This window comes from Diabrotica undecimpunctata, chromosome 4, assembly GCF_040954645.1.
Source record: "Diabrotica undecimpunctata isolate CICGRU chromosome 4, icDiaUnde3, whole genome shotgun sequence".
Classification (NCBI taxonomy): domain Eukaryota; kingdom Metazoa; phylum Arthropoda; class Insecta; order Coleoptera; family Chrysomelidae; genus Diabrotica; species Diabrotica undecimpunctata.
Genome location: NC_092806.1, coordinates 114,015,179 through 114,087,267, shown reverse-complemented (window position 1 = coordinate 114,087,267; position 72,089 = coordinate 114,015,179). Strand labels below are relative to the sequence as shown.

At 31.2% G+C, this 72,089-nt stretch overlaps 1 protein-coding gene across 1 annotated transcript; it reads right to left on the bottom strand.

Moving 5' to 3' along the window:
- Positions 1-21,555: 21,555 nt before the first annotated feature.
- On the bottom strand, positions 21,556-41,511 carry LOC140439865 (uncharacterized). Its single transcript, XM_072530029.1, has 2 exons — positions 41,031-41,511; positions 21,556-25,069 (listed from the first exon to the last, which is right to left on the bottom strand). Exons 1-2 carry the CDS (start codon positions 41,362-41,364, stop codon positions 23,877-23,879), a joined length of 1,527 nt encoding a protein of 508 aa, XP_072386130.1. The 5' UTR covers positions 41,365-41,511; the 3' UTR covers positions 21,556-23,876.
- Between the last annotated feature and the right edge of the window lie 30,578 nt (positions 41,512-72,089).

The following is a 72,089-nucleotide window of genomic DNA, read 5'->3' as shown; positions in this document are numbered from 1 at the left end:
TAAGTTATCGGATTGCTATTTTTCTGTGTCCTAATCTTTGCATAATTTCTTCCTCTGTTGTTGCTTTTTTCGTGATTATAAACCCCAAGTATTTGAATTTATCATTTTCTTTGTTTGTTACGTTGTCATCAATCTGTAGATCTTCTATGTCTTCTTCACTTGTAGATGGGTACTCTGTTTTCGCGAGGTTAATATCTAGGCCAGCCTTGGTATATTCTTCTTGTAGTTTCATCATCATGTAACTGAGGTCTTCTTGGTCTTGTGCAATCACTACTTGATCGTCTGCAAAGCTTAACGTATATACAGGTACTCCCATGCCTTCGCATTTTCTTTTCCATGTAGTCAAGGCTTCCTTTAAGTATATTTTGAATATTGGAGATGTGAAACAACCCTACAACAGCCCTTGTGTTGTGGTGAAGTCTCCTATGATTCTTGTTCCCATTTTAATAGACACTTTATTTTCTTTATACAGAGCTTTTGTAGCTTCTATGAGTTCCGTCTGTATTTCTAATTTGTACATTGCCTCCCATAGTTTTGACCTCGTTACAGAGTCATACGCCTTTCTCAGGTCCACAAATGCCAAATAAACACCTCTATTTTTGCTTTTTTATTTTCTAACAGTTGTTCCCGTGTGTATATGTGGTCTATGCATGATCTTCCTGCCGTGAAGCCTGCCTGATCCTCCCCGATTTTATCGCTTGCTCTATTTTTTCCCGCAGTATCTTCCCATATAATCTTCTTATTGATGATATTACGCTTCTTCCGCTGTAGTTTTCGCATCGTTTTCTATGTCCTTTCTTAAATATAGATGTCATATATGACACCGTCCATTCCTTTGGGAGCTGATTTCCATTTATGGCTTTCTGAAATATTCATTTTATCATCCGGTGTAATTTTTTTGAGTCGTACTTTATAAGCTCAGGTGAGATGCCTCCAGGTCCCGGTGCTTTCTTATTTTTGATTGCTTTTCTGGCCGTTCTCATTTCCCTATCTGTTTTTTCTATTTCTTGTTGTGGGGGATCTGCTTTGTCTTCGCCTGTTTCCTTTTCCCATGAATTGTGGTCTTTGTTCTGTTAACAGTTCCTTGTAATAATCCTTCCATTCTTTGTGCTGTATATTTCCCAATTTAATTTTTTCTTTTGAGTTTTTTTTTTCAATCCTCTCAGTACTTTCCAGGACTCCGAAGTTCTTGTACCTCCTATGCATGTTTCAATATGAAAGCAGGTTCTTTCTCATTCTTCATTCTTTTGTTGTGTTATTTGTTTTTTTTTTCACTTCTCTATCTATTACTCTATATTCTTTATAAACTTCATCGTTGTTTGTAGTCAGCCATTTTCTGTATAGTCTCTTAATATTTTCCTAGTATGTAATTGATTTCAAGGCTCTTACTTGTGTCGTTCTACGTATCCTTTCTGTTATATTGTATTCTTATCCACATCTCATTTGCATGTTCTTCCTTTGTTACTGGGTTTGTCTTATAATTTTTCTTCTAACACAATAATTGTATATTCTGGTCTCCTGGAGACTCTACGTTTAGTTTTTCAGTGTATTTGGATGGGTTCTTCTTGTTTACTAAACATTTTCGCAGTACTAATAGTTTGTGATCTGACCCTATATTTGGCGTCGTTAAAGCTATTACGTAGAGAATTTATTTTGGTATTATTTCTGTATTTGTTATTGTGTAGTCTATCATTGACTATTGACCTTGTGGGGCTGGATCATAGAGAGGAGCGTGCTGTTTATTCTCAAAATATTGTAATGAGAATTTATTTAAGTGCTACGTCTTTATTTAATTTATAAAGTCTTTAATAATTTATTATATTGTTCTTATCTTAATTCATTAAAAAGCACAATAATTTATATCAATTTATTTAACGAATAATACACATAATTTATATAGGAGAACGTAACATTTAAATCGCGAGCGCGTCTTCAAAATCAACTGATCCTCCATATAAAAACGTTTTGATTTATATAGATAAATTGCCGTTATCTCGAAAAGTCGAACACCCTCTAGACTAGACTGAGTGGCAGCAAACAGGTATTTTCACATCGGCGGGCCTCCAGAAATTTCGAACTTCGAATAACAATATTATGAAGGTGTTATCGTTACGATTTATTGTGTCAATATATCACTATGCTGTTATTTCCTACTCTTGGTTTGCATCTTCAAGAATTACTTTTTTTTTTCACATTTCTGTATTCTGTCTATGGGATATTGTAGACCATTATAAAAATCTTTCATTTCACCTTCCAGTTTGCTTTTATCTGGAGCTCTAATTACAAGAATACTCTCACTCATCCCTTTCTTTTCTCACACTAATGGCACACAGAGTTTGCAAACTATACGCTAGATTTAGCCCGGAAAGGAATATATCTCGCGATAACATTCCACTGACAACTTTCCTCATCTATAAATTTCTAACCATCTGGCCTATTTCATTATGTACTTACATCATATATACATACATATATATATATATATATATATATATATATATATATATATATATATATATATATATATATATATATATATATATATATATATATAAACAGTAGACTCCCTCTATAACGAGAACTGAAATGAGACTAATTACCTCGTTATAAGCCGATCTCGTTATACAGTGATGAGTGCCTTAAGAACCGGCAAAATAACGCAAAAGATAGAAAATATAATACGTTGTGAAATAAAAAGAGATGAAAGTAGTAGAGGTGGGAAATAATCGGTAGAAACCTATAATTAACATTATAAATCGATAGTCTCACACCTTTAGACGTTAGCTTCGAGCTAAATCACCTCGGTCATAATTATTATGTGTAACGTATGTGTGACGTATTTCCATTTTTTAATTTCACATAAAGTAAAAACTGATTGACCACAATAAAGCAAAAATGTGAATAAAATAATTTAATTAATAGTAATTATTTAATCTAAAGTTTTAAATTATTAATCAAGAATAATTTCTACTATGATGTGAGGAGTTCATACACTCTTGTCACGGAATAATCACTATCCTTTGTGGATTAGTGGTAAGAACTCGACACAGACGTCGCAGACGATTAGAGTTCAAAACCCACATGTGGTTTTCTTTGTTTTTTTTAATAATTTGAAATTATGCAGAGATCGTTTTGCTTAGGTAATAATTCTACAAAATTAAAAAAAATATTGTAAATAAACGTATTTACAATATGTTCAAATAAGCCTTCATTAGCAGCAGAACAATAACCCAAACTGTCACTAAAGAAATTATAAAAGTTTGATGGATCAGAGTTCAAGTCACGATGTTCTCATGCAGGCGCTCAGGGTTCAAATCCCACATGAAGGTTTTACTTTTTTAAAAATTTGAAATTATGCAGATATTATATCGTTTTGCTTTAAATCACTGGACATTTATTTCAGTTTTTATTAGAAGTGTTTATAGTAAAACATAAAAATCTTGAAAAAACAATGTCGTACTTTCGAAAATAAAGTAATAATTCTTCAAACATAAAAGAACGTTCTAAATAAATGTACTTCCAAAAATATTTAAATAGGTAGAAATTCTATAAAAATAAAAAAAATTATTCTAATGAAATGTATTTACAATAAATGTTCGAATAAGCCTCCATTAGCAGCAGAACAATAACCCAATCTATTATAAAAGTTTCGTCTAACATTAGTTAATGTTTCTGGACTAATACCTCTCATTGAATCAGAGATCTTTTCTCTTAATTCTTGGAGAGAATTAGGCCTATCGTCTTCAATTCCATATAGCTTGGACTTGATATATCCCCACATAAAAAAATCACAAGGTGCAAGATCAGGTGATCTTGCAGGCCAAAAAATATCTCCGTGGCCACTAATCAATCGATTAGGAAAAGTCGCACTGAGATATTCACTGACGATGCGAGAATTATGTGCGGGACAACCATCGTGTTGAAACCATATGGAATCGAAAGGTATTGGTAAATTACGAAGGGCTGGGACAATTTGATTTTGCAGAAGTTCCAAGTATTTCCGCCCAGTCAACATACCGTCTATAAAAAATGAACCAATGACATGATTCCCTATTATGCCTCCCCAAACATTTACTTTTCGAGGACGCTGGGTACGAGCGACATAAATCTGACGAGGATTTCCTCGAGACCAATACCGAGCATTCATTGAATTGTGACGGCCCTGCAATGAAAACGTACATTCATCGGTGAACAAAACGTTCTCTAAAAAATGTTCATCTTGATGTGACATTTTCATTGCAGTTTGACAAAATTCTAAACGTCTATATTGATCCCCAGGGAATTGTTCGTTGGATTTATGAAGTTTATAGGGACGGTATCCATGTCTTTTCAAAATTTTACCTACTCTAAATCTTGAAATTCCATATTGTTCTCCGAGACGAGATGTTGATTGGGTAGGATTTTGCTCAATACTTGCACAAATAAAAGTGACCCTTAGTTTCAAATCTGGATTTACCTCCCTTCGTCTACGAACTCCTCTTGGAGTGAACACGGATCCATAAGTAAAAAAATTACGTATAATAGACTGAATTGTTGATCGTGCTGGAGCCGGCCTATTTGGAAACATATTTACAAATTGTTGTCTAATCATGTTGTCTGATAATCCATTCACATTCCAGACAACAATTTGCACTTTTTCCTCGACCGTTAAAACCATTTTCACGAATTGTTTTTTCAATAAAAAGTTTCTGTTTACCGTGCAAAAACACTTCTCGGTATGTTATTATTTTTGATGGCTTGATGATTTGGTTAGCTGTAAAGCAGGCAGCTGTTCGCGCGCATCCATTACAATGTTGTTAATTGTTTTGAAAATCATTACCTGTACAGAGGAATTTATATTAACACTGAGAATTTAGTGATGGATTTGGCATTAAACAGTCTTAACCGGATTATTTTGCAATCACAACTGAAGACTGTAAAACTGAAATTGAATTTGAATTATTTTGTATTTCTATTTTTTAACATTGGAATAAGAATAAATTGTAAATAATGAGTTTTTCGAAAACTTTTTACCTAATATGTATCATATTTTCTATTATTTTTTGATTGAATAAAACAAAAATTTTATCATTGGTGTGAATTGTACCTCCAATCTTCTTGTCACTAGACCACGTCTCTAACCATTACGCCAATTCTCCACACAATAAATATTTTCGGATTGAACATACCTACCTTTAGTCTAATCAAATATTTCAGTTAAGTTATTTTTATTATTAAATAAACTTAAAGATTTATAATTTAAAATCGCTAATAATTAATGTTTTTTACTATAATATATTTTAATTTATTCAATCATTTATTCTAACATCAGAAATTATTGAAATAAAATATTTTCGAGGTCATCCGTATAATTATGACTGAAGTGAAATAGCCACGTCAAAAACTAGCTGTATCTCATACTATCTCACAACTTAATCTGTCTTCTATCCTTTCCGCTATTTTGCCGGGTGGTAAGGCACTCATCACTGTATATCAGACAATCATAATACTGTGCATAAATATGAATCTGTAGTTTTCTAAACTATTAACTTCCTATAGTGAAGCCATTCGGAGCAATTAGCAAGATGCTAATAAATATTGTTTGAATGGCGTTTTTGAAAAAAAGTTATGTACTTTTATTGTCAATGAAATATATTAAAATTAAAACATAAATGAGTTGTTTACTTTTATTATCAATGATATACGTTAAAACAAAAAAGCTGTACTTATATTTTTTTCCAACTACATAATGTATAAATCGTATTTTCAAGGATAACATAAATTATTGCTTCTACAATTTTAAGAACTCTGTTATTTTTAACTGCTTTAAATGGTCCAGTATCATTCAATCATATATTTTTTAAAGATGTGAAACAGTTGTATTTATTCATTGTAAAGAAGTTTATTGCGGGCTGCAGTTAAGTTTATTGAGGGGCTGTTTGAAAAGGTATTTATTTATAGCCACGACCGGACTAAAAACGTAAAAAACACGTTTTTGGATCTTATTTTCTCTCGTTATAACCAAATTTGCCTCGCTATAGACGGTTATAGTTCAATAGAAATTTCACGGGACATCTAATGTATCTCGTTATAAGCGAAACCTCGTAATAACCGTGTTCGTTATAGAGGGAGTATACTGTATATATATTGATATGATTGGTGTTTATAGAAAATAATTTATAAATTATATACTAGATAATATTAGATATTAAAAGTATTTGGTTATTTTAATAAGTTATATACTAGAGAATTTTATAAAAATATATTTATGTGAGGGCATTTTTAAGAAATTAGCATATAATAATTGTAAAAAGTTGTATTTTAATGTTGTAAATATATTTAAGTGAGCCATGTGCATAGGCAACCAACTATACAGTAAGTGACAGACAGAAATTAATAATTTTTTACGAATATAAGTGGGGTTATAGTTGTTTAAAATGTGTAGTTTATTAAATTAGAATGTTAAGTTACTAATTTAAGTGTATATTCTGATCTGAAAAGCCTAAATGTCAACAAAATTATTAATATAAAATTAAAGAATTCTCCAGAATAGAGAATTTGACCTTTGTTTACGGTGGAACATTCTCGAAATAATGGTTATGTCTGTGGATCGAACATATACTTTTTTCGAGAACATCCATATAGAAGAAATAGAACTAAATCGAACATGATTTCTTACCAGATGGTTCTGGAAGATTGAAAAGATATAAATACCCGTGATTTGGATTCAAGATGGCAGTTTAGTAAGAAAGTCCATTCAGCCCATTCAGTTAGTCAATCAGTTATGAGTTACAGTTACTATGATGGCCAGTTTTAGTATGAAAATTAGTTAGAGGCAGTCAATCAGTTACAATTGTTCAATATAGTGAGTTAAATCAAGATTAAGAAACAGTATAAAGAAAATATTATTGAAGATTAAACATTATGTTATGTATAAATGATGATAATGGAAGAAGTATTAATTGAATATTAAAATTAAATAATATTTTTGGTGATTGGATATTGATATATTGAAAAGAAGAATAAAAATAAATGCTGTTTGCTGGTTTGCTTGGTGGTTTATAAATGCTGTGAAGAAAAATATCTTAAATTGGTGGAAGCTGATAATTGGAAAAAGTAATTTCACAAAAACAAGGATAACCGAAGCTGAGAAGAAGACATTTGAGTGGTGATAATCTATATAGTGGAAAACAGTTCATTTAGGCATTCAGTGACAGAAAGGTACAAAATTTTGTTAATATAATTTAGTTAGTGTCATAACAATTTCAATTTTGAAGATAGTTTGTTTAAATTTTACATTGTCTATAGAATTTAATTAGTTTCATAAGAATTTTAATTTAAAGATAGTTTATATTAAATTTACATTGGCTAGGTTAGATATATAATATGTGTGTTTCATAATAGATATAATAAAGATAATTTAAAAAAGTACTTACAAACTAATTCTTTGAGAACCGCGATAAAAACCCTATATATTATATTATTAAAAATAATCATTGCTCATCATTCACAAACAATACATCATAACAATATATGTATATGTATATATATATATATATATATATATATATATATATATATATATATATATATATGTATATATATACATATATATATATATATATATATATATGTATATATATACATATATATATATATATATATATATATATATATATATATATATATGTATATATATACATATATATATATATATATATATATATATATATATATATATATATATATATATATATATATATATATATATATATATATATATATATATATATATATATATATATATATATATATATATATATATATATATATATATATTGAATTTGAAATTTCCGCGGGAGCTATATGTGGTTTCAGTTGTTTTCCGGGTTTGACTCCGCGTTAAATATTTTTGGTTTTTAGAAAAACCATTGTTTTGACGACGTTTCGGCAAGGTCACACTTGCCATTGTCAAGTCAGATTCTGCTTCGTCTTGATGTTACAGGCGAACTGATTTCTCGGTCGCTGCACGCTGAGTTTAAATATCTTGTTGCGCTTCTTGTCATTGGTCCTGTGCGCAGAGTGGGCGTGGTCTTCTTCGCTATTTTAATTTTTACGTTTTTCTGCAGAATTGTTTTCCACGTATTTGGGAGTCTTTGGGCATCATCTCTGGTGTTTAAATTTTTCGGATGTTTTTCGATCTCTATGGCTTCTCTGATTACACGTTTGGCCTTATTTTCGATGTTGGCTAGCATTGTTGTTCCATTTAAGTCTATTTTATGTCCTGTGTTTATGACATGTTGTGCTAGGGATGAAGTTTTTTCTTTTCTTTCGATGGCGTTTCGATGTTCTTCGCGTCTAACCTGTATCCTTCGATTTGTTTGTCCGATGTACGATTTATCGCAGTCTTCACACGGGATCCTGTATACGCCTTGATTTTCTAATGCAACTTTTGTTTTTGCTGATGGTAATATGGTTGCTATTTTTCTGTCGGTGTTAAAAATAGTTTCTATTTTGTTTTTTCTTAGAACTCTGCTGATTTTGTCTGTCGTACCCTTTATATAGGGCAGGATAGTTTTACCGACTGGTTTTTCTTCTTTTTCTGGATCTTTGCTGTTGTTTCGGGATTTATGTGCTTTTTCAATCATGAACATGGAGAAACCATTTTTTCTTAGACTTGTTTTGACTTTGTGCATTTCTTCATTCTTATGGTCCTCATCTGCCAGTTTCTCAGATCTTGTTATTAAGGTTTTTATTACCGAATTTAATTGTGCAGGATGATGGTGTGAGTCTGCGTGTAAGTATCTGTCAGTATGGGTTAGTTTTCGGTATACTGTATGTCCTATGCTTCCATCTTCTTTCTTAATAACCAACACATCTAGGAATGGAAGTTGTTGGTTATTCTCCCGTTCCATGGTAAACTGTATTTTTGGATGGATATTGTTAATGTGTTGTAGAAATTTATTAAGTTTCTCTTCTCCGTGCGTCCAGATAATAAATGTGTCGTCAACATACCTAAGCCACAGTTTGGGTTTATGCTCTGCTGTTTCTATTGCTTTTGATTCCATATCTTGCATAAAAAGGTTGGCTATTACGGGGGACAGTGGTGAACCCATCGGTGCTCCTTCGACTTGTTTGTACCTCTGGTCCTTGTAGATGAAGTAGGTGTTGTTTAAGCAATGCCTCGTTAAGTTTAGTGTATCCTGTGGTATTGGATATTTTCTATGTATAATTTCTAATGTTTCTTCTACTGGGACATTGGTGAATAATGAGATTACATCAAAGCTCACTAATAAGTGTTCAGGTTCCAGAATAACGTCCTTGATACGGTCGATAAAGTGGCTTGCGTTCTTGACGTAAGAATCCGCTTCCTCCGCATATGGTTGTAGCTGGTCAGCCAGAAATTTTGCCAGTGATTGTAACGGTGATCCAATAGACCTGAACACTTATTAGTGAGCTTTGATGTAATCTCATTATTCACCAATGTCCCAGTAGAAGAAACATTAGAAATTATACATAGAAAATATCCAATACCACAGGATACACTAAACTTAACGAGGCATTGCTTAAACAACACCTACTTCATCTACAAGGACCAGAGGTACAAACAAGTCGAAGGAGCACCGATGGGTTCACCACTGTCCCCCGTAATAGCCAACCTTTTTATGCAAGATATGGAATCAAAAGCAATAGAAACAGCAGAGCATAAACCCAAACTGTGGCTTAGGTATGTTGACGACACATTTATTATCTGGACGCACGGAGAAGAGAAACTTAATAAATTTCTACAACACATTAACAATATCCATCCAAAAATACAGTTTACCATGGAACGGGAGAATAACCAACAACTTCCATTCCTAGATGTGTTGGTTATTAAGAAAGAAGATGGAAGCATAGGACATACAGTATACCGAAAACCAACCCATACTGACAGATACTTACACGCAGACTCACACCATCATCCTGCACAATTAAATTCGGTAATAAAAACCTTAATAACAAGATCTGAGAAACTGGCAGATGAGGACCATAAGAATGAAGAAATGCACAAAGTCAAAACAAGTCTAAGAAAAAATGGTTTCTCCATGTTCATGATTGAAAAAGCACATAAATCCCGAAACAACAGCAAAGATCCAGAAAAAGAAGAAAAACCAGTCGGTAAAACTATCCTGCCCTATATAAAGGGTACGACAGACAAAATCAGCAGAGTTCTAAGAAAAAACAAAATAGAAACTATTTTTAACACCGACAGAAAAATAGCAACCATATTACCATCAGCAAAAACAAAAGTTGCATTAGAAAATCAAGGCGTATACAGGATCCCGTGTGAAGACTGCGATAAATCGTACATCGGACAAACAAATCGAAGGATACAGGTTAGACGCGAAGAACATCGAAACGCCATCGAAAGAAAAGAAAAAACTTCATCCCTAGCACAACATGTCATAAACACAGGACATAAAATAGACTTAAATGGAACAACAATGCTAGCCAACATCGAAAATAAGGCCAAACGTGTAATCAGAGAAGCCATAGAGATCGAAAAACATCCGAAAAATTTAAACACCAGAGATGATGCCCAAAGACTCCCAAATACGTGGAAAACAATTCTGCAGAAAAACGTAAAAATTAAAATAGCGAAGAAGACCACGCCCACTCTGCGCACAGGACCAATGACAAGAAGCGCAACAAGATATTTAAACTCAGCGTGCAGCGACCGAGAAATCAGTTCGCCTGTAACATCAAGACGAAGCAGAATCTGACTTGACAATGGCAAGTGTGACCTTGCCGAAACGTCGTCAAAACAATGGTTTTTCTAAAAACCAAAAATATTTAACGCGGAGTCAAACCCGGAAAACAACTGAAACCACATATATATATATATATATATATATATATATATATATATATATATATATATATATATATATATATATATATATATATATATATATATATATATATATATATATATATATATATATATATATATATATATATATATATATATATATATATATATATATATATATATATATATATATATATATATATATATATATATATATATATATATATATATATATATATATATATATATATATATATATATATATATATATATATATATATATATATATATATATATATATATATATATATATATATATATATATATATATATATATATATATATATATATATATATATATATATATATATATATATATATATATATATATATATATATATATATATATATATATATATATATATATATATATATATATATATATATATATATATATATATATATATATATATATATATATATATATATATATATATATATATATATATATATATATATATATATATATATATATATATATATATATATATATATATATATATATATATATATATATATATATATATATATATATATATATATATATATATATATATATATATATATATATATATATATATATATATATATATATATATATATATATATATATATGTAAATATATAAGTATGTATGATACTTGAACTCCTAAGCAGAGCAAACCACAGATGGTGAAAAGCACGATCGAGTCATATTTTGAGCTAAGGCCTTCACTTCGTTCCAAGACTTTCCTTGACCTCTCATATCTTAGTACTGGGTGTCTTATTTTTCTTTTCTTTGGGGATACCACTCTAAGGTAGTCTTTTCAAATACATGAGCTATTTTTACGAAGTGTGTGGCCAATCCGACTCTACTTTATGGACTTAAACTTAGGGAGAAGACCTTTATTTGTCTATCCATGTATATTGTTTGTGATAGTTTACCAATATCACTTGTCCTTCAATTATTTGAAGTATTAAAATGTATAACCCGTCTCTTCCCTACACTAAAAAAATTATCTTGGTAAATCTAAATGAAATGTTTGTAAATTTTATTTGAAATGCAAAGAATCGTTATATAATCAAAGTCTTTCGGACGGTGAGTTAACCCAACAAATAAAATGACATATATGATATATTTTTAAATACATTTCGATGAACTTTGAAATTCTTTGAGGTAACTCAAATATATCTACTTAAGTAATACATTAATTTGTATTTCTTGAAACATTCTTCATTAAACACTTATTTGATTTGATCAATGTCGTAAATCTATAACGATTTCCTTGGAAGATTTCTCAAATGGCGTGCTAACTAATGGTAAAACGCAATACAAAAAAAAATAAAATGGAGTATAACATTTTGATACAGAACAAAATTTAAACAAGCGCCAGTTCATGTTTTTTTCTGATCCTATAATAGCTTTTTCTTCTCTGTACGATACTAGTAACATCCTTACTTGATCCTATATATTGCTTGTTTGTATCATAGGCGTAATATATTAACATAGACTGAGCAATCTATACAGGAAAGTGACGAAACCATCTTTTTTCTTCGCTGTTCGTTATGTCTCTGTTTTACCACAGAATACTAATCACAACTGGGATTTGGATCCACAATTGGGATGGAGTATTCTGTGGTATGATACATAATGCTAACGTTCCAAAATCGGTTCGCTTTCGCGCACGACGTAGTCAAAAACGCTTATTCACGCAACATTTGAATGTAGTTGTATAGGAACGACTTTTAATTTAAAGTTTCTTTTTATATAATTTGGCTAATTTAATTACAAAGTAATTACATAGTAATTACAAAGAGATGATAAAATGGTGTTATTATAATATTTAATCGTAAATAATATTTTGAAGTTAATTTAATTTTATTGATTTTTGGTAGTTATTTTGTTTACATAGATATCCTTTATAAAACAAGTTTTAATTATTTTTTATAACACATAGGTACAGGTTGATCAACTTATACTCCAGAGTTCGATATTTCAGATGTTTAAAAAAGTGGTATCTACATAAAAATGGGTCGAGTACAGTTAAAAATTTTAAATTTTTTTTAAATATACAAGGTATTCCCACTTCTTAATTTGTTGATGATCACTTTGTAATGTAGCTACACAAAATTTGTACGTATATACTGAACTAAACACAAAATCAAAATAAATAATATAAAGTCAACTTTATTTAGATCGGATGAGCTAGCTGGCCATCGAATATGAGTGTAGTGAGGTCACACAATATTGCACAATGTTTAAACTACCGACATCTGACATTTCATTCATATGTTATACTTAATATTGTTCTGAAGCTATTTTCTTGTGGCATTTTAAATTAATTACTATTTAAATGGGACTAAGCCACAATTAAAGGTTAATATACGTTTATTGACGTTTCAATTTCCACTTCGGAAATCGTTCTCAAAATACAAAATGCCGTTTGTATTTTGAGAACGATTTCCGAAGTGGAAATTGAAACGTCAATAAACGTATATTAACCTTTAATTGTGGCTTATTCCCATTTAAATAGTAATTAATATATTTTGTACTTGAAACGATACGTTTAATTAATAATACTGTATTAATTACATATTAATATAATATAATTAATAATTTTAATAATATTTTTAAGGTAGAATTTAATACAAAATAATTTAGAGAGATCTGAATTAATTAATTTTTTAGAAATTTGCTAAAAATATAGGTTACTGTAATTGTAAGGTAAGATCAATGACGTATAATATATATTTATTATTATATGTCACTGGGTAAGATAAACACACAATAAAAATAAAATGACATTTAATAAACGTCAACAACGCTTTACCAAAATAAAATAAAATAACAACTAAATAAGATTAAATAAAGGTAAATAGAATTAAATAAAATTAAATCAAGTTAAACAGAATTATTTAGAATTAAATTTTTTGGGCTTTTGTGGTAGGGATAGAATAGTTCGTCGGATCGTGACGTATGATACATCATTGGAAAGGAGAGGCGGTAGCGAATATGTTGTGTTTGGTCCGATTGGGGAGTGTAATATGTTAAATTACACTACACATTGTCTTCGTTAATAATGAACGTATAGTTACCTACGAGATGTCATAGGGCACTATGCATAAAAATAGTTTAACCAAAAGACAAATTTTGATTTATTAACCTCTAGAAGATTGGCTTAATACAAAATAGGGAAAGATATAACGAAAATATTCAAACAGAAAAAATAAACAAGGCGACTACCAAAAAGGCAATTCACATTATCTTCATTATTAATGAACGTATAGCAACATACGAGATATCATAGGGTACTATAGATAAAAAAAAGATTTACTATAAAACAAATTTTGATTTATTGACTTAAAGAAGACCTCTGGCTGTATACAAAATAAACAACTAATCAAGTCATAACATGACAAAAAAAAACAAACAAAACAACTACTATTAGCACATGACACATCAAATCAAACGACGTGAGACGTATTGTATAATACATATAGTTATACATCTAATGTATATAGCGTGCAAATACTTGCTTCTTAGCACCTTGTAAATGACGTGGCAGGTTTCAAAAACTATATAACTTAATGCTCGTGGTGAAATAATAGTTGAATACTTTAGGTCTTCATAACTCCTTCCAGTCACAAGAAATCGCAATGTTGCCGTTAATCTTTCATGTGGTGTTATGGCTTCTCTCATGATCGTATCCTGCTTTTGAATCAAAGGTGATACACGAGACAAAAGGTTTAAATACGTCTGTTCATCCATTCTAAGATAATTGTGCCAGTCACTCGGATATATTTTCAGCTCACTTAGTAAGCTAATGTGAGAATAGGTTTTCCTTTTCATCAACCATTGTTTACACCACACAACACGCTTTTTTATTTGGGATTTTCTTTTTCACGAGAACAAAAGCGGCAACAGCGAGCATATCGTCGTCCGAGCTACACATATTTTATTAAACTACCTCTATTTTTATTAAGAATGCTTGTACGTGTGGTGCCAAAGGCAAATGGTGCATACTTGTACAAAAAGATTGAACAAGCATGCTGGCCAAACGTGTAGTTGTGTCTTTAGCCGCCTTAAGGAAACTTTTTCTACAGCAGATATGTCAAGTTGGCCGTATTGTGTGGAAATTAATAAACTGAAGTATTTTTTAGATATATATTTATTGTTTTTAAAAAACTACAGTTTTATAAAAATAAGTTAAGAACGTGTACAAATTATAACTACTCTAGTATGTAATTATTAACAACTGTAATAAAAAGATAAGCGCTATCACTAACTGATTTGGAGAACAGGTTTAGTGAACATCAACTAAATAAATGAGCAACTGAAACGTAATCAATAAAAAAATGAAGTTTAAGAATATTATAAATTAATACAACCCATAAGGTCGGTACAATTGTTAGGAGGAGCAATACCGGTTTCATTAAACAGTAAACGGGACATTCAAATAGTAAATAGTAAAGAGTTTCCGACTTGTTTGTGTTGCAAATAGACAAATTTCGCATGGTCCAATACGATAAAATATGTTATACTCTTATAGGTGAATTTTAACGCATAGAAATTATATGTTCGAAGGCGCACTTTGGTACGAATGTATTTTATAGGAATTTGAAATTCTAGATATTTCTGTGCAGTAAAAACTCGCTATAACGGACAAAAAATCCGGTAAAATGAAAAAAAAATAAAATCGTAATGTTTATATTATATATATATATATATATATATATATATATATGTATATATATATATATATATATATATATATATATATATATATATATACCTAACCCGTCCCATAACACTGTATTTGACAAAGAATTTCAATAAAATTTAGCATAAGCACATTTCTAATAGTAATATTTGTAAGAGTAAGATAATATATCTATGAGATATAAATTTACACATTTGTAGGGAAGAGAGAAAGAAAGAAAGGAGAGAAAGGGGGGATTCCCTAATATAATAACGCGTAGGTTTGTATGCTTATATTGTGTGTTTACCACGCTGGCCGGGGATTCAAGCAACTCTATAGCAGTTTGACTTGTTTATTCGTTTTCAATGAATATATTTAGTGTACGCCAGTAAATAAATTAAAATTTTCGCAGTCCTACCCTTTAAATATGGATAAACGGAAAAGAATCAATCTAACGATTAATCAAAAACTAGAACTTATACAAAAGCTGGAGTTTGAAACGACTGCGTCTCATACATGTGATCAATATGGCATAAAAAAACAAACTGTTTCGGCTCTAAAAAATAACAAAAGCAAAATAAATTTGCATTAATGTGTGATGTAGGAGGGAACAGCAGTCTCAAAACACGAATGAAATTGGCTCGTGAAACTTCACTGAAAGATGCCCGGTCCGGACAGTCGAATTGAAATCATATGGACATACCATTCAGAGCAAGTGATGGATGGCTCTGGAGCTTTCGCAAAAGACACGGAATCGTAAATCAAATAATTTACGGGGAAGCTTAAAGTGCACCAAAAGAAGAAACAGAACCCGTTAGTCAAAAATTAGTAGAACATATAAGTAATGAAATGCTATTAGAATCTCAGTTTTACAATGCTGACGAAACTGGTTTGTTGTGGCGCACTTTGCAGAAAAGCACACAAGCCTCCAAACATGAAAAATCGAATTCTGGAAGAAAAATCAGCAAGGACAGGATCTCGGCGCTGTTTTGTGCTAACGCCGATGGATCGCATAGATCGACTCCTGTAATGATTGGCAAATCTCGTAAACCTAGAGTTTTAAAAGATATAATGCATCATCTGCCAGTTTCATATTATAGCTCTACGAAGGCATGAAGGTATCTAGGAAGAGAAGAAATTAGAAATACCGCCAGAAGAGGTGAAATGTTTTTTGCTTTTAAACGAGGCTTCTGTTCATTCCTCTGCATATATTCTAATTTCATTCTAAATATTCTAAATTCCAAAAAATAAAACATAGCTTATTCAACCCATGGATCAGGGAATAATTTTGGAAACCAAACAAATATATCGCAGAAAGTTTTTAGACGAAGTAATGGTTGTATTGCTTCGATACGAGACGATGTTGATACCCAACAACTCAGATGGTACGGTCATGTACAGAAACTGTCTGAAGAACGTCTCCCAAAACAAGTCTTAATGTGGACCCCTACGGTAGAAAAAAAGAGGAAGACCCCGCCTAAGTTGGAGAGAAAGCATCAATAGAGAAATGACAGACAGAGACATAGAAGAAGACTTATGGATGAATCGAGAGGAGTGGCAACTGAGTATCGGAAGACGTAGGAGAACGTTTTAAACCGATCTATGTGTATATATAGTTGTATTGCATGATGAAGATAATGCAGAATATACAGGTCTTACAATTTAAAATCAACAATATTTAATTTTGCTGAAGCATGGGAGGAGGTGAAGGAGCAAACATTAAAAAATTGTTGGAAGAATTTGTTTGATGGTCAAGATGCACACATACATAGATTTCGAAAGGTCGGAAGTTCCTGATTGCTGTAGGACAATACATAATAAAGCCTGAGAACATGTAGCTGAGGAAGATGTTTTACAATAGCTAGAAGTAGACGAAGGTGACCCTGGGTATAACATCATGACTGAAAGTGAAATAGCAGATGAAGGTATGAACCTAAAAAATGAGGATGGAAGTGAAGAAAGCGAAGACGACGACCAAACAACACTTACAAAAATGAAGTTATCAGAGGTTAAAATCGCATCTCAGTTCAATCGCATCCTACACATTTTCGTAATTTTAGAGAGTTGATTATAAAAAAACAGCAAACATCGAAATGAAACATAATTACTTTTTCAAAACAGGATTACCGACAGCAAGTGCGTCGATATTAACAGCAACGTCACTTCATGACGAATGTTCGAAGAAAATTAAATAGAATTTTGTTTGTATTTTGTACTTTTTACATATATCTAAATACAGTGTACATAAGTACATATTTTCAAAAAAAGTTTTTTGATTTATTTTAAATATATTCTTATATAACGGACTTTAACGGACACCCCGTTCCCCAAATAGTCCGTTAAATCGAGGTTTTACTGTACTGTAGTATCTACGAATAAATTCTATGTAAATAGTTGAGAATGTTGATAGGTAAACTGTGCACGTCTTTTTGATGAAGCAGATCCATTAATTTTTGTAACACGCTTTTCTTGTATTTTAACAGCGAATTAGAAATGTTTCTTTCCCACGAGAATTCATAGTTTAATATTTGAAAATGTTGCTTAAACTGTGAGACCCAGTTGCATCTGTTCTTATTTACTGAAGTAAGTTGAAGCTAGCGCAGAAAACAAATAGGCGGAAGTCCTGAATCGTGCATTTGCGATAGCTTGAGGCAATTTAAAGCAAACTTGAAAACAGTGAAAGAAATTTTGATTCTTCCTGTTTCAAATCTAAAAGCATAATCAGGTGTATTGATACTAAGATATGTTTTAAAAAAAAACTATTTGTATTCTTTCCAACTAGTCAGCATATATTATTTTTGAAAAGGACACAGCTCATAACAAGGCTTTGAACAAACGAAGTTTTACACGAGATGTCCAAGAATGCATTTTCATGTTAGCCATTAAACCTAATATATTGGAAATTGCACGTTTTGCTCTTTCTACGGGTGTATCGGCCACTGTTTTAAATTGAGGTAGGGTGACTCCTAGGTATACAAATTTATTAACAACTTCAATTGCTCTTATAAAGAAATTTATCACCCCTACTACCGATGAGACCGCTTCGGGCAAATGGAAGAATTTTGGTTTGGTCTTCATACACAGTTAGCTGGTTTTGGTCACAGTACTTTGCGCTTTTTTAGTCGCAGTGGTAGAACAAAAGTGAAGATGAATACTTATCAATGCAACCCCTTGATTTCCTGAACCATGACTGACACTCAAGAAGATTATTTTCTTCAAAACAATCCGAGTCGGGTTTTTTTTAAATATTAGTAAAGTTTAAATATTAAAGCAAATTTCGCACTTGTAAAGCTTATCTTCAGTGAAACCTTAGAACTCTAGGTTCTAAGGTTTTTCTCTTGTGTGTATGCTTATATGACTTTTCAAAGCTCCAGAGTAACTAAATTGCTTAGAACAAATTTTGCACTTATACCGCTTTTCTCCAGTGTGTATCCATAAATGATTTTTTAAATGTACATCTTCACTAAATTGCTTAAAACAAATTTCACACTTGTAAGGCTTTTCTCCAGTGTGTATCCTTAAATGTTTTTTTAAAATTACAGCATAACTAAATTGCTTAAAACAAATTTCACACTTGTAAGGCTTTTCTCCAGTGTGTATCCTTAAATGCCTTTCTAAATTTACATCTCGACTAAATTGCTTAGAACAAATTTCACACTTGTAGCGCTTTTCTCCAGTGTGTATCCTTAAATGATTTTTCAAAGTTTCACTATGACTAAATTGTTTAGAACAAATTTCACACTTGTACGGCTTTTCTCCAGTGTGTATCCTTAAATGCCTTTTTAAATTTACATTTCGTATAAATTGCTTAAAACAAATTTCACACTGGTAAGGCCTCTGTCCAGTGTGTATCCTTAAATGTTTTTTTAAATTTCCAGCATCACTAAATTGCTTAGAACAAATTTCACACTTGTAAGTCTTTTCTCCAGTGTGTGTCCTTAAATGCCTTTTTAAATTTACATCTTGACTAAATTGCTTAAAACAAACTTCACACTTGTGAGGCTTTTCTCCAGTGTGTATCCTTAAATGTTTTTTTAAATTTCCAGCATCACTAAATTGCTTAGAACAAATTTCACACTTGTAAGGCTTTTCTCCAGTGTGTATCCTTAAATGATTTTTCAAAGTTTCACTATGACTAAATTGTTTAGAACAAATTTCACACTTGTAAGGCTTTTCTCCAGTGTGTATCCTTAAATGCCTTTTTAAATTTACATTTCGAATAAATTGCTTAAAACAAATTTCACACTGGTAAGGCCTCTGTCCAGTGTGTATCCTTAAATGTTTTTTTAAATTTCCAGCATCACTAAATTGCTTAGAACAAATTTCACACTTGAAAGACTTTTTTCCGGTGTGTGTTACCAACGTTTTTTCTGATTTCGGTTTCTCATTCTGACGTAAACCTAAAAGAAAAATCAAACTATAAAACTTTACATACTGAAACTGTAGATCATAAACAAAATCTAACAACGCTGGAATAAATAAAGTAAACACACACTATGACAACGTCATTTATCGTCCAACCTAGTTGATACTACGCCCAAGTTTCCACATATTTCTATACATTGACCTATACTATTTGGGTTTATCACTAATAGTTTCATCCCTATTAACACATGTCTACCCAATACTAATTTTTTTATGTGTTTGACTGGGTATATTTCCCAGTTATGTTCACAGCATATAACTCTCAAGCATGTTACCTCCTCTAGCAAGAAGAAGGCAGATAGTTTCTAGAGTCTCACGTGATCCGGCCTTTAACTAAAACATTTGGAGGAAAACTAAAAACGATTATTTTATTTATTTCACAGCCTTATAGAAACTGACTTCATTAGCGGTAAAATACAAAAATTGGATGCAAAAGTTGCATTTTTCACCTTTAAAATGCACTTTGATTTTTGTCGATGGGACACTCAGATTAAAAGATAACGAATTTTTACCGTCAAAATTTGATTTCGCTCGTGTAACTAACATTCAAAATCGCCGTTCGCTTCAAATGTGATTTGTGAGTAACTATTTATTCTACACCAAAAGTGCTAACAAACATTTTCCTTCAAAATTGTCTTAGTTTTATTTCTAGTTTAAAACATTTGTTTTACGGTGTACAGATTCTTGGTAAATCAATGTTTTCCGTTTTTCACTGCCAACGAGGGGATTTTAGAGGAAAGCCCGGGGAAATATTTTAGTCTTAAACGACTGTTGTAATGATTTAAATGTGAAAAGTAATAACACCTAATACTTTATTCCTTTTTTTATTTAATAATCTCTTTACTTCATTTAGTAATTGTTTTCTTGCATTATTATTTACTTAATTTTAATGTACCTACTTGTATTATTACAAAATTGCTAGTTTGTTTTATTTTGCGACTAATAGAAATGTGCCAAATTAGTCTTTTAAGCCCCAAATATATACAAACAAAAATTGGTTGTATACCACTTTTTGATTGTCTCTAGGTGCGCCTAAATCAGCAATATTTTTACTGCCATATGTATAAGACTCTAATACTGGCAACAATGTACCAGCTAGGATGATCAAATTTTGTGACAAATTCCATTATGTCTGTTCTTACCATTTTACCATTATGAAATGGTAAAATGAGTATAATAATACAGATTTCTCTATAAGTGACAAATTAATATTTAGACAGTTGTATTACTAATTGGCTATTATGCCTATATTATTTCTTTCCGAAAGTTGAAGAAAATTAAAAGATAAACTTTCATAACCTGGGTTTTATAAAGCGGAGACCAATTTAATAACAATCAATATAGGTGGTTCTTTTTTTCATGAATTTAAAAAAACCATAGCAAGTGAGAATCACTTTTTAAATTTTATTAGTTCTAGTTAAACGTTATAACAATTAAGTACTAGGACATTAAACAGGGCAGTCCAAAAAAAGTTCCTATCTCTAAGAACATTAGTTATCTACCAGAAACTAAAATATATAACTTTCCCAAAGAACTTTATGAAATAAAAAAACTTTCAAGCTCATTCCAAGAAAATTTATTGTAAATATTAGTGACATCAGTTACACTACAAAAACGTCATAAATATAACATTTGTAAGTTTTTAATTAACAATAGTAATTTAAAAATATCGGTTTGAATTTTGTGATGTTATAGCGATCGCCATATTGTTAGACGCCCTGGACAAAATCCATTCTAAAGGTCTTGGTATTATAATATTTATTAAGTATATAATATAAAAATTGCAAAACTATGACCAAAAATACAGTATTCTCTAAATCATTCTGTATACATATACAGCTCTGTATTAAACTATGAACTATTATTATAGAATTTTGTGCAAAGTTTGGTAAAAATGAGTTGTTGTGCAGAACGACATACACGACTTTTGACGGACAGACATTTTTTAATAGGGTGGATCTATAAAAAAAAAATGGTTTCGGTTGATTGTTCTGAGACGACACACAATTTTTTGCTGAAATAGATTCAGAATAACTTGCATACCAATAAGGACTACTATTTGAGAATAAGGAGGATCACTTACTAATTATTATTGTTCTGCAAGTTATGCTGAAACCATTTCATCAAAAATTTGTATGCTGCCTAGTTCTAAAAAATGGTGTTTTTGGAACAACGAAGAATGAAAATTTCAAAATAACACTTTGTACTTCATAGCGGGATATTAAAAATTAATTAGACTACAGCATATAAAGGTATACTACTCTATTGTTTATAAATACTAAAATAATTAACTAAAAACGTCTAAATAGATTTTTCAAACTAAATAGGTCTTTTATAGATATATTACTTATAGAGTGTAAATTTTATGATATCGTACTTTCAAAACAAAAGTTGCAGTATCTACTATTCTGTAACTCTGTAAGTTTCAGCGTGACCAGTTCAAAATTCAAACCGATAACATTCCTATTAAATTTTGATAATCTGCCAAAGTGTTGTACAAAGTAATTGGTACGGCAACCCTGTTAGTATGACGTTTCGTTTGAAGCGTTTCGAAGCCGAACGTAATGCTATCTATCTATGATAAATACTACCATTGCTTCAGATGGGAGAACAATTTGAAAGCGGCAGTTCAAGACATAATTCTTGTTTAACGAGATTTTTCATGTTTAGGAAAAAATATTTAACGTTTTATTGCAAATATTTTCCACTTTTACAGTTTTATATATGTTGTTATTAATTTTTTTTTCCTATTGGGATAAAACTGTAAATTCAAAAATTTTCAAAAAATTCATAAGTATTTCTTATAAGTATATCTTAATGCTGTAAAAAATTAACAAAATCCTATGTTTGGTTTTCCCGCTTAATACTTGGAAAAAAGTAGTTTTTTTGTTTTTTTCAAAAACGAAAACATGAAGTTTGCTTAAAAGTTGTCAAAATACTTCTAGTCCTCACATATACCTTCTCAAATTTTTTCAAATTTTTTGAATTTGAAGATTGTCTTTTGTGGGGTGCAGATCAACCTTAAATGATGATTACCAAGTTAACATACAATAATGGTAAAAGTTCAATTTTTGATGAAACAATCATGGCCAAATCAAAATAATTATCGGTAATCGGTTTTTATGGTTATTCATGTAATATTGGTTAAACGTTTTTAAATGTCCAGTATAACAGGTTACTACTTTGTATCCTTGCAATGAAATTTAAAATTTAAAATAAAATACAGAGTGTTTCATTTAAAAATATATATCTTTGATGCGGTACTCCCAAATGTGTATGGAGCACTTGCAAGGCTTGTCTCCAGTGTGTATTCATACATGATTTTTTAAAGTTCCAGATTAACTGAATTGCTTAGAACAAATTTCGCACTGGTAAGGTTTTTCTCCAGTGTGTATCCTTAAATGTTTTTTAAAATTACAGCATCACTAAATTGCTTAGAACTCTAGGTTCTAAGGTTTGTCTCTAGTGTGTACATGACCTTTCAAAGCTCCAGGGTAACTAAATGGCTTAAAACAAATTTCACACTTGTAAGGCTTTTCCCCGGTGTGTACTCTTAAATGCTTTCTTAAAGTTCCAGCGCCTCTAAATTGCTTAAAACAAATTTCACACTGGTAAGGCTTTTCCCCCGTATGTCCTCTTAAATGCTTTTTTAAAGTTCCAGCATCACTAAATTGCTTAAAACAAAATTGGCAAGGCATTTCTTCAGTGTGTATCCTTAAATGTTTTTTTAAATTTACATCTTGACTAAATTGCTTAGAACAAACTTCACACTTGTAAGGCTTTTAAATGGTTTTTTAAAATTTCAGCATCACTAAATTTCTTAGAACAAATTTCACACTTGTAAGGCTTCTCTCCAGTGTGTATCCTTAAATGTTTTTTTTAAATTCCAGCATCACTAAATTGCTTAGAAAAAATTTCACACTTGTAAGGCTTTTCTCCAGTGTGTATCTTTAAATGCGTTTTTAAATGTCCATATTGACTAAATTGCTTCGAACAAATTTCACACTTGTAAGGCTTTTCTCCAGTGTGTATCTTTAAATGCGTTTTTAAATGTCCATATTGACTAAATTGCTTCGAACAAATTTCACACTTGTAAGGCTTTTCTCCAGTGTGTATCCTTAAATGATTTTTCAAAGTTTCACTACGACTAAATTGTTTAGAACAAATTTTACACTTGTAAGGCTTTTCTCCAGCGTGTATCCTTAAATGCGTTTTTAAATTACCATCTTGACTAAATTGCTTAGAACAAATTTCACATTGGTAAGGCTTTTCCCCGGTGTGTACTCTTAAATGCCTTTTTAAAGTTGCAGCATTACTAAATTGCTTAAAACAAAATTGGCAAGGCATTTCTCCAGTGTGTATCCTTAAATGCCGTTTTAAATTTACATCTTGACTAAATTGCATAAAACAAATTTCACACTGGTAAGGCTTTTCCCCGGTGTGTACTCTTAAATGCTTTTTTAAAGTTGCAGCATTACTAAATTGCTTAAAACAAAATTGGCAAGGCATTTCTCCAGTGTGTATCCTTAAATGCTTTTTTAAAAATCCACCATCACTAAATTGCTTAGAACAAACTTCACAATTGTAAGGCTTTTCTCCAGTATGTATCTTTAAATGCATTTTTAAAGTTTGATCTCGACTAAATTGCTTAGAACAAATTTCACACTTGTAAGGCTTTTCTCCAGTGTGTATCCTTAAATGCCTTTTTAAATTTACAGATACATTAAATTGCTTAAAACAAATTTCACACTTGTAAGGCTTTTCTCCAGTGTGTATCCTTAAATGCCTTTTTAAATTTACATTTCGAATAAATTGCTTAAAACAAATTTCACACTTGTAGGGCTTTTCTCCAGTGTGTATCCTTAAATGATTTTTCAAAGTTTCACTACGACTAAATTGTTTAGAACAAATTTCACACTTGTAAGGCTTTTCTCCAGTGTGTATCCTTAAATGCGTTTTTAAATTACCATCTTGACTAAATTGCTTAGAACAAATTTCACACTTGAAAGAGTTTTTTCCGGTGTGTGTTACCAACGTTTTTTCTGATTTCGGTTTCTCATTCTGACGTAAACCTAAAAGAAAAATCAAACTATAAAACTTTGCATACTGAAACTGTAGATCAGAAACAAAATCTAACAACGCTGGAATAAATAAAGTAAACACACACTATGACAACGTTATTTATCGTCCAACCTAGTTGGTACTACGCCCAAGTTTCCACATATTTCTATACATTGACCTATACTATTTGGGCTTATCCCTAATAGTTTCATCCCTATTAACACATGTCTACCCAATACTAATTTTTTTATGTGTTTGACTGGGTATATTTCCCAGTTATGTTCACAGCATATAACTCTCAAGCATGTTACCTTCTCTAGCAAGAAGAAGGCAGATAGTTTCTAGCGTCTCACGTGACCCGGCCTTTAACTAAAACATTTGGAGGAAAACTAAAAACGATTATATTATTCGAATTATTTTATTTATTTCACAGCCTTATAGAAACTGACTTCATTAGTGGTAAAATACAAAAATTGGATGCAAAAGTTGCATTTTTCACCTTTAAAATGCACTTTGATTTTTGTCGATGGGACACTCAGATTAAAAGATAACGAATTTTTACCGTCAAAATTTTACTTAAAAATTTGATTTCGCTCGTGTAACTAACATTCAAAATCACCGTTCGCTTCAAACGTGATTTGTGAGATAACTATTTATTCTACACCAAAAGTGCTAACAAACATTTTCCTTCAAAATTGTCTTAGTTTTATTTCTAGTTAAAAACATTTGTTTTACGGTGTACAGATTCTTGGTAAATCAATGTTTTCCGTTTTTCACTGCCAACGAGGGGGTTTTAGAGGAAAGCCCGGGGAAATATTTTAGTCTTAAACGACTGTTGTAATAATTTAAATGTGGAAAGTAATAACACCTAATACTTTATTCCTTTTTTTATTTAATAATCTCTTTACTTCATTTAGTAATTGTTTTCTTGGATATGGATGGATATTTTGTTTTACTATGTGTTAAATTCTACTGCATTATTATTTACTTAATTTTAATGTACCTACTTGTACTATTACAAAATTGCTAGTTTGTTTTATTTTGCGACTAATAGAAATGTGCCAAATTAGTCTTTTAAGCGCCACATATATACAAACAAAAATAGGTTGTATACCACTTTTTGATTGTCTCTAGGTGCGCCTAAATCAGCAATATTTTTACTGCCATATGTACAAGACTCTAATACTGGCAACAATGTACCAGCTAGGATGATCAACTTTTGTGACAAATTCCATTATGTCTGTTCTTACCATTTTACCATTATGAAATGGTAAAATGAGTATAATAATACAGATTTCTCTATAAGTGACAAATTAATATTTAGACAGTTGTATTACTAATTGGCTATTATGCCTATATTATTTCTTTCCGAAAGTTGAAGAAAATTAAAAGAAGATAAACTTTCATAATCTTGGTTTTATAGAGCGGGGACCAATTTAATAACAACCAATATAGGTGTTTCTTTTTTTCATAAATTTAGTTATCTACCAGAAACTAAAATATCTAACTTTCCCAAAGAACTTTATGAAATAAAAAAAACTTTCAAGCTCATTCCAAGAAAATTTATTGTAAATATTAGTGACATCAGTTACACTACAAAAACGTCATAAATATAACATTTGTAAGTTTTTAATTAACAATAGTAATTTAAAAATATCGGTTTGAATTTTGTGATGTTATAGCGATCGCCATATTGTTAGACGCCCTGGGCAAAATCCATTCTAAAGGTCTTGGTATTATAATATTTATTAAGTATATAATATAAAAATTGCAAAACTATGACCAAAAATACAGTATTCTCTAAATCATTCTGTATACATATACAGCTCTGTATTAAACTATGAACTATTATTATAGAATTTTGTGCAAAGTTTGGTAAAAATGAGTTGTTGTGCAGAACGACATACACGACTTTTGACGGACAGACATTTTTTAATAGGGTGGATCTATAAAAAAAAATGGTTTCGGTTGATTGTTCTGAGACGACACACAATTTTTTGCTGAAATAGATTCAGAATAACTTGCATACCAATAAGGACTACTATTTGAGAATAAGGAAGATCACTTACTAATTATTATTGTTCTGCAAGTTATGCTGAAACCATTTCATCAAAAATTTGTATGCTGCCTAGTTCTAAAAAATGGTGTTTTTGGAACAACGAAGAATGAAAATTTCAAAATAACACTTTGTACTTCATAGCGGGATATTAAAAATTAATTAGACTACAGCATATAAAGGTATACTACTCTATTGTTTATAAATACTAAAATAATTAACTAAAAACGTCTAAATAGATTTTTCAAACTAAATAGGTCTTTTATAGATATATTACTTATAGAGTGTAAATTTTATGATATCGTACTTTCAAAACAAAAGTTGCAGTATCTACTATTCTGTAACTCTGTAAGTTTCAGCGTGACCAGTTCAAAATTCAAACCGATAACATTCCTATTAAATTTTGATAATCTGCCAAAGTGTTGTACAAAGTAATTGGTACGGCAACCCTGTTAGTATGACGTTTCGTTTGAAGCGTTTCGAAGCAGAACGTAATGCTATCTATCTATGATAAATACTACCATTGCTTCAGATGGGAGAACAATTTGAAAGCGGCAGTTCAAGACATAATTCTTGTTTAACGAGATTTTTCATGTTTAGGAAAAAATATTTAACGTTTTATTGCAAATATTTTCCACTTTTATATATGTTGTTATTAAATTTTTTTTCGTATTCTTACCGGTAGCTTTATTATAAGCCGAAACAAATTATTTTTTCCTATTGGGACAAAACTGTAAAATCAAAAATTTTCAAAAAATTCATAAGTATTTCTTATAAGTATATCTTAATGCTGTAAAAAATTAACAAAATCCTATGTTTGGTTTTCCCGCTTTATACTTGGAAAAAAGTAGTTTTTTTGTTTTTTCAAAAACGAAAACATGAAGTTTGCTTAAAAGTTGTCAAAATACTTCTAGTCCTCACATATACCTTCTCAAATTTTTTGAATTTGAAGATTGTCTTTTGGGGGGTGCAGATCAACCTTAAATGATGATTACCAAGTTAACATACAATAATGGTAAAAGTTCAATTTTTGATGAAACAATCATGGCCAAATCAAAATAATTATTGGTAATCGGTTTTTATGGTTATTCATGTAATATTGGTTAAACGTTTTTAAATGTCCAGTATAACAGGTTACTACTTTGTATCCTTGCAATGAAATTTAAAATAAAATACAGAGTGTTTCATTTAAAAATATATATCTTTGATGCGGTACTCTCAAATGTGTTTCCAGCACTTGCAAGGCTTGTCTCCAGTGTGTATTCATACATGATTTTTTAAAGTTCCAGATTAACTGAATTGCTTAGAACAAATTTCGCACTCTTAAGGCTTTTCTCCAGTGTGTATCCTTAAATGTTTTTTAAAATTACAGCATCACTAAATCGCTTAGAACTCTAGGTTCTAAGGTTTGTCTCTAGTGTGTACATGACCTTTCAAAGCTCCTGGGTAACTAAATTGCTTAAAACAAATTTCACACTTGTAAGGTTTTTCCCCGGTGTGTACTCTTAAATACTTTCTTAAAGTTCCACCGTCTCTAAATTGCTTAAAACAAATTTCACACTGGTAAGGCTTTTCCCCCGTATGTCCTCTTAAATGTTTTTTTAAAGTTCCAGCATCACTAAATTGCTTAAAACAAAATTGGCAAGGCATTTCTCCAGTGTGTATCCTTAAATGTTTTTTTAAATCTACACCTCGACTAAATTGCTTAGAACAAACTTCACACTTGTAAGGCTTTTCTCCAGTATGTATCTTAAAATGCGTTTTTAAACTTTGATCTTGATTAAATTGCTTAGAACAAATTTCACACTTGTAAGGCTTTTCTCCAGTGTGTATCATTAACTGCCTTTTTAAATTTACATCTTGACTAAATTGCTTAAAACAAACTTCAAACTTGTAAGGCTTTTCTCCAGTGTGAATCTTTAAATGCGTTTTTAAATGTCCATATTGACTAAATTACTTCGAACAAATTTCACATTTGTAAGGCTTTTCTCCAGTGTGTATCTTTAAATGCGTTTTTAAATTTCCATCTTGACTAAATTGCTTAGAACAAATTTCACACTTAAAAGACTTTTCTCCAGCGTGTATCCTTAAGTGCCTTTTTAAATTTACATCTTGACTAAATTGCATAAAACAAATTTCACACTGGTAAGGCTTTTCCCCGGTGTGTACTCTTAAATGCTTTTTTTAAAGTTGCAGCATCACTAAACTGCTTAAAACAAAATTGGCAAGCCATTTCTCCAGTGTGTATCCCTAAATGCTTTTTTAAAAATCCACCATCACTAAATTGCTTAGAACAAACTTCACAATTGTAAGGCTTTTCTCCAGTGTGTATCTTTAAATGCATTTTTAAACTTTGATCTTGACTAAGTTGCTTAGAACAAATTTCACACTTGTAAGGCTTTTCTCCAGTGTGTATCCTTAAATACCTTTTTAAATTTACATTTTGAATAAATTGCTTAAAACAAATTTCACACTGGTAAGGCCTCTGTCCAGTGTGTATCCTTAAATGATTTTTGAAAGTTTCATTATGACGAAATTGCTTAGAACAAATTTCACAATTGTAAGGCTTTTCTCCAGTGTGTATCCTTAAATGCGTTTTTAAATTTCCATCTTGACTAAATTGCTTAGAACAAATTTCACACTTGAAAGGCTTTTTTCCGGTGTGTGTTACCAACTTTTTTTCGGATTTCGCTTTAATCTCATTCTGACGTAAACCTAAAAGAAAAATCAAACTATAAAACTTTGCATGCTGAAACTGCAGATCATAAATAACATCTTACAACGCTGGAATAAATAAAGTAAAGACACACTATGACAACGTCATTTATCGTCCAAGTCCATAGTTGGTACTATGCCCTGTACTAAGTTTCCAAATCTTTTTATACATTGACCTATTCTATTTAGGTTTACTGCAACACTTTTTGTGATGATTCTGAGCTTGTTTCTGCTTTTTTATGCAGTACTTCAGCCCTATTAACGCATGTCTACCAAATACTAATTTTTTATGTGTTTGACTGGGTATACTTCTCAGTTATGTTCACAGCATATGACTATCAAGCATGTTACCTCCTCTAGCAAGAAGTAGGCAGATAGTGTCTAGCGTCCCATGGTACCCGACCTTTAACTAAAACATTTGGAGGAAAACTAAAAATGATTATTTTATTTATTTAACAGCCTCATAGATCCTGACTTCATTAGTGCCAAAACGCAAAAATTGGATGCGAGTTTCATTTTTCACCTTTAAAACGCACTTTGATTTTTGTCGATGGGACATTCGGATTTAAAGATATCGAGTTTTTACAGTCGAAATTTTACTTAAAAATTTGATTTCGCTCGTGTAAGTAACATTCAAAATAGCCGGTCGCTTCAAGCGTTATTTCTGAGAGAACTATTTATTCTACACCAAAAGTGTTAACACACATTTTTCTTTAAAATAACCTGTTACTAGTTTGAAACATTTTTTCTACGGCGTACAGATTCTTGGTAAATCAATGTTTTCCGTTTTTCACTGCCAACGAGGGGGGTTTAGAGAAAAGCCCGAGGAAGGAGGGCAAACATTTTTGCATCTTTTTGAGATCCCAAAAAAGGTGTTAGAGGTTGAGTGGCATTTTAGTCTTAAACGACTGTTGTAATCATTATTTAAATGTGGAAAGCAATAATACCAAATAGTTTATTCTGTTTTTTACTTAATAATCTCTTTACTTCATTTAGTAATTGTTTTCTTGGAAAGGGATGGATATTGTGTTTTACTATGTGTTAAATATCTACTGCATTATTATTTACTTAATTTTTATGTACCTACTTGTATTATTACAAAATTGCTAATTTGTTTTTTTTGCGTCTAATAGAAGTGTGCCAAATTAGTCTTTTAAGCCCCACATATATACAAACAAAAATTATTTGTATACCACTTTTTGATTGTCTCTAGGTGCGCCTAAATCAGCAATATTTTTACTGCCATATGTATAAGACTCTAATACTGGCAACAATGTACCATCTAGGATGATCAACTTTTGTGACAAAGTCTATTATGTCTGTTCTAATAGGATAAACTAAAAAAAAAAGTTATTTACAAAAATAGTAGGCAACTGTAAGCTTAGTCAGACTAAGCCCGGTCGTAGCCAACCTTTTCATGGAGCACCTAGAAAGGTAATGGAGTCAGCATACAAGTCAAGGGTATGGGTTAGATACGTCGATGACCCTTTTGTGATTTGCTGTCACGGAGTAGAAAAACTTAACGATTTCCTGTCTTATATAAACACACTACATCCAAATATTCAATTTACGATGGAAACAGAGAACTAGCGTTCCCAGAGTAAAGTATTAGTAAATCGAAAGGTAGGTTACTTAGGACATAAAGTGTTTCGAAAACCTACACACACGGACGATACCTAAACAGGAACTCAAATCATCATCCAGGCCAAAAACAAAGTATCATCAAAACTCTGGAGGAGAGGGTAAAGAGAATATGTGAACCACAGCATCTGCAAAGTGAACTTCTTCATATTGACAAAGCGCTTACCTCTAATGGTAATACCAGAACAGAAATACATAAAGCGATTAACAACGATTTTAGAAGAAAAGACGAAGAAACAGCATGTATAGGCAAAGCGTTTTGCCCTATATATCGGGGATAAGAACAGAATTGTGGGAATACTTAAAAAGCCAATATAAAGGCCATTTTCAAGCCTACAAAGAAAATCAAGGACTATTTAAGATCGGTGAAGGACAAACGCAACCCATTACCAACGGCCGGAGTATACCGAATACCATGCACATGTGGAATGGTATATGTGGGAACCAGGAAAAGACACACAAACACAAGGATCAACGAACATAAAAGTCATTGTAGTTTAGGCAAGAAACGCAGATGCTGGATAAAACATAACAGTACTACCCACGGTTATATCAGGAAGCGGTGGAAATATATAAGTATCCAAATTATTTTAATCGGATAGACGAAGGACTAAAAATTGACAAAATACCAATATTAAAATCCACAAACACCCTTCCCGCAAAACACGAAAAAAGAAAAGCTACGAACGACGACACGCCCCCTCACGGCGAAACCAGTGGAGGGGAAGCGAGTGGAAAATATAAATATGGCCTCCGTAGTACAACGCGGCAGTTATGCAATACGCACCATCCGGGGCCAAAACCTCAGAGCCCAACGCATTCTTAAAACTACCAGCTCATCCCTCGGCAATCAAAAGACATCCCAAATCCAAACTCTCTTTCCTACCCTCTATTTTACTAGACCTTGCCAGCAATGAACTCCCTGATGAATACATTGACATTCTGGAGGCAACTCCCCTCATTTATCACCGTCGCCAGTAAATATAAATGCTCACTTCGAGCTTGCCTAGACAGGGGGGATCGGTTTTCTGTGGTTTCCCGATCCCATTGCACAACGATAACGATACAGCCACAGCTGCCCTCTCGCGCCGCGTTTTCAGACAGTTATTAATATCAAATCAACAAATTCATATTCTCTATATACCGATTCGGCAAGTTTTCAACTACCGTATACGTTATTCAGTATGTGGAACAAAGAAAACACTTAATTGTTTGAATACGAGTGAGACACAATCCACGCATGTTGGAGTAGCGAGTCTAATTTTTAAACAGTGTTGCGAAATTTATGTTACATAATTCCTTCTAAAAGATTAGTCGGATACATGAGTGTAACATAATGTTTAAATCTACTACAGTTCATTGTAGAATGAAAATTAATATTGCCCCAACAAAACTTACATGAAGTAATCATGAAGTGTTATTTTTTAAACGATTATATCATTACTTGATTAATGAACAACGAACACTAAATTGAGAAATTGAGATGCGACAACAGCGTGAGCTAAATAAATAACGCACTTCAGTAGACAGACAAATAGTGTAAACCGTTTGCCCTCTCTATGACTTCCCCTCAAAAAAATAGGCGGTGCTTATCTGTACAATAAGGTAAGGTCTATTTCTTTGATTTTTAGCTGTCGTGGTAAAAGGTTGAAAACAAATAATTAACATGCCAAGTGTATATTTTCAAGAAGAAAAGATTCAAATGGTGAAATGGTTTTATGAGAACCATTCTATTGTAGAAATAATACAGTTACTTATTGCTGCTTTTCTAAAATCGTCCAATTCCGACAGAGAAAACAGTACGATCAATTATTAAAAACTTTTCCGAAAATTTCGGTTGCATAAATACCTGTACGAAATGTGGTCCAAGGGATCAACCACTACCGAAACAAATATCTCTTGAACGCTAGGCTCGTGAAATGCAAGTTTGTTTAACTGCTGAAGAAACGCCTTGTTCGAGTAGACAAATTGCGGATGAAGTTGACCTAAAGGAGAGAACTGTAAGGAATATTTTAAAAAGAAATAGATACAATTGCTATAAAGTGCGAACCAGCCAAGAACTTTTTCTAGACGATCATTTTAAACGTATGGAATTTTGTGAAACTATGATGGAGAAATCGAATGGGAACAATAACTTTTTAAAAATGTTTTGTTTTCCGATGAATCTTCATTCACAATTCATAAACGTCATAATCCATCTGTCGTCCGCTATTGGTCTATGGAAAATAAACATTTGAGTATTGCTGTGAAAACACAATACCCAAAGAAATTAAATGTGTGGACTGGCATTTATAACGATAATATAATTGGACGAAAATACGAATAATACGATAATTCTGAATGGACGAAAGTATCTAGATTTATTACGCAATCCGATTATTCCAGCAGTTCGAAACCTTGCGGTCAACTTCGATGAATTTTGGTTTCAACAGGATGGTTGCCCAGCACATAATGCAATCGAAGTTACAAATTATTTGGAACAAACATTTCCTGGACGATTAATTTCTACACGAGGAATAATAAAATGGTCCCATAGATCACCAGATTTGGCACCTTTGGATTTTTATTTCTGGGGAATGCTAAAATCAAAATTATATCGGCATGAATTCCAACGAGCCACCAATTTAGCAGAATTGGAAGAAAAAATGGTTAAATTTTGTAGTCGAGTACAACCAAATCAGCTAAATGCAATGAGACTTGCTTTAATTGATAGATTCGGATTTTGTTTAGGTCAAAATAGTGGTTTGTTTGAACATTTATCGGTTAGATATTTTTTTTTAAATGCCTTTAATTTTAATTATTTAGAATAATTTTTTTAATTGGTTTTTTTCTTATAAAAATAATATTTATATTTAGTTAATGTTTGTTAAGTTAATTATTGTTTTATTTCCTAGCTTCCACAGCTAAAAATCTACAAAAATTACATTTAAAACTCGAATATAAGTGTTCGAGTTTTTCTAAAGGTTTACCGACGGAAAGTTGGCGACGAAATAATTTTATGCAAAGAACTGCGCTCCCTATCAGTGTCCGATAATTACTGTCATTACTGAATGCCGTCCGCGATGTATCGGTGTATGTGTATGCCGCTTCGCACTGTGAAAGAAGAAGGCATAGCTTAAAATTTTACAAGTCTTCAGGGGAATAATGCGTTGTTGCCACACATAAATTACTTAAATCAATGTTTGTTTTTTGTTAACCAATTAAGTAATTGATAGAATCTATTAGAAAATAACAATTACGTGGCTACTTTATTTGAATTTTTTTGGAACAATATTAATTTTCATTCCACAGTGAACTGTAGTGGATTTAAATATTATTTTAGACTCATGTATCGGACTAAAATTTTAGAAGGAAAGATATACCAGAAATAATATCAACACTGTTTAAAAGTCATACCTACTCCATCGAGCTGGTGACTGCTTCTCACTTCTATTCAAACAATTAAGTGTTATTTTTGTTCCACATACTGAATAACGTATACGGTAGTTGAAAACTTGCCGAATCGGTATACTATCAATAAATTCTGAAAAGGACCGTTTTACACATTGTCTTTCACCTCTGATTGTCCAGGCGCTCCTCCAATGACCACCAGTGGACCCACAACAAAAAAGAACCAGCCAACTACAAAACAAAAAATAAAGCACGTCCTGAAGAGGCAGAAGGCCTAAAACAGGACATCAAACACCAGTTCCAAGAATACACTCAAAGAGAGACTATACGAACAACTCTATTACTACAACGCGGCGTCAGTTTCAGCTTACAAGCGAAGCAGTAACATCTCCAGAAGATGCCAACCCCTAGTGTTGGCGAAACGTCGAGAACTAATCTCCGAAGACAACGGCCTAACAGCCCGAACAAATAGTTTAACAAATATAAAATATAACCTCCACATTTTTTTTTGATATAACGTAAATGATGATTACCAAACTGACATATAACAATGATAAACTTTCTGTTTTTGGCCAACTCAAAATAATTGTTGGTAATCATCTTTTATGGTTATTCATGTAATATTGGTTAAAAGTATTTAAATGTCCAGTATAACAGGTTACAACTTTTTATCCTTATAATGAAATTTTAAATTTAAAATAAAATACAGGGTACTTCGTTTAAAAAAATATATTTTTGATGCGGTACAGTGCTATGAAAGACCCTGTATATTTATAACTAATTTTAAAATGTGAAGCTTACAGTTAACTCCTATTTTTGTAAATAACTTTCTTCAGCATCACGGCATCTCCTATAATAACAGATGTAATTGATTTTATCATAATAATTGATTATCCTGTATATCTCAAAAACATTGTCAGCAAGAGTATGGCTTGTACATTTGTTTCCTAAATATGTTTCCTAAATAGACAATACAATCGTGTAACAAAGGATTGACAAAATCATACTCATCTCAGTGGCTTAATTGTGTTTAAACATAATCGGCACTTTTGAGTACCAACAAATTCTGGTACACTTATATCCCAGATATTGAAGTAGATAGGAGGGAAGGAGCCAAGAAAAGAACACCAGTCGACAGCCAGAGGTTAAAAGAAGCTGTTTTAGACGTTATTAATAACGTTACGTCTCTCAAGGGAATGGCAAGTCGTTTTCAAATAAATATTATGACATTAAAAAGATACGTTCGCAGACAACAATCCGAAAATATTGAAATATCCTTCTCTCCTGATTACAAGAAGGCTCAAATATTTACAAATGCAGAGGAAAATATGTTTAAAAATTATTTAGATGTTGCCAACAAAATTATGCCTTACAAGAAAACAAGCAAAAGAACTGGCGTACGAGTTTGCCGTTATAAATAGTAAAAAAAATCTGCTTCTTGGAATAAAAATAAGCAAGCCAGTTACGACTGGTTATATGGATTTCTGAAGAGGATGAAGACCTTATCATTACGCTCTCCGGAAGCAAATAGTCTTTCTAGAGCAACTAGTTTCAACAGAAATAATGTATCAAAATTTTTCGTAAAGTTCTTGAAAACCATGGAATCGGACCAGAAGCAATTTGTAGCGTGGACGAAACTGGACTTTCCACTATCTATAAGCCAAAGAAGATCATTGCATGTAAAGGTGATAAGCACGTTGGTAAAATTACGTCAGGGGAACATGGAGCAACAGTGACTGTTTGTTGTGCAATCAATGCGATTGGAAACCATATACTGCTTTTTATGGTTTTCTTTGGCATGCTCGCATGATTGATAATAGTCCACCAGGGACCACAGACGTAGTTTATGAAAGTGGATGGATGGCCGCTTCTAATTTTATCAAATTTTTTTAATTTTCAAATATATGTAAAGGCGACTACCGATAATAAATGTTTAATCACAATGGACAATCATGATATCCAGGTTACTCTCGAAGCCATAACATATGCCAAAGAACACGGAATAATTCTTACCATACCACCACATGTCGCATAAGCTCCAGGCGTTGGACAGGAGTGTATTTGGCCCTCTCAAGAGTTTCTATAAAACTGCCTGTAATGATTAGATGGTGACCCACACAGGACAATTACAATATACTAAGTCGGAGGATGCTTAGCTTACGCTTTCCCGTTAGCATTTACCCCACGTAATATTGAAAGCGGATTCAGAGTTAAGGGTATATGGCCTTTCAATTCCAATATTTTTACCAATGAAGAATTTATGTCGGCGTATGTAACTGATCGCGAAGATCCAGAAAATAATTCCACTTTATGTCAGTTTGATGTTGCAACACCAGCAATAGATAATAATGAACCCTCCACTTCTACTGGCACTTTCACCACCCCTGAAATAATTAGACTGTCTTCACTAAACAGCCTTCTACTTCTACTGGTACTGTTACCACACCTTAAATAATTAGGTCACATCCTGTAAATGGAGATACTTCACAAAATGATCAGCTACAACAAACATCAATGGAGCACAATAACCAGCCTTTCACTTTTGCCACTTTTAGTAGCCCAGAAATGATCAGACCTTATCCTAAAGCCGGGACCAGGACTTCAAAAAAGGGTAGAAAGCGAGCGACTATGAAAATTCTCACAGCTACACCAGAAAAAGTTGGGCATGAAGCTGAAGTTAGAGCTAAAGAAGAAAAAAAACTAGAAAAAGAGTAAAAGGCCAAATTAAGATCACTTAAAAAAATGACTAAACAAAAACTTAAGGATTGGAGAAAATCTTCAATTTCGGGGGGCAGTGACATTCTGCTATCATCGTTAGAGTCTGAATATGACCGTAATGATGAAATGCAAGTAGAGAGAGATACTGAATGTGAATCAGAAGCAGAAGGTGACGAGTTTGAATTGAGTGTGCAAGATTGGGTAATTGTAAGCTTTTTCTCCGAAAGAAACTTAGTCCATCGTTACATAGGACAGATAACAGGAAGAAAGAACAAGGATTTTAAAATCAAATTTGACCAAAAAAGAGGTGACAAAACCTTTAAGTGGCCAGAAAACGAAGACATGGGTGAAGTCGCATGTGACCAAATTTTAAAACAGTTACCAAGCCCGACTTTTAGGAGCTACAGTAGACGCATAGGATGTTTCTTCTTCTTCAAGTGCCATCTTCGTTCCGAAGGTTGGCGATCATCAGGGCTATACGTATTTTCGAAACTGCTGACCGAAACAATTCGTTGCTGCTACAGCTATACCATTCCCGTAGATTCTTTAGCCAGGAGTTTCGTCTTCTTCCTATGGACCTTTTTCCTGCTATTTTCCCTTGCATAATTATTCGAAGCAGTTCATATCTTTCGCCTCTTGTAATGTGTCCCAAGTATTGCAGTTTTCGTTTTTTGATCGTAAATATGACTTCCTTTTCTTTATTCATTCTTCTCAAGACCTCGACATTTGTGACTCTCTCGGTCCATGATATTCTCAGGATTCTGCGATACATCCACAGTTCAAATGCCTCTAATTTTTTGGTATCAATCTTCTTCAACGTCCATGACTCCATTCCGTAGAACAGCACAGAAAGTACGTAACATCTCATCAGGCGAAGTTTCATTTCAAGGCTCAAATCTCTTCCGCAGAACACTCTCTTCATTTTAGTGAATATGGATCTGGCTTTTTCTATTCTTATTTTGATTTCTGCTGAGCTATCGTTGTCTTCATTTATAAAAGTGCCTAAATATTTGTATTTGCTAACTCGATCGATAATTTCATTGTGTAAATATAAATTTTGAACATTTTGTGTTGATTTCGATATTACCATAAATTTAGTTTTCTTTATGTTCAAAGATAGTCCATATTCTTCGCTGCAGTCTGCTATCTTATTTACCAATGTCTGTAGCTCTTCAAGTGTTTCTGCGATCAGAACGGTGTCGTCGGCAAATCTCAGATTGTTTAATCTAACACCATTTATTTTAATACCTACAGATTGCTCAGAGAGTGTTCTATTCATTACGTCTTCGGAATAGAGATTAAACAGGGTTGGTGACAGTATACACCCTTGTCTCACACCTCGCTTTATTTCAATTTCTTCAGTGGTATTATTCTCTACTCTCACTACTGCTTTCTGATTGTAGTACATATTTGCTATTAGTCGGATGTCTCGTTTATCTAAATTCTTTTCTGTCAGGAGTCTGATTAGGTGATCATGCCGCACTTTATCAAAGGCCTTGTTGTAATCTATGAAACACATGAATACATCTTGATTTATGTCAACACATCTTTGAGACATAACGTTCAGTGCAAACAACGCCTCTCTTGTTCCAAGTCCATTTCTGAATCCAAACTGGGTATTATTGATGTCCATTTCCAGTTTTCTGTGTACTCTAGAGTGTATAATTTTCAGAAATATTTTCAGTACATGGCTCATCAGACTGATTGTACGGTAATCACTGCATAGGATGTTTAGTCTTTCCTAAATCACTGAGAATGTTCAATATTCTACAATAATTATTTTTTTCACTTTTATAACTTTTTGAATATAATTTTCTGCCAGAAAGTGTTTCTATTTTTAATAATATTTTTAATAATTTTTGGTTTTATTTTAATATTGTAAATCTGGGAAGGTATAATCAAGTCACCCATACACAAGGATCAAGTCTCCCGAAGTACGGGGAGACATGATTAGTTTTTCTCTATTACTAGATTCTACAAAAACTCGTTATTTATTAGCAGTATATTTTTCGGGTGCATAACACCCAAAACTTTGATAAATTTATAATGTTCCACTAAATTATCAAGGTTCTAGATTGGTTATAAAAAAAGTTATCCGAAGAAATGTAATGTTGGGATCAAGTCTCCCTCTTCTCTCCTACAATTGGACAAGAAAAAATAAAATCTCTAATTTTTCAGTAACAACCTATCAGTCTTTTTGCATATCATTCTATATACATTCCGACTTCCAAATTCCACAACTCACAGCTCAAATGTATTTCTTTAATATAATATATAATCCTCTGATCAGACCAAGTATTGGTCTTTTTATTCCTATGAAATTTTCCAAAACTGCAAACAATATTGCAACTATTTTAGCTTGCCAAGTGATTGTCTAGCAACCAGGTAAAACAACACAGTTTATACAAAAAATGTGTGGCTACAAATAAAGCTTTATGGCAGAGCCATACTAAAAACATTCCCCAATATGCAGAAAGTATTGCTTGTTTAGAGACACACTTACTAATAAATAGTTATAAACATTTTTCAGTAATTTTAATCTTGAAATCATTTAACTGTTAAGTTGAATGAAGGTAACTTATAACCTTTACCTTTCAACTGTCCTATAAACCTTTACAAAACAAAAATTATTTTTATTATGCATATATTTACTGCTATTAAAATTAATTACAGCTTTAACTAGTAGTGTTCTACTATGGATTCTTCAATAAAAAACACTCATTATCAAATTTATTATGAACATATTTCTGAAGCATTACTGAGTCATATTTAAACTCTTCTATATTTACATAATATTATAAAAACGAAAACTTTAAAACAGAAAAATCATATTAATAACGATGAAAACCTAAGTTGCTTATTGTGTTCTTCCTGTGTTCAGTCCTTTTCCCCAGTGTAACAGAGAAAACTGAGGCAAAGCCTCAACTGGCATGAAGCAAAACTGAGGTCACATGTTCTATAAATCTGGCCCATTATACAGAGATATACGGACTGTTTTGCATCAGTTTGCTCTGGTACACTGGAAGAACAGAATTATATTGCAGCCATAAGTCTATGGTCCGAACATAGTCAGAATAATAAACTTTCAAGTGTGCAGTTTTTTCTGACTAAACACATTTATTTATCACATAAAGAACAAACAAGCCACCCATATGTAAAACAACACTCACAATAAATCAACCTAAAATATTAGCATTTTAATAGTAAGCAAAAACCATACATATTTAAGATCAAGGCTAATCTCCAAGGCTCTGTTTAATACCATATTACAATAGTCAAATAGTTGAATTGAGGTTACATTTATATTTAAGAATAAAGATATATTTTAGAGATGCACCCACATAAAAAACCATTTTTGTAATAACAGTTTGCAAATGATTAGGATTATCTATAATTTTCCTTTTCCATTTTTTAAAAATTATTTTCCCAAAACTATTTTGATTTATACATACCACATTGACTCTGATTTTCTTCAATTAGGTCTTTATTATCCTTAATATTTGGTTCACACTTCAAATTTTTACAGGTTAACAAATTACTATTACCTTCAATTTGTTCCTGTTTTACATTTTCAATAAATATTTCCGTATTCATTTGATTGAACCAATCTTCAGAATCTTCATTAGCTGTATTATCTTCGAGTATAAGTAATTCTTGTTTAAATTCATTTTTTATAGTAACTGGAAATTCTGTGTTATTCACATCATCGTTCTCTAATTGGATTTCGCATTTTATATTAGATACTTCTACTTCACTTTTTGTGTAAATGTCTTCCTGTGTCTCCATACTGTATGTTTAAAAGTTTTCAAGTTTCATTCACTTAATGTTCACTTGTGAAAAATTGGACAACAAAATAACAAATCCAAAAGAAAAAGAAAAGACAAGACTAAGACAAGACAAGACACACAACACCACCACAATGCTCTGTTATTCTATGACCACAACACAGAACAGAACAGCCAGCGTTGCCAGGCTCAAAAAAATTATTTCCCCAAATTGTGTTTTAAAAGTTGCCAGATTTTGAACAGAATTCCCATCGAGCAAAAAGACAAAAGAGGGAATCTAATCGTTATGAAAAGGAGACCAAAAAAGTGGCCTCTGATGGCGGACATATCCGGAAATGCGAATGCGCCAAATTTAAATTTCATGACACTTCACAATAATCATACAGTGGTGTAGGGGTTCTAATTTATCTATTTATTTGTTATATTACATAATATTAATACATAATACACTTAAAATACTTTTTTAACACTAGAACACAATAAAGTTTTAATTAAATAATAACAATAATAGTCTAAAATGTGAAACAATTGTTAAAAAACTTCAATTCAAATACCAATAATCTTTCATGTGACAGTTGAGACAAACAATAACATCAGCAATAACATAACCCAACTAAATTTGATTTCTTAAACAAGGAAAGAGCCTCTCTTTCCTTGTTTAATGTGGCCTCTCAAGATGGCACTTCCTGTCTACCAATATTTTTGCCCCCACTACCTTTACATTCCCTCTTTTGTCTTTTTGCTCGATGAGAATTCCCCAAATGTTCATCAAGGTCTCTACAAGTCTCTGTTTTGCGCAGAGATATGTTTTGCGTAAAGTGAAAATTATATACTCCATTCGCTTAGCTCGGGCATATTTTGACAGATTCATTGTCGGAAACCAACAACACAACAATTCCTACTTCTCAGTATTAATAGCTCAAGTATACTACCAAAGAATATAGACGCTTATAGAAGAATTGTTCAGTTATTTTTGAAAGTCGGCAAAAAGTGAGTCTGGTGGAACGCACGTGGTACCACGTACCACTAAGGAGCGGTCATGTCAGCTCTATTATTGCTTCTAAAATATGAAAGAGTGGGGCAATAAATGAAACTTTAGATATTTTTATATGTAGATGCTGCGTGGTCGTAGAATAGGATTAAATTTTTGCGTTTTATAAAATTTTTTAGAGAAAATAATATTATTTTAACTTTTAATAAATTAATCTTTTTAGAAAAATTATTATGATTCAAATTTTTAATTGAAATATGTACAAATCTTAAGTATAAATCAGTTTAAGACTATATTGTAATAATTTCACCAATATTCATTCATTGTGAAAATGATGTTTTATATATATGTATTTAAGTGAGCCACGTGATTAGGCAACCAGATATACATACTCTCGAAGTGACAGATAGAAATTAAGAATTATTACGAATAAAAAGTGGGGTTATAATAATAATGTTAGTTTAAAATGTTTAATTTATATATATTTACTGATTTAAGTGTTTATTCTGATCTGAAAAGCCTAAATGCCAACAAAATTATTAATAGAAAAGTATGGAATTCTCTAGATCACCGGAGATGGCCTTGTTTGCGAAATGGTTTGTTCCAGAAAATTCAGACATGTATTTAATAGAACAAATGGAACATGATTTCTTACCAGATGGTTCTGGAACATCCAAAAAGATATAAATACCCGGTGATTTGGATTCAGGGAGTCAGTCAGAAAGTTTAAGTCAAGCAGTCAGAAAGTTTAAGTCAAGCAGTCAGAAAGTTTAAGTCAAGCAGTCAGAAAGTTTTTAGTCAGAAAGTTATAGTCAGGCAGTTTTTTAGTAAGAAAGTCAGAAAGTTTAGTAAGAAATATGAAAGTTAGTTGGAGTCAGTCAATCAGTTACAAATAGTCCAATTGTTTAATATAGTGATTTAAACGAAGATTAAAAATTATGCATATATTTTAATGCACATTTATAATTATACACAAATAATTATTGAAGATTTAAAAAGTATATTAGAAGAATATTGGATGGATATTGGAAGAAATTAAAATTATATTATGATTGGAGATTAGTATAAATCAACTTATAATAATTGGATATTGGTATATTGAAAAGAAGAATAAATATAAATGCTGTTTGCTGGTTTGCTTGGTGGTTTATAAATGCTGGTGAAGAAAAATATATCTTAAATTGGTAGAAGCTGATAATTGGAAAAAGTAATTTCACAAAAACAAGGATAACCGAAGTACGAAGACATTCAGTGGTGATTAGAATCTATATAGTGAAAAACAGTTCATTTAGGCATTCAGTGAAAGAAAGGTACAAAATTTTGTTAATATAATTTAGTTAGTGTCATAACAATTTCAATTTTGAAGATAGTTTGTTTAAATTTTACATTGTCTATAGAATTTAATTAGTTTTATAAGAATATCAATTTAAAGATAGTTTATTTTAAATTTACATTGGCTAGGTTAGATATATATGTGTGTTTCATAATAGTTATAATAAAGATAATTTAAAAAAGTACTTACAAACTAATTCTTTGAAAACCGCTATAAAAACCCTATATATTATATTATTAAAAATACTCATTGCTCATCATTCAAACAAACAATACATCATAACAATATCGCGCCCAACGCGTTGGCTCTCTATTTAAAAGAATTAGTTTGGGAAGATAAGTGCTCTCATATAATTAAATTAATTATCAGTAGAAAGGAAAAATTATAGATTTTATTTTTAATTATATTTGAACAAGTAAAGTCTCAAAATGTCTCAAGGAAAGAAAGGTACAAGAAGCAAAAAGAATGAAGAAGATGTGGAAGTAGAAACACAACCTATACAAGAGGAGAGTTTAGTTCAAGTTCCACAAGATACTGCAGAAATGAATCCAGAAAGAGAGGAAAATTTCAATATGGCAGCTTTGATGTCATTAATGATGCAGATGAACAAGACAATGGAAGAGAATACGAAAAAAATGGAAGAGAATTCAAAAGAAATCAAAGAAGACATAAAAAAATTGGAAGAGAATTCAAAAGAAATCAAAGAAGACATGAAAAAAATGGAACAAAAATTGGAAGAGAATTATAGAAAATTAGAAAAGAAAATAGAAGATAATAATAATAAAATTGTAAAACAAATGGAAAAACAAATGGATAAAAAACTTGAAGCTGCAGAGAAAAAAGTAGCAAATGAAATAAAAAGTATACGGAATGACTACAAGAAAAGGATAGACAATGAGAGGACAGAAGTAAAGAGGATTATTCAAGATAATAAGATAGATATAGAACAGAAAATAGAGTTGCAGAAATGTAACTTAGAAGTAAAAATTAACGAAGACAGGAGAAACGCCGAAGAAAAATTAGACGATATAAAACAAAATATCCAAATAAATAGTAATCAAATAAGAAATGTGGAACAGAGAATAGATGATATTTCACAAATGAGAGACATAGGGAGACCTTACTTAAATTTAACAAATGAGACTGGGATTAAATTCTCTGGTAATATAAAAAATTTGCATCCTAGAGTATACATAAATAGTTTAAAACATAAATTAAGATTCGTGAATAATATTAATGATATTAAAGATTATATTAGAATGACATTAAATGACAATGCAGCAACTTGGTTTGCTAGTATTGAAAATGATTTAGATAATTTTCAAACATTTGAAAATAAATTTTTAAATTATTATTGGGGTGAACTAGAGCAAGCCAAGTTTAGAGAAATTCTATATTTTGGAAAGTATAATCACAATTTAAAATCAAATATGGTAGATTATGCATTGAAACTGATAACAGTTGCAAAATATTTAGAACCACCACTTAGAGAGGATGAAACAGTCTTAAATGTATCTAGACATTTTGATGCTGATGTGGTGCAAACAGTAACTGTACAAAATATTCAAACAATAGATAGTTTTATTAATTTTATTCAAAGAATACAAAGAGGCAATATGACAAGTAATAATAATAACAGAAAAAACAATAATAACTTTCAATATAATAGAAATGATAATCAACAATATAGACAATCATATAACAATAATACTAGATATGGTGATAGTTTACAAAATTTTAATAATAATAACAGTAATCAAAATAGACAGAATTTTAATAACAATACTAGTTATAATAGACAACATTTTAATAACAGTACTAATAATAACAAACAAGATTTTAACAATAGAAGAAATACAGAGCGACCTAACTATAACAGACAGGTAAATTGTGTTCGAAGGAATAGAAGCTGCGAAGACAGGGAACGAATTAGTACAAGGCAGGAAAATATGAGTAGAAGTCATAGTAGGGAAAGACATAGGACATCAGATCCAAGTGGTCAGATACAATCTGAGAATTCTAATAATCAAAATTTTGTTCAGTAAACTTTCTGAATTACAAGTTAGGCCATTGCTATTATGAAAAACCTTCTGAATTTATTTCTTTAGATGGGGATAAAATTATTGACTCTATTAATTTAATTTATATAAATGCTTTGGCCAAAAATAAAATGATTAAAATTATGATAGATACTGGTTCAGAAAGTACTTTAGTCTCGGAGAATTTTATTTTTAATACATTAAAACTATCAGATATAATAAAGATTCCAAAAGTTAAAATTGTTGGTGCAAATAATAAGAAGTTGGGTGAAATTGATAAACTAGCCAATTTTAAAATTAATATTCTTAATAAAGAAATTAATATGCAAGGATTTATTGTCAAGGATTTATGTGTTGATATATTAATGGGAAATGATGAATTGGAAAAGAAGAAAGTAAAGATAGATTTTGAAGAAAAAATGGTAACTTTGGAAGGGCAAATATTTAAATTTATGCAGAAAGATGAGGTGGAAGAAGGAATAAGAGTTCGATAGGATATTATTAAAAGAAAATAATGATGTTTATGAAGAAGAAATGTATTTTGATGATAGGGATATGTCCCAAAAGAATGTGAAGAATAATTATTGTAGTGAATATTTAAGGAATGGAAATTTTAAGCAGATGGATGCCTACGAGGTGGAGTGTGTAAAATTGGAAGCAAGGAATAATGAGTACATAATGAAGAATAATTTTATTTGTAAAGAAGAAGATATGATAAAAGTTTTAACTTGCCCTGAAAAATATAAATCAATAGTCATTTCCATATTGCAGCAACATAAGGGACTTGTCAATAAAGAAAATAGAATTGCACAAAATTATATCCATAGTATAAAAGTTAAAGAAGAAAAAGATTTTAAAACAAAATCATACCCAATACCATATAAATACAAAGAAGAAGTAAACAAAACAATTAATAATATGTTAGAAGATGGAATATTAGGAAGAATTACAGGAATGTCATTTTTCACTAAAATCGATTTACAGCATAGTTTCTGGTTAATACCTCTAGAAAGAAAAAGTAGACAGTATACAGGATTTCAGATAGATGGAGTAGTATATCAATTCAAAGTAGTACCATTTGGACTTCAATCATCTTGCAGTGCTCTATGTAGATGTCTTCATGATATTTTGGATCAATATGAACATTTTGTAATTCACTACATTGATGATATATTAATTTTTTCTACAACGGCTGAAGATCATGAGAAACACCTAAAAATTATAATAAACAGATTAGACAAAGTTGGACTAAAAATAAATCAAGAAAAATGTACATTTTTTCAAAAAGAAGTAATAAATCTAGGTTATAAACTTAATACTAAGGGAATAGAAATGGATCCAGAACGGACACAGGTCATTCAGGAATATAAAACACCACACAATTTAAGAACTTTAAGAGGTTTCATTGGAATAATTATTTATTATAAAAGGATGATACCAGATCTAAGTATAACACTTATAATAATAACACTAACAGCTTACTGATATATCCATTTTATTCAATAGACTTGATTTGTTAAATAGATGGTATATTTCATTGTTGTGAATAAATTTGACATCATACTTGTTGAATTTTGTACATATGGAAATTGTTTGGTACCCTAAAAATCATAATTTGGGGTTAGATACAGAATTGATTGTGTAAATGTCTTTATAAAAAGTGTAAAACTTACCAATTTATATGGATGAAAGCCTTTTGAATGGAAATAATTCCTAGATTTGTATCCTAACATCCATTGTAAAATGTAAACACACAAACTTCCATTTGACATGACAGTTTGACATAGACAGCGAACAGGGATGTATTTAATAGAACACATTTTAAATAAAAAAAAAATTGAATTATTAATTTATTAAGGTATGTGGATAAGAAAATTAATATTTAAAGAAATAATAAGTAAATTATTTATTTTAAATATTATTTTGGGGTATTGAAATGAATAGAATATAGTAGAAAGAAAAATAGTGTTTAAAAAGTTAATTTACAAGTTATATACTAGATAATAGATAATAAAAGTATTTGGTTATTTTAATAAGTTATATACTAGAGAATTTTATAAAAATATATTTATGTGAGGGCATTTTTAAGAAATTAGCATATAATAATTGTAAAAAGTTGTATTTTAATGTTGTAAATATACAGTATACTCCCTTTATAACGAACACGGTTATTACGAGGTTTCGCTTATAACGAGGTACATTAGATGTCCCCTGAAATTTCTATTGAACTATAACCATTTATAGAGAGGTAAATTTGCTTATAACGAGAGAAAATAAGATTGCAAAACGTGTTTTTTACGTTTTGGCCCGGCCGTAGCTATAAATAAATACCCTTTTTAACTGCGGGCCGCCCGCAATAAACTTCTTACAATTTATGATTCTTAGTCGGAAATGTAAAATTTATGATTCACAAGTGTCATTGTATTGGGTTGACCATTCACACCTAATAACATGGGTCCTAATAGACAAGATGTGGTAACTGTTTTAAAGGTTGTCAGAAACTTTATCCAAGGACAAAATGCAAATAAAGAAGCATAAAACTGTTTCACATCTTTAGAAAATATGATAGACAGAATACTGGACAATTTAAAGCAGTCAAAAATGACAAAATAACTTTATACGCTTTATACATATTTACAGAATACAGATTTTTTGTTTTAACATATATCATTGACAGTAAAAGTAAACAACTCTTTTTTGTTTTAATGCATTTCATTGACAATAAAAGTAAACAACTTTGTTTTAAAAACGCCATTCAAACAATATTTATTAGCATCTTATATTGCTCCGAATGGCTTCACTATAGAAAGTTAATGCTTAAGAAAACTACATATTCATATGTATGCACAATATTATTGTTGTTGGATATAACGAGATCCGCTTATAACGAGGTCATTAGTCTGCCATTTCAGTTCTCGTTATAGAGGGAGTCTACTGTAACACTATATTATATATATATATATATATATATATATATATATATATATATATATATATATATATATATATATATATTATATATATATATATACATATATATGTATATATATATATATATATATATATATATATATATATATATATATAGATATTATATATTATATATATACAGATTGAACGAATTTAAAACGGAACATACAATTTAATATATGTCTGTTTGAACTGCATTTGAAATAGTGGACCAATATAAAACTTGGACAAGAATAAATCCATACCCGGTGATAGACATTGTATAAAATATCGTTCAACTATCTGTCTCCTTTAAAGGAAAGAGGAGCTTGCCTAATAGTCGGAGAGATAGAGCCGAAATTTTGAACTGATCAGTAATATGACATTTCTCTATTGGAATTTATTCATTGTAACTGGGTTAAGACTTTGCCTTACAGGCGGACGCCCCTCGTGGTACAGGGGGTGACTATACAGGGATGAAGTTGTAATTTTTTTCGGAAAAATTAACGATCGATAATATGGCTGAAAATTTGCCCAGAGTAAGATCTTGGTATAACTAGACGAAATCCCAAAGGGCGGACGCAAGAGTGGATCCATAAGGGGTGGCGGACAGGGATGAAATTGCAATTTTTTGGGGAAAAATTAACGATAAGTAATATGTGCGCCATTTTCATGGCTCATTATTTAGCCCCTAAAAACTCTAAATCCTAAAGAGCGGACAGCTGGGTTGGTAGAGAGAGCCATAAGACGGGGTCAAATGTACCACTTGCCTGCGCATTTTAGGTCTCGGTAACAATTTTCAAACTGATTTTATTATATTTTTATATCGATTGATTTGAAAATTTGTATGCTCACTTCTGTTACTATTCTGAAAAGCGTCAAGCAGAGTTTTCCTCAAAATTTTCCAAAAAAAATTCCGTAAATGAAAATTTTCGTAATTTTTTGAGGTAAAATCTAATTTATAGAATCCTTTTAGAATTTTCTGTCAGTTATACCATGAATTTTTCCAAAAATTTTCAAACAATTTTTCCGATAAGAAAAAAAACTTTAAAAAAACTTTAAAAATTTCGTCATTTTTCTCACTCTCACTGATGTCATCACATTCATCATCTTCGTTACTTTCACTTTCAATAATATCACCTTCATTATCTGCTTCATTTTCAATCACTACTTCTCGAACTGATTCTGGCATCTGAGGTCCACTAAACCATTTGAATTTATATGTTTCATCTTCAAACTCCCAACCATGTTCTTCAACAATCAATTCTGTTGGTACTTTTTATGAGCATTTGTCCAAATATTTGAAATATAATGGGCTCGCATTAGATGTTGGTGTAATTCATCTTGACATGGTGGTAAGCTTGAAGCATCGAAATTTTTTTTTTTAAAGGCTCGTTCATATCATGCAACTTATACTGCCGGTTAAATAGTGAAAATCTGACATCGTTTACTTTTCTTTTTGGAATTGTTCTCATCAGTCCTGTTCCATATAAGTGACATATGAAAGTTTCTAAGGTTTCAAAAACTTCATTACAATCGAAGTCAGTTTCACCAAGTTGGATAAAAGCATCTTGATACTTATTACATTTAGCGCATGCGTCTAGAATTACTGATCTAAATGGAACGCGCATCATTATTATTTTAATATTTTAAAATAATAATGATGCAAAATTAATGTCCAAACAGAATTTGTAAAATTATAATTAAATAATGAAAAAAAAATTCAATCAATTTGAAAGTTAAAAAAAATATTGAAAATATCTAAGTACAAAGTAAATTTCAAAACTTAAAAAATTGATAATTCCACTATTAAATTGATTTTTGTTAATAATTATTTGTAAAATGTTAAAGGAATTCTACAAATTGAATTTTACCTATTGATAAATAGAAATAATATATTTTGTATTTGATTATTAATGTAATAATAAATCAAATTTTTCTTATATCTGAACAACCATTATTTATGCAATATAAATTTAAAAACCTTTTTATTGTAATAAAAAATAAGTAAAATTACTATTTGTTATACCAAAAATATTTAATAGTTAACATTATAAAATTACTTTAATTTAATAAAATATCAAATATCAAACATTTATTCAATTAAAAATTAATTCGTAAAATATTTATATTTAAGAAAAAAATGTGATTTGTAAAGTAAATATGACTTTAGTTTGAAAAAAAAACATTATCTTAATATCATTTTAAAACTACAAAATATTCTATAAAAGATTCAGACAATGACGTAGAGTTTTATCAAATGTTTTAGAAAAGTTTTTCCAAAGTTTTTTTTTATCGGAAAAATCGTTTGAAAATTTTTGGAAAAAAATCATGGTATAACTTACAGAAAATCGAAAGGATTCTATAAATTAGATTTTACCTCAAAAAATTACGAAAATTTTCATTTACGGAAATTTTTTTGGAAAATTTTGAGGAAAACTTTACTTGACACTTCTCAGAATAGTAACAGAAGTGAGCATACAATTTTTTAAATTAATCGGCATAAAAATATCATAATAAAATCAGTTTGAAAATTGTTACCGAGACCTAAAATGCGCAGGCAAGTGGTACATTTGACCCCGTTTTATGGCTCTCTGTACCAACCCAGCTGTCCGCCCTTTTGGATTTAGAGTTTTTAGGGGCTAAATAATGAGCCATGAAAATGGCGGACATATTACTTACCGTTAATTTTTCCCCAAAAAATTGCAATTTCACCCCTGTCCGCCAGCCCTTATGTATCCACTCTCGCGTCCGCCCTTTGGGATTTCGTCTGGTTATACCAAGATCTTACTCTGGGCAAAGTTTCAGCCATATTATCGATCGTTAATTTTTCTGAAAAAAATTACAACTTCATCCCTGTATAGCCACCCCCTGTACCACGAGGGGCGTCCGCCTGTAAGGCAAAGTCTTAACCCAGTTACAATGAATATATTCCAATAGAGAAATGTCATATTACTGATCAGTTCAAAATTTCGGCTCTATCTCTTCGACTATAAGGAAGCGATAAGTGGTTTGACAGCATAATAACTGCTTGTGTAGTCTAGTTTTCACAGTGATTCGAGGCAACCTATTTGGGTGGAGTTTTGACTTGTTCTTGAATGAATTCAGAATCCAGCAGCCCGCTGAAGTATTGGATTTTTATAATATAATTATTTGACAACCTTTTGTTGGCCAACTACCTAGAGCGGAGTTGAGCCGAAATACATTGATTTCGTATGTTCCGTTTTAAATTCGTTCAATCTGTAGACGCTTATAGAAGAATTGTTCACTGTTATTTTTGAAAGTCGGCAAAGGTTAGGCAGGGTGGGACGCACGTGGTACCACTAAGGAGCGGTCATGTCAGCTCTATTATTGCTTCTAAAATATGAAAGAGTGGGACAATAAATGCAACTTTAGATATTTTTATATGTAGATCCCGCGTGGTCGTAGAATAGGATTAAATTTTTGCGTTTTATAAAATTTTTTAGAGAAAATAATATTATTTTAACTTTTAATAAATTAATCTTTTTAGAAAAATTATTATGATTCAAATTTTTAATTGAAATATGTACAAATCTTAAGTATAAATCAGTTTAAGACTATATTGTAATAATTTCACCAATATTCATTCATTGTGAAAATTATGTTTTAGATACTACTAGTTGTTATTTTAAAACAAGATTAAATAGTACCCATACAGCGTAAAAACTTTCACATATACTATTCATTAAAAGGTACTGTTAAATATTTCAAAAATAAATCAGGAATGCTTTTTGTTGATATTAAAAAATTATGGATGAAATGGAAATTTGGAAGTTTCGGCGAAAATTTCATAATTTAGTAAAAAGTTTCATTGACTACTTTTTTTTTAATTGAAATTTTTAAAAAATGTTTCGTTAATTTCTGGGCAGAAAAACAGTATAATAAAAAGTTATGTGACGGTTTTTCGTTGTGTTGGAACAAACCTATTTTTAATTCAAAGTTATACAATTAAAAAAATAAATACTTTGAATATTGTAAACATCATAAATTTTTAAGTTTTAAGGTTGATCTTCACCCTCGATTAATTTGTTTCTGATCCTAGAGATGGCTCTACTGCGGCATACTACTGTGGTAATTTTTTTAACTTAATCGTAGATTTCTACATGACGACTCTGTAATATTTTCAAACCCTAACATAAATTGCAGTTTTCTATCAATATATCAATTGGCTGAGTTGCCAAGTTGTGTAAACAGTAATTTTATCAAATACCAACGCTATAACTTATAATACTAGTAGACCAAGTAAGCAAATATATCTTTAACACCATCTTTATGTATAATACTTTACTGCTCTGCTGTGTCAGTTGGAATATAATAATTATCTAAACAATTTTATCGACAAAGAAATTATTGCGGTTATCTCTGTGAATATCATATTACCATTAAATTGGTACATCATATATTACATTTTTGTTGATAGTTAAAAATTAAATGATCCGGTATTATGTAATATTTATACTATCTCAGTCTTTATGGATTAATACATTTTACTATGTCTTCCTCTTCATCAAATTAGTTCATAATAGAAATAGCAAGCAATTTTACTTGAATTTTACAATGAATTATTTACTTGAATTTACAGTCCGTAAACAAAAAATCCTTTTTGATTCGCTTTCCGTATCAGTTATTTTTAATGGGACTGATTCTATTTTTATTTTAATTTTGTTTAGGTTTCTTAATACCATAGTGAAAAGTTATCACATTTTTATCTCGAAAAAGAAAATATAACGATCACATCACAGCTACAGAGGGAAATTAATTACATTTACTTTTGAGTAAAGTGCATACTCAATTTTTAATTGTAATTAATTTGTTCCCAGCTCTGATATCTAATAAAAAGTCTATATTGTACCAAAGTATCGTTATATTATACGCGTTGACAGTACACGCAAAAATTTTAACAACGCATACATTTGCCTTTAGGTACTGAACGTAAGAGAGTATGCAAAATATTCTTCATGAATACCCAAGATATTTCCGAGAAAACCATCAGAACTGTTGTGAAAAAGAACAACAACTGTACTGTCAAAGGAATTCAGGATGAAGATCTTAGAGGAAGACACAATAATCGTCACCAGATTAATCCATCTCTACGATGACGTCAGGAATCATATTAACTCCATTCCGAGAATCGAGAGCCATTATTGTAGATCTCGTTCTAAACGCGAATATATAGAAGGCGGTCTTAACATTGCTGCTTTACACCGAAATTATGTTAATAAATGTGTTTCTGAGGATAAACAATATATTCTACATCAAACGCATGATCACATTTTTGTGATAGACTTTAATATCTCCTGTCAGCCCAAGAAATACCAATGTGAAGAATGTACAATCTCTAATAATGCTGACGATAAACCAAGTTTACAAGCGAAACAAAAACCAGATGAAAGAGAAAATTCTTTCAAGATCAGAAAAAGAAAAAGACAAACAAAAAGTTACTGAGATATTTATAGTTGCAGTATATGACTTACAGGCTATAATGCCTTGTGCACAGGGCGAGGTCTCTAGTGTTTATTATATTTAGAAAGTAAATGTACTTAATTTTACAATTACCGGTTTGTGGCTCTTTTTGTATTGAAGTAGCGATATATAGCGAGTATATTGTAATATACAATACATACAACACAATACAAAATATACAAAATATCAAGTTTTAAATTATCAAGATTTTGGTTTTACGTGGTAGATCAACTATTAGACGGTCGGTAAGGAATAAACAAAAGATTAATAGATTTACTTACCGTTTAACTAAATGTAATCCTCTCCTACTATTCTTTTTAAAAGACATGTTGTCCGAATACTAAACCTAATTCTAATACTAATATAAAAATTACCACTAATACGTTATGCACTGGGGCGTACCCAGGGGGTTTTGGGGGTTACACCCCCCTTCCCCAGGGTATATAAAGTAAAAAGTAAAGTAAAAGTAGGAAAATGTAACTTGTCTTTCACACATAATACAAAAAATCCAAAACGCTAATTGAATAATTAAATTACCACGTTCAATATGTAGAACATAATATTTATTGTATAAATACACAATAATTAATAATATTATTCGTTATATTTAGATATAGATACCTAATATTAGGCTTATGACAAAAGTAGACAGGTGGTAGACATTGTGGACTATCACGGGTTGTGTTTCTCTGCATGTGCTAGCAGTAGAAAAGACAAATCTCTATGAGAAAAGAGAGCATTTGACAACAGCTACAAAAAAAAGAAGAAAGGGAAAGATCAATAGAAAGTTGACAAGAAGAGGAGAACAACAAGGCAGATGTTGCCCAGTGGACCAAGATGCTGATCCCGAGCCTAAGGAGACTGGTTAGATTGTTTGTTTTAGGGCGTATCTTCACAGGTTCAGAAAGACAGATACAGATAAATGCCTATACTGCGAATATTCTGACATTGTTACTCACACAATGCTGGAGTATATTAGATGTACAGTGGAGATAAACAGAATGTATAAAGAAATAGGTATAAACCCTGTGACTGTAAGAGAGATAATCGTGAAGATGGCGGGAAGTACGGAGGGATGGAATAGTGTTCACAATTACATCCGAGCAGTCTTTAAAAAGAAAGAAAAAGAAAGGAAACACCAACCGGGCCAACGACAGAGATAAGATCTGATTACTATGTTAATGGAAATAAGCCGCAATTGAAGGTTAAAATAAGTTTATTGACGTTTGAATCTTTGATCTTTGATGTTGCACTGGTAACTTGTTTATACTCCAACAATTAATATAAAAAAGAATAGTAGTTGGTACCAAAGTACATCTAGCCTTCATCGACCTAGAAAAGGCGTATAATACAGTTCCAAGACTTAAATTGTGGCAAGCTTTACAACAACTCGACATTAGTCCATACCTTTTAGGAATAACCACAGAAGTATACAGGGATAACACTACTTACCTAAAAATCGGAAATAGACTATCAGAGCCAATAAAAGTAACTAAAGGACTAAAACAAGGATGCAGTATGTCACCCTTACTGTTTAATTTATATATTGAGGCAGTCCTCCAAAATTGGAAAAACCACTGCCAGAGAATGGGAATCCACATAGGAAATGACGTAGTGTTGTGTGTGTGTGTGTCATTGAATTTCCTGACTGTGGACTAATCCATTACCCGAACTTATTTTTGCTCTACAGATATTTATGTCACATATTACTATTAAAATAAGATTTTGTATTTTAAAGATATACCTAGATTCCATAACAATAAATGGATAATTTATGGACAATAATGACGTAGTGTTCTCCCTGAACTTTGCGGATGACCAAGTCGTCCTAGCTCAAGATTCTTATGATCTAGAATTTATGATGAAGCGTCTATACAGAGAATATGTAAAATGGGAGTTACAAGTCAGCATGAAGAAAAAAGAATATAGTTATCAATTCAGATGCAAGGTTTGAAGTGTTGATCGACGAGGACGTGGAAATCAAACAAGTGGAAAAATTTTAATATTTAAGTGCACTCATTGCTAAGAACGGCTTGGGACAAACCGAAATTAAACACCGAATTTATCAGGGACGTAAAATTGTAGGATGTCTGAACTCCTTATGGTGGGATCGCAACATTTCCAAAAGGAACAAAAAAAGAATAGGGCAAACCATGGTTGAATCAGTTCTTTGTTATGGCTCTGAAGTATGGACAATTAATGCAGACCTGAAGAGAATTGATTGTTAGCAGTTGAAATGGATTATTTGAGAAGAAGTGCTAGAACATCAAGGCAGTAAAGGAAGACCAACGAATATATAAGAAATAAGATGAATGCTACAGAAACGGTCATTGACAGGATAGAAAAAAGAGGTTCAAAATGGTTTTGACACCTATTAAAAAGGCCTGACGAACGTTGGCCCCAAAAACTTCACAAATTAAAGCCCCCTGGAAGAAGAAAAAGAGATAGAACTTGACGCTCATGGAATGAAGGAATTAGAAGAGCGATGGAATCAAAAGGTTTGGAAGAGGAGCATGTCTTAAGCCGGCAGGATTGGCGGAGAAGAACGGGAATACGGCGATAGCCGTCTCCAAAATGTATTATATTTAAAAGTTGGATTAATGTCAAACGTTAATAAACTTATTTTAACCTTCAATTGTGGCTTATTCCCATTAAAATAGTAATTATTTTAAAATGCCACAAGAAAATAGCTTCAGAACAATAGATAAGATTTAGATAAGAAAAGGGAGTGTTCCAAAAAGTGAGTGTCGTCAGTCTTACGGTGACCTCCCCACCTCATTCGGAGTACGGTACGTGCCTCCACACCCCTTTCGGAGTACGGTACGTGCGACAGTCAAATGCACACAAGTAAGAGAGGGTGGTTTTAGTTGGTAGACAGGATAATAAATACCTGAATCTTTGGCACTGCTATCTTTAGTACTTTAAATTAAACTAAAACCCAAATTTTAGGTACTCACAATGGAGGTAGCATACATCAGAAAAATTGTGAGTACGCCACTGGTTATGCAAGGAGCACTATTGTTTATAAATACTAAAATAATTAACTAAAAACGCCTAAATAGTTTTGTAAAACTAAATAGGTTTTTTATAGATATATTACTTATAGAGTGTAAATTTTATAATATCGTACTATCAAAATAAAAGTTGCAGTATCTACTATTGTGTAACTCTGTAAGTTTCAGCATGACCGGTTCAAAATTCAAACCGATAACATTTATATTAAATTTTGTTATAATCTGCCAAACTGTTGTACAAAGTAATTGATATGGCAACCCTGTTAGTATGACGTTTCGTTTGAAGCGTTTCGAAGCCGAACGTAATGCTATCTATCGATGATAAATACTACCATTGTTTCAGATGGAGCCATCTCCCTACATTACAATTTGAAGGCGGCAGTTCAAGACATAATTCTTGTTTAACGAGATTTTTCATATGTTTAGGAAAAAATATTTAACGTTTTATTGCAAATATTTTCCACTTTTACAGTTTTATATATGTTTTTATTAAAAAAATTTTCGGTTTCTTACCGGTAACTTTATTATAAGCCGAAACATATTATTTTTTCCTATTGGGACAAAACTGTAAATTCAAAAATTTTCAAAAAATTCATAAGTATTTCTTATAATTATATCTTGATGCTGTAAAAAAATTAACAAAAACCTATGTTTGGTTTTCCCGCTTTATACTTGGAAAAAAGTAGATTTTTTGAGTTTTTTCTAAAACGAAAACATGAAGTTTGCTTAAAAGTTGTCAAAATACTTCTAGTCATCACATATACCTTCTCAAATTTTTTCAAATTTTTGAATTTGGAGTTTGTCTTTTGGGGGGTGCAGATCAACCTTAAAATAAAAAATTTAACAATTTAATATATTAAAAATAAAGATTTTATTGTGAAAAAACAAAAAAAAGACAGTTTGCAAATCAATGGCATCGAAATTTGTTTAGGCGTAGATGAAAAGTTACCCGTTCGTACTCCTTTCCCACTTCCCCCTAACTACATATTTCATTATGAAATTTTCGCCACGGCGCCACGCTTTGAGTTTATGCAGCCACCCTCAGGAGGAGTGTTTTGAAGTATGTGTATAAACCGTAACCAAATCGCCCATTTGAACTGCTCTTCTATAAGCGTCTATATTCTTTGATAGACGCTTATTACCACATTCAATACAGGCATATCAACAACAAAAAATCAATAATATTGTTCTTCCTATTTATATATTGTTACTTACTAACCTTTTTCAGTTTTCTGGATATCTTCAAATGGGTTAAATTTATTTCCGTTTTTTTTTAGTTAGCCTAAAAATGCGAGAAAAGGCCAAATTTTAATAATTGCGATGCAGAAAGTTAATAAAAGTATGAAATAAGATAAAAAAAATTAAAAGTGGACTAAAAACTATCACCTCCTTCAAAACACTGTGTTAGAAATAAAAATCCATAAGTTTGCCTTGATTTTTGGCCACAAAACCGCTTTCCTAAAAGATACCCACGCTACAACCAACACACGCCATTTTTTTAAAGCTTTTCACGTTTTCGCAACAATTTTTTAAGAAATGCTACTTTTGCGCATCCCTTAGTTAAGGGTAGAAACATGATTGCCAAGTTTAGATGTTCGCAGAAATATTTCCATACCATATAATTTGTTTAGACATATATTTACGTACAAATCTATAAACATGTTAAAAACAAAACATTTACATTAATTTAAGTTCAAAATCTAACCATAAATCAATTTTCGGTAATATATTGGATACATATTAATAAAAAAATATCAGTATTTCCTTATTTATGATTGTTTGATGATTTACATGGCAACAGCGAGAAGAGCAAATTGAAGTTAGCTGCAGAATAATAATTATATTATAATTCTCTGAAATTGCCCAATATAAATTATCCCAACCAAATCACTTAATAACTTTAAAAAACAACAAACCTAACCCAACCTAACCACTTAATAAACAATATTTATATTTAATTAACAAATTCTTTATTTCCGAGTAAAATAAGACTTAGACAACTAAGGCATGCCAGCCAATGCTAAGCACATTGAATGAAAAAAAGAAAGAAATCAGACAAAAATAAGCAATACGTTTCATTAATTATATATTTGAAATAAATATTAAGTAAATACAACAAATAATCATAACTGAACTAACAAATTCTCTATTTCCATAAAAAATAATTATATTTTTTAAATCAGGCAACATTGTTCAATGAAATGCACTCAATCTATGTGCGCGTGCGCATCCTGTTATGGAGGCCATATTTTGAAATTTACGTGAAAATATTATATTTTTAAATAAGAAAAACAGAAAAATTAAAGCCGTGCCCCACAATTTGTGAATTTTAAGTTGCTAAGGAAGTAACACAAAATCCATATATACAATTTTTACATCCGGAATAGCTGTGAGTCAAACTGAAATAAATTTATTTCCCTGTTGTTGTATTCAAGATTTATGGAATAAGTCTAAAGAATTTTGTATGTTTCATGAGTAATTTGCCTGTTGGATCCTTCCTGAGTTTTACGTTTAAAGCTATCCAAAAGAGTATCATCTATCTCTATTTTACAGGTTTCCTCGATAATTAGTGTCTTAAATGATGTTGGACAGAACGTGACAGAATGAAATATTGGTATTTGGCAGTGTAACACACGTTTAAACTCGTATATGATTTTAAACGTTTGTGAGTCATTGTTTCAGGAGATTATCGTATTTCACGTATCGCAGGCCTGTTTTCATAATGATATTACAATTTTGGTTGGTATTGTTATTTCACGTGAAAAAAACCTGAGAATATTTATGTGATCGTAGAAACGGTCCAAATAAAACACTTGCTTTTTAAAATAATCTTTAATCTATTTAATCTGAACAAAAAAATAAACAATACATAGGAAAAATATAGTTTAAATATAGCCTTCATTTACATAGTAAAATTAAAAGTAAATAAATCCATTGAAGTCTTAACACCATGAGTTCTGAGTAATATTCAAGGACTAGTTTTTGGTTATCCATAACTACTAGAAATCAAACTCGTATCCAAAATTCTTTTTTTAACAAAAATCTTGAAATTTAAACAGTCAGATATTTTTAGACTTTTATTGACAATTCTATCATCTTTGTCAGAATTTACTGGACCTTTATAGACATTTTAAATGAACAATGCTGTTTCTATTTTAGTGATAAGTGTAAGTTTAGATAAATTAAAACCAATAGACCAGAATTTCTATACGTATTTGTCTCCGTTAAATATTAGAAAATCATAAACTAAATAAACAACCCGTACATACCATCGCTACTTATTTTTTGATTGAAGAGTAACTGCTAGATGAATAACTGTTGGGAGACGCTTGAGACAACAAACGATATGATAGATATATGGCAAACAAACCAACTGGGAAATCAAATCCCTAATGAAGAAACAATGCCAAACTATCTGAGTATCTCGAAGTGTTTACGATATTATCAAGAACTATGAGAGGTTTTTAGGATATAGTTTGTAATTCTTAATTTTAGTATAGTTTTATACCCTAAACTGTTAACATCTAAATAAATTTGTGCATTTCATTCAGAGTTACGTTATTTAATTCTCCAACGAACACATATAATTTTATAGAGAATAAAAGTTATATCGCACAATTCACCGATGCCATACGAAAAAATTATTACTGTGAAGTGAAAATGGACTAGGCACGTTTGCAGATTGTTGGAGAACTAATGGACAAAACGTGTTATCGAGTGGAAATAAAGACAGGCTGCTTTCCTGAGCAAAGACAAAGAAGATGGACTGAAGACGTCCGTATAAAACGTATCAGCAAAAACTGACTGCAATCTGTTTCAAACCAGGAAATATGGAAACTGCTACGGGAGACCTACGTTCAAGGAAAGGAAAATCATATTTTATAATTGACATAAAGTTCTAATGAAATAAAAAGGTAACAAGAGGATACAGTATACACAATAATATGTGATCTTTTATTATCATATCAATTATCATATTAATCATATTAAATCAGTACGAACATTTGTTTTTCCAATATGCTTCCGAAATATGGACCATTTGAATAGCAGATAGTAACAGAATCGATACATTTGAGATGTAGTGTTGAAGAAGAATGCTTCCAATATCTTGAACAGGGAGAAGAACAAATATACATACCAAAGAAATAAATAATCTGCAACGTCTCTCTAGATCCGTATCTTCAAGGATATTCACATTCTTCGGATATATAACACGTTATTCAAGAATACCGTAACGAAGAAATTAAGGGCAATCACCCACCTGATGGACTGATACAGTTGAAAAATTATTAAACACAAACATAAGCAATGCAGTACATGCAACCCAAAAGAGGGACATAATTATGGAAGCGGCGTAAAAGAGCAATACAATCCCTGGAAGAACCTCAACATTCATAATCACTACACATCTTACAATATATACAGATTAGAAGAAGAGGATATCCCTTTAAAATGTCTATGTAATAAATGTCTCTAGTTAATAGTTATCGTTCATTATACAATATTACACAGCGAATGAAATGAAATTATGAATAAAAGCGAGTATTATCATTACAAACAACAGACGAAATCATGTTTAAAGTGCATCTTCAACTAGTTTATTTCCGTAATACCAAATGTTCCCAAAAAATGCCAAATGATAAAAATGTGCTGTTCCATTATAAACATTCATTTGATCACAATATCGAAATATACAAGAGAATATTATATTACAGTAGTAATAAAGCTGCCACAAACATCGAGTTCCTAAAAGTAGAACATAAGAAGGTGCTAAGCTTGGCAACAACGTTATGGTCACTGTTGTATTTTCCAGATTTTATCTTCAGCAAACCTGGAACATCCAGTATTTACATATTCAAAATAATTTCATCGGCAAATACGCTTACGATTAATGTGTACCTTAATAGTGATTATCTACGTTATTTTATGTACAATTACTCTGCGGATATGAAAATTATTTCGATACTTAGTTGAACAATGCAATCTAAAGCTTTTAATGTCTCTTACAACATGATATGACAGGTAAGAAATAAATCGGTATATACAAATTATTAAGGGCTACGATTAGATTCGATTCCAGAATTTATGAGATTCCAATATTATTAATAATTATTAAGATTTTGTTAATGGTTCTGTAGAACGTCTTGAGGATAATTTGTTCTTAAAACCATAAAGAGTATTAAAATAAACAAAGGTTGTCCTGAAACAAACTTTTATTAGTGTTACTCATGTTATTTGTATTACTCCCTGCTTAGGTATGTGAAGATAAATTATTTGTCTTAACTTGTTTTTATTATCTCAATATAAATATTCGAATAAGATGAATTTAAATTTAAATAATTAATGGGTTGCACATTTGAGTCCATTTCAAACAGGGTTGTAGAAATAAATTTTGGACTTACTCACAATCTATTTTATTAAGCCTATTACGACCGGTTTCGGCCACTACAATTTACAGGAAAAAATTTTAGTGGTCGAAACCGGTTGTCCTAGACTTTAATAAAATAATTTCTGTTTAAATTTGAATTTATTACTTGTGACGGCAACAACAGAAATTTGCCAAAACTACCACCCAAGTATTTTCTCAAGAGACTCCCTGATTAAGAAACACCTGGATAGCATCGAGTAATATATTTATTAAAGAATTTCTAAATTGCAGTTGCATTTAAATCCAAAAACCCACGAATATGTGGTGGATGTCCAGAACGAACTCAAAAGTTTTTTCAAGAATCTGCCTTACTGTAAAGATTTGGGTCGTTCATTTATTGGGTCCGAATTCGCACTGATCATCATCAACCGATTTTGTCCATCGGTTGTCTGATAATCCGGAGAATGTGTCCGCCAGGCCTCCAATTTTTTCATTGCTATCCCTACAAGGGTCCATGACATACAGTAATCTGGACAATATGTAGCAGCGTAATAATTTGATTTTAAGACGCTTTAAGATTTAAGTAATTTAATATTTAAGATAATAAATCCGATTTAAGATTTTTATTTTATGTAATGTCTCTATTAATGAGAATTTTCTTTAGTTTATACAAGGCGGCTCTGGCTTTTTTAATGCGTATTCTTATTTACTTGTTTATTTCCCAGTTATCCCCCCCAAATAAGTGGCACTGTAGACTCTTTCTAACTTTATTCCATAGGCTCTGATGTTCATTGGTTATAACTTCGTTTTGCTGAAAACTATTTTGTCTTAAAAGTATTAAGTTTTAGCCCATATTTAACACATGATTCGGTCACCCTGTTTATAAGTCGTTGCAACTCTGTTTCATTGGAAGCAATCAGTACTGTTCTGCATATCTGAGATTATTGACATTAATTCCGTTGATTTTAATGCCTGCATCTTCATCTAAGGCTTCTTTGAAAATAAATTCACAGTATATATTAAAAAGTAAAAGCGACAAAATACACCCTGTCCTCACTCCACGTATTTTCACTGCTTTCGTCGAGTTCTGACCAATTCGTATGTTTGCATGTTCACGCCAATACAAATTGTTGATAATACGAAGGAATTGGTCATTAATTGCCACCTGTTGCAAGACACCTATCAGTTTATAGTGTGTTATTCGGTTAAATGCCTTCTCGAAGTCGATATAACAGATATATACCGGTTATTCTATATACCTATATCTTTGCACCGTTACTCAAACTAAATAATGCTTCTTTGGTTCTAAGGTTGTTTCTGAAACCACATTGTATTTTACTTAGTTGTACTTCTGCTTTGTTTTAAATTCTCGAGTGCAGTATTCTTAAGAAAATTTTCAGTACATGGCTCATCAGACTGATAATGCGATGACGGCTACATATGCCCTGTTTCGTATATTTTATTGAAGAGGTTTTGAAGATAATGTTAACCTTTGTCGTCGAGTAGTTTGATTATTTTCCTGCGAATTTCAACTGTGCCGGTTGCTTTCCTACTCTTTAATTGGCTTTATAGCTAATGCAAATTAGCTAGGTATGTTAGGTATATTAGGTAAACAGTATATTTTCTACCATAGCTTACTTCTACCCAAAAACTTCTATAAAAATTATTCTGGAATTTTTTTTTCAGAATTAATCTAAAAATTTATTGAAGTGTAACCTTATTTAGCAATTATTGGCAAACTGTAATATTATTACAAAAACTGGAATCCAACTGATGTAGCAGGGTCCTAGAACCTGGGGAAAATAATGTACATTTTTCTGTAATAATTAACAAAACTCCAAACCAATTTTAATGGTCCAAACATTAATTTGTACTTATTTACATGAAAAAACATTTAGGATAGATATAAACATCTAATATACTGTATATGCGTAGTATATTTTTCAGTCACCCTGTTTTGTAAAAACAATAGTGGGGTGATTATAAAATTTTCAATATGGATATATAACGATTCGTATAAAATATTTTCCATTTGAAACATTTTAACATCACTGGATTCTTTTAGATATTTTAATTTTGGAAGGAATACTCACACTAGTGATGAAATAAATAAGATCGATCGATGGATGGATTGATGAGTACATGAAAGTCTGAATGGTACATTGTTGGGTTAAAACACTGCCAAATTATAGTTTGATTAGTTCAGTTATATCATCTATATACTTTTCCTTATGTGAAAGATGATTTTTCTTTTAATACAGCGTATCATTATTAGGACATGGGCTACAGTAAAATAATATACATATTATTAAACGGCGAAGGCTGTATAATATTGCATATATATGTAAAGAAAGACAAAACACTCTTTCTTCAATTTATATATTTTAGGTTTTAATAGTTTCTTACTCCACTGTCTAAATACTAAGTCTTATTTAGCTTTTGACAGTGACTCTTATCTTGCCATTAATAATTTTTATTACTGCCATAAAATACGTCATTTTAATATTAGCTAAAAGCTTCAAATGTTTTCTTTATGCAGGTAATGTAATTAAACAATTTAATATTGTACAACCAATAATAAAGTTGTTCTTTTAGCAGAGAAACGCAATTTAGTTTTATTAATAAAACGTCGCTGATTGAAGAAACAAATATTATTATAAAACAACATTTTTGCTTATTTTAAGTACAAATGGCAAAATTAAGATTTGAATTTATCGTGCAGACATTAGCGAGTGATAATAAAACAAATAGCATCACCATAACCTCAATTGATAACGAGAAAAATGAAATCTTTATAATGCCAACTGATATGCAAAATATTTCCATTCAAGAAAAAATACAGGCCAGAGAAGCTTTTCAAAAAGTAAAGAGCCCTAACAAAAAGGGGTACTACAAGAAAAGTGTGAATCTCGTTAGACGAAGATATTTTTTTAAAATTTAAGTTTATATGGATGAAAATGTACATGTATATACAATTCAAGAATTTTTTATTGGAACATCAAAGTGCTTACACTAAGAGTGAAGCACATAATTAATTAGTAAATTTACTAGACAGTTGGACTGAGTTCAGTGAATGGAGTATATAAAGTGCATATGTCTTGAGAAACGAAGACTTGTTTTGTTTAAAATTTTCTTCCTCTCTTGACATTTATTACTGCTTTTCCTCTTTCAGCTGGATGGTCATTACCTACTGAAAACTATCAAAATAGTCAAAGTAAGAGCACAAAGACACAGCTTCTAAATAAAATAAAGTTGACCTGAATTAAACATTAGACTTGAATTATGACGAGGGAAAGCAAGTTAGGTAGGTTTTTATGGAATAATGGAAGTTTGCCCAGCTCGTACGGTAAACAAAGTATATAGCAATAACTTTCCGATCGTACATAAAATTTTCTGAATGTCCTCCATTATTTCAAGTTGCATTACTGCCTTTTTTCCGAGAGAACTTCGGAAAGCTTATAAATAAATTTATTTCTGCTCTCCAAATATCATATTGCTTTTTGCCTTTCTTTCTTTAAGTGGCCGGCTTCTCTAAACACATTTCTACATAAATTTATATTTTGGGTCACACTAATAGTAATTCCCTTCTTGTCTAATCATTTTCCATCAGGTTTTCGTTGGCCTTCCTTTCCTACTTCTTTAAGGAACTGAGCAACTCTTCTTATTTGGTGATTATCATTTCGGCGTTGAACGCCAAACGCCTAACGATCTAACCTATGGTCTGCCATCTTGGTACTAATCGACAGACCTTTAGAATGTACTTTAAGTTTCATTGAAACATACACTCGTCTTTTTACATTTCATCATTCCGCTGTTGACTGTAAGCCATTTAAGGATATTCTGATGATCTGGTGCCTGTTGGTCATAAATCTCTTCCTATTCAGACTATTCCCCCATTCCCCATTCGTGTAACAAGCTGGTTACCCTCCCGTCTTCTCTGTATTCCCCATGATATAATATCCTATATTTTACAAAGATCTCTAGTTTCGTTATTTAATATAGGGCATTCTATAGTATTCACTGCCTTCCCTCGCTCAACCGTTTCCATCTCTCTCTGTTGTCCCATTCTCCATCGTTTAGGCCTATCTTACTCATGGCGTCGTCTACTTCGTTCCTCCAGGATCTTCGGGGTCGTCCTCTTTTCCTCCTTCCTATGGAGAAGAGGAAAAGGTTCCTATTCGGTTATTCTCTTTATCCATCTGCTGTCGCTAGTTCTTCTTACATGTTCATACCACTTTAGTCCTTTTTGATCTATATATGTTAGTATGTCTGTTTCTATTGATGTTCTTTACTTTATTTCGTCTTTACTTCTCCTATCCATTCTTGTTACTCTGCAGCATCTTCGCAATCTTTCCATATCTGTTGCTACTATCTAACAGCTGTGTTTCTTGTTTATAATCCAATTTTCAGCTACATGTGTCATAATACTTCGCACTAATGTTTTATAAATCTGTGTTTTTGTCTTCATGTTTAGGTGTCTATCCCACCATACTGAGTTAAGTTGTCGGATTGCTATTTTTCTGTGTCTTAATCTTTGCATAATTTCTTCCTCTGTTGTTGCCTTTTTCGTGATTATAAACCCCAAGTATTTGAATTTATCAGTTCCTTTGTTTGTTACGTTGTCATCAATCTGTAGATCTTCTATGTCTTCTTCACTTGTAGATGGGTACTCTGTTTTCGCGAGGTTAATATCTAGGCCAGCCTGGGTATATTCTTCTTGTAGTTTCATCATCATGTAACTGAGGTCTTCTTGCTCTTGTGCAATCACTACTTGATCGTCTGCAAAGCTTAACGTATATACAGGTACTCCCATGCCTTCGCATTTTCTTTTCCATGTAGTCAAGGCTTCCTCTAAGTATATTTTGAATATTGGAGATGTGGAACAACCCTGCAGGAGCCCTTGTGTTGTGGTGAAGTCTCCTATGATTCTTGTTCCCATTTTAATAGACACTTTATTTTCTTTATACAGAGCTTTTGTAGCTTCTATGAGTTCCGTCTGTATTTCTAATTTGTACATTGCCTCCCATAGTTTTGACCTCGTTACAGAGTCATACGCCTTTCTCAGGTCCACAAATGCCAAATGTACACCTCTATTTTTTGCTTTTTTATTTTCTAACAGTTGTTCCCGTGTGTATATGTGGTCTATGCATGATCTTCCTGCCGTGAAGCCTGCCTGATCCTCCTCGATTTTATCGCTTGCTCTATTTTTTCCCGCAGTATCTTCCCATATAATCTTCTTATTGATGATATTACGCTTATTCCTCTGTAGTTTTCGCATCGTTTTCTATGTCCTTTCTTAAATATAGATGTCATATATGACTCCGTCCATTCCTTTGGGAGCTGATTTCCATTTATGGCTTTCTGAAATATTCATTTTATCATCCGGTGTAATTTTTTTGAGTCGTACTTTATAAGCTCAGGTGAGATGCCTCCAGGTCCCGGTGCTTTCTTATTTTTGATTGCTTTTCTGGCCGTTCTCATTTCCCTATCTGTTTTTTCTATTTCTTGTTGTGGGGGATCCGCTTTGTCTTCGCCTGTTTCCTTTTCCCATGAATTGTGGTCTTTGTTCTGTTAACAGTTCCTTGTAATAATCCTTCCATTCTTTGTCCTGTATATTTCCCAATTTAATTTTTTCTTTTGAGTTTTTTTTTCAATCCTCTCAGTACTTTCCATGACTCCGAAGTTCTTGTACCTCCTATGCATGTTTCAATATGAAAGCAGGTTCTTTCTCATTCTTCATTCTTTTGTTGTGTTATTTGTTTTTTTTTCACTTCTCTATCTATTACTCTATATTCTTTATAAACTTCATCGTTGTTTGTAGTCAGCCATTTTCTGTATAGTCTCTTAATATTTTCCTAGTATGTAATTGATTTCAAGGCTCTTACTTGTGTCGTTCTACGTATCCTTTCTGTTATATTGTATTCTTATCCACATCTCATTTGCATGTTCTTCCTTTGTTACTGGGTTTGTCTCATAATTTTTCTTCTAACACAATAATTTTATATTCTGGTCTTCTGGAGACTCTACGTTTAGTTTTTCAGTGTATTTGGATGGGTTCTTTTTGTTTACTAAACATTTTCGCAGTACTAATAGTTTGTGATCTGACCCTATATTTGGCGTCGTTAAAGCTATTACGTAGAGAATTTATTTTGGTATTATTTCTGTATTTGTTATTGTGTAGTCTATCATTGACTATTGACCTTGTGGGGCTGGATCATAGAGAGGAGCGTGCTGTTTATTCTCAAAATATTGTAATGAGAATTTATTTAACTGCTACGTCTTTATTTAATTTATAAAGTCTTTAATAATTTATTATATTGTTCTTATCTTAATTAATTAAAAAGCACAATAATTTATATCAATTTATTTAACGAATAATACACATAATTTATATAGGCGAACGTAACATTTAAATCGCGAGCGCGTCTTCAAAATCAACTGATCCTCCATATAAAAACGTTTTGATTTATATAGATAAATTGCCGTTATCTCGAAAAGTCGAACACCCTCTAGACTAGACTGAGTGGCAGCAAACAGGTATTTTCACACCGGCGGGCCTCCAAAAATTTCGAACTGGTGTTTTTATAGCATCATGTGTCAGGTAGACATGACCTAGAAAATACTCGAATGAATAGCATATCAGTAATAAACATATTTACCGTTTTTGGGTCAGAATTTATCGTAACAATATTATGAAGGTGTTATCGTTACGATTTATTGTGTCAATATATCACTATGCTGTTATTTCCTACTCTTGGTTTGCATCTTCAAGAATTACTTTTTTTTTTCACATTTCTGTATTCTGTCTATGGGATATTGTAGACCATTATAAAAATCTTTCATTTCACCTTCCAGTTTGCTTTTATCTGGAGCTCTAATTACACGAATACTCTCACTCATCCCTTTCTTTCCTCACGCTAATGGCACACAGAGTTTGCAAACTATACGCTAGATTTAGCCCGGAAAGGAATATATCTCGCGATAACATTCCACTGACAACTTTCCTCATCTATAAATTTCTAACCATCTGGCCTATTTCATTATGTACTTACATCATATATACATATATATATATATATATATATATATATATATATATATATATATATATATATATATATATATATATATATATATATATATATGTATATGTAAATATATAAGTATGTATAAGATACTTGAACTCCTAAGCAGAGCAAACCACAGATGGTGAAAAGCACGATCGAGTCATATTTTGAGCTAAGGCCTTCACTTCGTTCCAAGACTTTCCTTGACCTCTCAGATCTTAGTACTGGGTGTCTTATTTTTCTTTTCTTTGGGGATACCACTCTAAGGCAGTCTTTGCAAATACATGAGCTATTTTTACGAAGTGTGTGGCCAATCCGACTCTACTTTATGGACTTAAACTTAGGGAGAAGACCTTTATTTGTCTATCCATGTATATTGTTTGTGATAGTTTACCAATATCACTTGTCCTTCAATTATTTGAAGTATTAAAATGTATAACCCGTCTCTTCCCTACACTTTCTAAAAATTATCTTGGTAAATCTAAATGAAATGTTTGTAAATTTTATTTGAAATGCAAAGAATCGTTATATAATCAAAGTCTTTCGGACGGTGAGTTAACCCAACAAATAAAATGACATATATGACATATTTTTAAATACATTTCGATAAACTTTGAAATTCTTTGAGGTAACTCAAATATATCTACTTAAGTAATACATTAATTTGTATTTCTTGAAACATTCTTCATTAAACACTTATTTGATTTGATCAATGTCGTAAATCTATAACGATTTCCTTGGAAGATTTCTCAAATGGCGTGCTAACTAATGGTAAAACGCAATACAAAAAAAAAAATAAAATGGAGTATAACATTTTGATACAGAACAAAATTTAAACAAGCGCCAGTTCATGTTTTTTTTCTGATCCTATAATAGCTTTTTCTTCTCTGTACGATACTAGTAACATCCTTACTTGATCCTATATATTGCTTGTTTGTATCATAGGCGTAATATATTAACATAGACTGAGCAATCTATACAGGAAAGTGACGAAACCATCTTTTTTCTTCGCTGTTCGTTATGTCTCTGTTTTACCACAGAATACTAATCACAACTGGGATTTGGATCCACAATTGGGATGGAGTATTCTGTGGTATGATACATAATGCTAATGTTCCAAAATCGGTTCGCTTTCGCGCACGACGTAGTCAAAAACGCTTATTCACGCAACATTTGAATGTAGTGTATAGGAAAGACTTTTAATTTAAAGTTTCTTTTTATATAATTTGGCTAATTTAATTACAAAGTAATTACATAGTAATTACAAAGAGATGATAAAATGGTGTTATTATAATATTTAATCGTAAATAATATTTTGAAGTTAATTTAATTTTATTGATTTTTGGTAGTTATTTTGTTTACATAGATATCCTTTATAAAACAAGTTTTAATTATTTTTTATAACACATAGGTACAGGTTGATCAACTTATACTCCAGAGTTCGATATTTCAGATGTTTAAAAAAGTGGTATCTACATAAAAATGGGTCGAGTACAGCTAAAAATTTTAAAAATTTTTTAAATATACAAGGTATTCCCACTTCTTAATTTGTTGATGATCACTTTGTAATGTAGCTACACAAAATTTGTACGTATATACTGAACTAAACACAAAATCAAAATAAATAATATAAAGTCAACTTTATTTAGATCGGATGAGCTAGCTGGCCATCGAATATGAGTATAGTGAGGTCACACAATATTGCACAATGTTTAAACTACCGACATCTGACATTTCATTCATATGTTATACTTAATATTGTTCTGAAGCTATTTTCTTGTGGCATTTTAAATTAATTACTATTTAAATGGGACTAAGCCACAATTAAAAGTTAATATACGTTTATTGACGTTTCAATTTCCACTTCGGAAATCGTTCTCAAAATACAACATGCCGTTTGTATTTTGAGAACGATTTCCGAAGTGGAAATTGAAACGTCAATAAACGTATATTAACCTTTAATTGTGGCTTATTCCCATTTAAATAGTAATTAATATATTTTGTACTTGAAACGATACGTTTAATTAATAATACTGTATTATTTACATATTAATATAATATAATTAATAATTTTAATAATATTTTTAAGGTAGAATTTAATACAAAATAATTTAGAGAGATCTGAATTAATTAATTTTTTAGAAATTTGCTAAAAATATAGGTTACTGTAATTGTAAGGTAAGATCAATGACGTATAATATATATTTATTATTATATGTCACTGGGTAAGATAAACACACAATAAAAATAAAATGACATTTAATAAACGCAACAACGCTTTACCAAAATAAAATAAAATAACAACTAAATAAGATTAAATAAAGGTAAATATATATATATATATATGTGGCTAAACACCCCTTTAGGGGTTACGCCGCTTACGCTCTCTAGATCTATGTTTTGAGGTAGATCAGTCCTCATGTTCCTTATTTAATTTTCTCAGTTATTTTTCTCCATTGTGTCCTATCTCTGGTTTTTCCT

Bases quoted from the DNA above. Each gene is read 5' to 3' on its own strand.
- LOC140439865 (XM_072530029.1), bottom strand. From the start codon at position 41,364: ATGGAGACACAGGAAGACATTTACACAAAAAGTGAAGTAGAAGTATCT. The intron at 25,070-41,030 runs GTATGTATAAAT...TTTTTCTTTTAG, and splicing joins AGAAAATCAGAGTCAATGTG to GTTTACGTCAGAATGAGAAA.